Here is a 68,009-nt window from a genome sequence, read left to right as displayed (position 1 = left end):
GGGAATAGGGGCACCCAAGGAGAGGGAGAGAGACAGGGAGTGGCTAGTCAGCAGGGGGTCAGAGCACACACAACACTTCTCATTAAATTTGCCATCTTATATGGGTACAGTTCCTGGCTTCCTAAAACAATTAGAATTGTAATATCGAAGAGCACTGGCCACAGATCACCACAAGTGTAATAATAATGAAAAAGTTTGAAATATTTAAAGAATGACCAAAGTGTGACACAGACACAAAGTGAGCAAATGCTGTTGGAAAAAAATGGCTCCAATAGAATTGCTTAATGCAGGATTGCCACAAATCTTCAATTTGTAAAAACACAGTTATTTGGAAAGGACAATAAAGTGAAGCCCAATAAAATGAGGTATGCGTGTAGTCAACACTTTAACAGAGAACATTCCAATTATGGAATGACCCTCAAGGGATTTTATTAATACTAAACTAGGTGAATTTACTGCACTTGAAAGTGATAAAACCACACCCTTTAAATAAAAGAAAAAAATTTTAAACAAATTTTAGTATAAGATCTACCAGAGAGGCAGAGTACTAATTTTGCCCTGGTTCAAAATCACTCTCCTGTTTCAAAATTAAGGTGTATCAACCAGGAATATAAAGCAATGTAAGTGAGAAATTGGAATAATAATCTAGAATATTAAATAATCTTAACTGCTTTGGATATTATGTTAGTATTGTTTAGGGGAGTGGGAGATTGCAGAAAAAATGTGTATGTTGGTTTCTGTCCCTAGTTCCTGGCACAGAGTTCCTAAAACCCTTGTAAATTCCTAAGTGATAAGAGCACTAGGAGCATCTTTTGTTCCATTTGGTGATCTCAGCCTGGTTCCTGACACTGAGCTCCTAAACCCCTTGGAATTTCCTGAGTGAGTGCAGTACCTGTGCTTTAATGAGGCACCTGGGGGTGCTCCTGTGTGGGGATTGGCCACCAGAAAGACTGAGCCTTGATTAGAAGGTTCAGTCCCTCCCTCTGATCTCCAGAAAGGGGCGAGGGGCTGGAAATGGAGTTAATGATCCATCATGCCTATACTAGGAAGCCTCCATAAATTTCCAACAGTTCAGAGGGCTTCCAGGTTGGTGGATAAATCCACATGCTGGGAGGATGGTATACCTTAACGCCAAGGGCACAGAAACTCCTGTGCCCAGGACCTTTCTGGACCAGACCCTATGCATCTTATCTAGCTGTTTGCCTGTATCCTTCATTATAAAAGAAACTGGTAAACATAAATGTTTCCCCGAGTTCTATGAGCTGTTCTAGCAAATAACAGAATCCAAAAAGACGTGGTCATGGGAATCTCTGAATTGTAGCCAAGTTGTACAGAAGGGATGGGTAACCCCTGGGAACCTACTATGTGCGATTGGCATCTGAATTGGGGGCAGTTTTGTGGGATGAGCCCTTAACCTGTGGGGTCTGGGCTAACTCTAGTTAGTATCAGAATCAAATTGAATTGTAGGACACACAGCTGGTGTCACAGAGAATTATTTGGTGTGGGGAAAGAACCCCACACATCTGGCATCAGAAGGGTTGTGACTGTGGTGATGGTGAGAGAGTAAAGAAGAGACACGGGAGGAGAGTGAGTTTCACAAAAGAGGTGAGGCTGGCACTGGGATTACAGAAGAAAGAAATGACAAAATATATTAGGAAATTACAGTGTATTTCTTCAGTAGGTGGTGAGTGACTCAAAAGTTTAATTAATGACAGTGCTAATCTTCGACCACCTTAATGAAAGTCTTACTAAGATAAACTCAGTGCTAACCAGATAGGTCCTTGATTGACTTGATTTGAGAATAAGTTGCCTTATGTCCAGATCGGAGCTTCCTGTCTTTGAAGAGATGCAGCTCCTTTCATTTTCCCTTTAGCCCCATAAGCCCAGTGGCACATGGATGGTCAAATTCAAGGAAATACAGAGAGGGGGTTAATAATTAAAATGTTTGAAATGTTTTCAGTTCCATAATGCGCCACAATGTGATGCTTTCCTGCTGTTCAGATAATCCTGGCAAACTATACAGAAGGAGAAAATGGCATGTCAGCAGAGTTAGCCTGGAAATAGACCAAGTAAGGCCTTAGGATGAGCATAGTCGCTCAACATTCCCTGTTGATGAGAACACGAGGACAGTGTGTCTTAACAAGGTATCTCATGTGGTATGAAATATCTCCATGCCAATATTCCACAAAAATAGGAAGGACTTATTTTGGGGAGACATAAAAGTTCAGCAATTATTACAATAATCTTTTGTAAATCAGCATTCTGAAGTAACAGTCTCCAAATTAGATTAGTATACATCACTTAGGGTTAAGTCAGAACATGAAGCATCCCTGAGCTGTTCCATGGAAAATGCTTTAGAACCTTGAAAACCAAAGGAGGTCCCCAGATGTATCAGCATCACTTGGAACTTTTTTTATAAATACAAATTCCTGGGTTCTACTGAATCAGAAACTCTGGGGTGTGATCTGGCTCTCTATTTTAATGAGCTCTCCTGGTGATTTTGGTGCATCTAAAGTTTGAAAAGCACTATTCTAGAACTCAGGTAAAAACCTGAGGCTCAGTGTCAGCTAAAACCCAGTCTAAATAGTGAAGTTAACAGTAGCATCTCAGTGAAATTGTGATGCAGGATTTAGGAAAAGGATGAGGACAAAAGGAACCCTCCTCAACCTAATCCTATATAACTAAGGTGACTAGATATCTGGTTTTCCAGAATAGTCCCAGTTTACTTCTGTGCTTGTGTAAGTTTTGAAATAATCACTGTTTCACTCTTAAAAGTGTCCCTGTTTGGGTAATAAATTATATGGCCACCAATATGATACTTCCTTTTAATAGACATGGTGGGAAGGGGAGCATCCCTGATAAGACCTTACATGCACCATGACGATTGGATCTTAGGGCTTGGTTATTTCTTATTTCTCTCCCCCCTGCCTTGTCCTGTTCCCCTCGTCTGTCTGTGATGGACCCTCTCATGTCCCATTGGTCTTCTTGCTCTTGCTCTCGCTGGAAGATCAGAGCAAGTTTTTTAACTGGATTTCCCATAGTTAAGGAAGAGAAGACATGTTTCATTATGGAAAAATGAAGCTGAAGCTATCCAAGGTCAGTCTTACCTCTTGAAATCTTTAGAGCAGGAAGGGGGAATGACCAAAAGGCTGAGCATGAGTTGGCTAAAGAGGACTCAGGGATCAAACCCCTCAGAAAGTTCCTTTAAGAAAGTAGATAAAATAATCTGAACTAAAAGGGCAATTATATTTAATTCATTGACAATCTCTCAAGTTAAGTGTATCCAAATTAAAACGCTGAGAAAAAGGAAGAGCATTTTCCATAAAGATTTGTAAAGCTTAGAGTGCAATGTACAACTTAAGGAAGCTTCCCGTTGTTGCCATAGCCTAGACAGGCTTAACTTATTATTGTGTATGTTCATGGTCAGATTACACTGACAGTGTAAGTCTCACTACTCTCAGTAAGGAAGGTGACCCTCAAAAGAAAATTTGCAAAGAGAAAATTTTGGATATATTGTATTTCAGTAGAAAACTAGATCTCCTCTGATTAACATGATCAACTGATTTAAGTCCAAATAACACAACTTTTTTCCACCCAACAGACATGATCCGGGTAAGATTAGACCAGATGTAAACCTATGTTATTTTTGGCGCAAGAGGCAAGATTTCTGTGAGACAGTAAACCAAACCAGGCTTCCTAAGAAAAAGTAGACTAAATTTGCATCTCAGAGGTGCTACAGGAAAATTCAAGCAGGCAATTTGACTGACAGCGATTTTGATTTTGATAGTGCCCCCAACATCTGGCAAAAGCCAATGTCCCATTGCTAATGTATGAGAGACCCCATTTCTCTGCCAGGACTTGCTGTTACCACTATTGTTCATTTTAGCTGTTCTCCTAGATGCTTAGTGCTGTCTCGTTAATTTGCCTTTCTCTAGTGCTACTGTACTGAACATTTTATATCCCCTTTGGTGAAATGTCTGTTCATATATTTTGCCCATTTTTAATTGGATTACTTGGAGGGATTTGCTTGTTTGTTTTTGTTTTTGTTTTACTACTTAGTCCTTTATATATTTTAGATACAAATTCTTTGTCAGATATGCATTTACAAATATTTTGTCTCGGTCTGTAGCTAGTCTTTTTATCCTATAACAGGGTTCCAGGCAGAGCAAAAATTTTAATTTTGAAAAATTAAACTTGTCAGTTTTTTCTTCTATGGTTCATGCTTTTGGTGTCATGTCTAAGAACTTTTTGCATGGACCAGAGTTTCTCAGTCTTGGCACTACTCACATTTTGGGCCAGATAATTCTTTGTTCTGGGGGGCTGTCCTGGTGCTGTAGGGTGTTTAGCAGCATCCCTGGCCTGTATCCACTAGGTACCACCACTCCCCAACCCTATCCATGAAAGTCAAAAATGTCTCTGGAGATAGTATAGAACTGGTGTTAGTATTTCTTTAAAAATGGGTAGAATTCTCCATCAGAACTATCTGGGTCAGGACAGCTCTTTTTGAGAGTTTGAGGTAGGAGGGGACCCAGCAGGTCTGTTTGACTCATTTCTCGCTCTTCTTCCCTGGATCCACGGTGACAATCCTTGGTGGAATTCTGAGAACTAAACTCCTGGAATGCTCACATAGCAATGGCTAAGATGTTATCCATATACCCAACCAGTGGGTTAATAACAAGGCTTTATCATGTTGAAAGTAAACGTACAGATTCATGATGTGCCCTGTTGCCTGGTTTGGGGCCGTGCTTAGTCATAGGGCAGGTGTGTGACCAGCTCCCGTTAAGAACTTTGGACTCCAGGACTCAAGCAGAATTTACTGGGCTGGGACACCTCACATTTGTCCCAGCAGTTTGCACATGGAGAAGGTGTATCTGTGCTGTCCTCCCAGAGGGATAAGAACCCTCAAAGAAATAAGACATGTGTACTTGATGTCTCCAGCCTTTGTGAATATTTGTTTCCAGTTGCTCCTGCATTGTGTCCTTTGCTGTAATAAATCTTGTGTCTCACTTATGTGGAGTCCTTTGAGTCCTCCCAGTGATTCACCAAAGTAGTTGTGGGGTCACAGAGACAGGGAATTGTTTTTATGAAACAATGAGTCCAGCTTTTTAAATTTATGAGACTTTAAAAATTATCCGTTTCATATTGAGTGAGGTTTGGTAGTCTGTGGCTTTCAAGGACTCAGTGCATTTCATCCAGCTTGTTGAATTTATTTGGGTGAAGCTGTTTACAGTATTCCTCATTTTCTTGAAGGTCATTAGAGTCTGTAGTGATAGCCAATATTTTATTCTTTGTTTCCAAAGTACCTTTATGGAAACGATCTGATATGACTTTAACTACAACCTGTGTGGCAGGCGGGCAGGTGTTAATAGTGGCCTTCAGTTGACACAAAAACACTGCTTGTAAATTGTGCAACTGATATCTGAGCCCAAGGCTCCTGACCCCAAGCTTCTCTCTTGGAAATAAGGTCCCAGTATCACTCCTATGCAGTTCTGTTTCCTCCGTGCCTACCTTTGGGCCCTGACTTAACTGGCGCCTGTCCAGTCTAGCTAACCTTCCCTGTCATGTTTTCCCTTTAGCAAATCCTACCTTGGAGATGTTTTCCTTTGTCTACTCCTGCCCTTCTTCCACCTGGCTGCTGTCCTTTCTTCAGGCTTTAATTTAACAGGTCAAACCACACTTACCTTCTGGCGACCTCAGCATACTAAGGTTTTACCCAGTAGTTCTCAACAGGGAGCAGATTTGTCTCCCAAGGGACACTTGGCCATGACATACGAGACATTTTTTATTGTCACAACTGGAGGGATGCCTTTGGCCTCTAGTGGGAAAAGACCGGGGATGCTTGTAAATATCCTATTGTGCATCCCACAGCCCCCCATCCCAGCCTGAAGAATGATCCAGCCCACAATGTCAGCAGTGCTGGAGTTGAAAAAACCTGCTGCAGCCCTAGGCCTGGGGAGGCCTCTGACTCTTGCCTCGCTCTGTAGGCAGGGCAGCTGCACCAGGCCATCAAGGTTGTGCTGCTTTGCGTTTGTGGTGGGTGACTCTCCAATCTGTGGCTTTGTGGGGTACGTGGAGGAGAGTGGCTTCCTGCCACACAGCCTTAAGACAGGACTCTGGAGCTCTCTGGAATCCCACCTGGAGGTCCACGCAGATGGAACCATACCTGCCAGTGTCGTGGTGCTGGACGCTGAGCCACACAGCCTGGTTGGGTCACAGCCTCCCCACACTTACAGTGTCTGCCAGTCGGAGACTTCAGGGCGGTGTCTGACGACGCTGGTGGCTTCTTGTCCCGAACACTGGAAAGCCATTAGTTGTCTGTCACCATCTCCATGGGGTTTATGTTTCTAGTGGTGGGTTTGGTGGCTGTCATTGTCACCTGAGTGCCTGGAGTGACCTGGCTCAGACAGCCTGGATGAGGAGACGACTTCTGGGGGTTCTGGTGACGACTTCGACCTTGGCTGGAGAATGGTCCGCACGACATCCACTGCCTCCCTCCACTCTGCGGTCAGCTCTGTGCTGTGCCGGCGTGGGTACCTGTTACCAAAAACCTGTCCTTGTCACAGACGTCAAATCACACAACACAGTGACAAGGTTTTCAAGGAAAGGAAATGAGCAGTTTATTAATTTGCCAGCGAGTGAGGGAGTGGCTAGCTCTGGCCTTAAAGAGCTACTGTTTCCCCAAGGAACAAGCAATTAGGGCTTTTAAAGGGGAAGTGGTGGGAGAGAGGCTGTGCAGTTCACAGACAGAAAGTAGCAACTTGCATGGATCCGAGCAGTCATTCTAGCACCAATTCAATTGCTTTTTGTATTTCTTATGGGTGCTTCCTCAGTCCCCTGGGGCAGGGAGCTTGGGTTCTGCAAAATCAGCCTTCTGCATGCTCTCTGACCCTGAGACTCAGAAAACAGGAACAAAGAGAATCTGCCACCTGTTACTGGTTACAAGGTTTTGGGGGCTACTTGAGTTCCTTTTCCAGCTGCTGTTAGTGTTGTCTTTTAAACCCAGTTTTCCTCCATTACATGCCCAGTTCCTTGCCCTTGGCCCTGGTGAGGTGACAGGAATTAATCAGGGATTTCTCTCAAGGGGTGGAACTAAGTGGGTGTTTTTCAGAAAAGGTTGCAGACCTTCTTTGCAAGGTCAGGGGCAGACCTGGGGGTGGGGTGGCTGTAGTGACGATGAGTCTGTTCTTCCGTAGGTTTTCTGAACAACAGAAGTAAGGGTGGGCTTGTTTTGCTGGAGGCCCTGGGTCTGGCAAAAGGGATCTTATTCCTTGAAATTGGTAACAGGGGATAGGTGAGACCTAACACAGGTTTCTGCTACTGCCCCGCGGGCATTGTTATCATGGTGCTGCTGGGCAGGTTCACTGTGAGCCACTGTGGGGCTGTGACTGGGCACCCCTTTGTAGTGAGCCCTGACCTGCTGCATCTCTGGCTCACGTCCAGCTGCCTCTCTGGGCAGATCCTGAGGTGAGAGCTGGGTGTGGGACATCCTTCTCACCACCAGTCTCTTCTCCGGTGAGGACTTCCCTTTTTCTGGTGGGCTGGCCTAGATTTAGGAACTCAGAACACATCCTAGAATCTGGAATAGATTCAGAGTGGGTCTTTCTGTGCGTATCCCCACATGCTTGCTTGCTTTTCCTAAATCACCATTGAGCAACCATTCAATGTTTTATTATTGATATGGGTTATTTGCGTCTCCCTTTTCTGTATTGTTCTTTTTTTTATTTATTTTTATTTTTATTTTTATTTATTTTGGTATCATTAATCTACAATACATGAAGGACATTATGTTTACTAGGCTCCCCCCTTCACCAAGTCCCCCTTCTGTATTGTTCTTTGTAGAGGTTTATCAGTTTACTGATCTTTGATTTTTTAATCAGATTATTCGTCTGGTTTTTGTGTTTATTTTGAGATTTCATTTTATGAGTTCCTTATATATTTTGGATATTAACCAAATATATGTATTTGGATATATGATTTATAAAGATATTTCTCCATTCTATAAGTTGTTTTTTCATTTTGTTGATTTTCTTTTGCTGTGCAGAAGCTTTTTTTTTTTCTGTTTTTCTTTCCTTTTATTTTTTGGTATAATTAATCTACAGTTACATGAGGAACATTTATGTTTACTAGGCTCCCCCCATCACCAAGTCCCCCTCACAAACCCCATTACAGTCACTGTCCCTCAGCATAGTAAGATGCTGTAGAATCACTACTTATCTTCTCTGTGTTGCACAGCCCTCCCAGTGCCCTCCCCCACATTATACATGCTATTTGTAATGCCCCCTTTCTCTGCCCACCCTTATCCCTCCCTTCCCACCCATCCTCCCCAGTCCCTTTCCCTTTGGTAACTGTTAGTCCATTCTTCCGTTCTGTGTTCCTGCTATTGTTTTGTTCCTTCAGTTTTTTTCTTTGTTCTTATACTCCACATATGAGTGAAATCATTTGGTATTTGTCTTTCTCTGCCTGGCTTATTTCATTGAGCATAATACCCTCTAGCTCCATCCATGTTGTTTCAAGTGGTAGGATTTGTTTTCTTCTTATGGCTGAATAATATTCCATTGTGTATATGTACCACATCTTTTTTATCCATTCATCTACTGATGGACACTTAGGTTGCTTTCATTTCTTGTTTATTGTAAATAGTGCTGTGATAAACATAGGGGTGCATCTGTCTTTTTCAAATTGGGCTGCTGCATTCTTAGGGTAAATTCCTAGAAGTGGAATTCCTGGGTCAAATGGTATTTCTATCTTGAGCTTTTTGAGGAACCTCCATGCTGCTTTCCACAATGGTTGAACTAATTTACATTCCCACCAGCAGTGTAGGAGGGTTCCCCTTTCTCCACAACCTTGCCAACATTTGCTGTTGTTTGTCTTTTGGATGGTGGCAATCCTTACCGGTGTGCGATGATATCTCATTGTGGTTTTAATTTGCATTTCTGATGATTAACAATGTGGAGCATCTTTTCATGTGCCTGTTGGCCATCTGAATTTCTTCTTTGGAGAAGTGTCTGTTCAGTTCTTCTGCCCATTTTTTAATTGGATTTTTTGCTTTTTGTTTGTAGAGGTACATGAGCTCTTTATATATTTTGGATATCAATCCTTTATCAGATCTTTCATTAATGAATATTCTCCCATACAGTAGGGTGCCTTTTTGTTCTATTGATGGTATCCTTTGCTGTACAGAAGTTTTCAGCTTGATATAGTCCCACTTGTTCATTTTTGCTTTTGTTTCCCTTGCCCAGGGAGATATGTTCATGAAGAAGTCACTCATGTTTATGTCCAAGAGATTTTTGCCTATGTTTTCCTCCAAGAGTTTTATGGTTTCATGACTTACATTCAGGTCTTTGATCCATTTTGAATTTACTTTTGTGTATGGGGTTCGACAGTGATCTGGTTTCATTCTCTTACATGTAGCTGTCCAGTTTTGCCAGCACCATTTGTTGAAGAGACTGTCATTTCCCCATTGTATGTCCATGGCTCCTTTATCATATATTAATTGACCATATATGTTTGGGTTAATGTCTGGAGTCTCTATTATGTTCCACTTGTCTGTGGCTCTGTTCTTGTGCCTGTACCAAATTGTCTTGATTACTGTGGCTTTGTAGTACAGCTTGAAGTTGGGAAGCGGGATGCCCCCTGCTTTATTCTTCTTTCTCAGGATTGCTTTGGCTATTCAGGGTCTTTTGTGGTTCCATATGAATTTTAAAACTATTTGTTCCAGTTCGTTGAAGAATGTTGTTGGTATTTTGATAGGCATTGCATTGAATCTGTAAATTGCTTTAGGCAGGATGGCCATTTTGATAATATTAATTCTTCCTAACCCAGAGCATGGGATGAAGTTCCATTTGTTAGTGTCCTCTTTAATTTCTCTTAAATGTGTCATAGTTTTCAGGGTATAGGTCTTTCACTTCCTTGGTTAGGTTTATTCCTAGGTATTTTATTTTTTTTTATGCAATTGTGAATGGAATTGTTTTCCTGATTTCTTTTTCTGTTAATTCATCATTAGTGTATACGAAAGCAACAGATTTCTGTCTATTAACTTTGTATTCTGCAACTTTGCTGAATTCAGATATTAGTTCTAGTAGTTTTGGAATGGAGTCTTTTTGGTTTTTTATGTACAATATCATGTCATCTGCAAATAGTGACAGTTTGACTTCCTCTTTACCAATCTGGATGCCTTGTATTTCTTTGTTTTGACTGATTGCCGTGGCTAGGACCTCCAGTACTATATTGAATAACAGTGGTGAGAGTGGGCATCCCTGTCTTGTTCCCGATCTTAGAGGAAAAGCTTTCATCTTCTCGCTTTTAAGTATGATATTGACTGTAGGTTTGTTGGATATGGCCTTTATTATGTTGAGGTACTTGCCCTGTATACTCATTTTGTTGAGTGTTTATCATGAATGGACGTTGAATTTTGTCGAATGCTTTTTCAGCATCTATGGAAATGATCATGTGGTTTCTGTCCTTTTTGTTGATGTGGTGGATGATGTTGATGGATTTTCGAATGTGCAGAAGCTTTTTAATTTGATTTCGTCCCACTTGTTTACTTTTGCTTTTGTTGCTTGTGCTTTTGGTGTCACATTCTGTTTTTGTTTTTTTTTTTTCATATAAAACCACAGTACATAGCCATAATAATATACGTACAGCAGTAGTACAACCTCTTTTGTGTTCCCAGACTTGATTCCATAGTGTGTGTGGTGGGGGAGAGGGTCTTTCCCACACACACCACCAAGCAATTCTCCAACACCTGCAGGGTGTTGGAGAAATGAACTCAATTCTGACCCTATCTGCCAGGAGACAGCACCAGATTCCCCAGGTTAAGGACTTCGTCCTACAAGACTGCCCTCCACCCGATTCCAGATGCTGTTCTCAAGCCCCAGGCTGTTAATTACCTGTGCTTCTGACCTACCAGCTACAGATTAGAAGTTCCCACGACCTCCCCCTTAGGCTCAATTAATTCGCTAGTGCAGCTCACAGAGCTCAGGAAAACAACTTTTACCAGTTTACTAAAGGATACAAGTTAACAGACAGATGAAGAGATACACGGGGCAGGGTCCCGAATAAAGGAGCTTCTATCACTGTGAAGCTCGGGGCCTGGCTTGGTGGCACGTGGAAGCTTTCTGGGTCCCGAAGTGTGGAAGCTCTCCAACACAGGAGGATCTGAGAGAGAGAGAAAGGAAGACAGAGGCAGAGACACAGAAAGAGAGAGAGAGAGAGACCGAGATGCACTTCTCAGGGGCTTTTGTGAGGGCTTCATTGCATAATCATGATTGACTATATCATTGGCCATTGGCTGAGTCAACCTCCAGTCCCCGCCCTTGGGTGGAGTCCAGGGGTCTCCTTGACAGGACAAAACACCCATTTCACTTTTCAGACACTTAAGTGTTTTCAGGAACTGTGGACAAACGCCAAATATACTGGGATATATATAGTTGGTCATCTGAATAACCTAATATCTATTTCTTATAGCTCAGTGTATCGCACACACACACCCCAAAAAAATCTTTGCCAGATAATGTCAAGGAACTTTTTTCTAACATTTCTTACTGATTCATTCTTACGCCAAGGTAAACACCCAGGATTCCTCCCACTCCTTCGTCCTCCACATCCAGTTGGCCACCAAGTTCTATCCATTTTATTTTAAAAATCTTGTCCTTCCAGTACTTTTTTGTTAATCTCACTGCCAGCGCCTTAGCCTGTCTTCCTTGATTCTAGCCTGATCTATCACCTGACCTATCACCATATCTTTCAAACTAGTCTCTCTGCCCCTCAGGACAGTGTCTCCCTACAGTTGCAAGTTTTGCCATCCTAATAAAATGGCAGATCCTGTCCTTGAAAGCCATTGTCTGTGCTAAAAGAATGAAGTGTGAACATCATTGCATGGCATATAAACTCACTGTGACTTATTCTGCAGCCCCCTCTCCTGGCCTTTAACCAACACATTGCCCTCCACACCTGGCCCTTTCTTTAACAAGGTGCTCCTTGTTCCTAGAACGCTTTTGCTCACTTTCTCCACCTTCAAGACCCTGGATCAAATGTCAGCTCTCTTATTTTTTACCCTAAAGACTTTCTGAGAGCCTCAGGCCAGGTGGGTTACCCTTTCCTGAACTGCCCTTTGGCAATACATTTTTAACAGTGATGATAGCTAACTTTTATAGAAAAGTTACTTATTGCACACTTTGGACTGAAAACACTCTAAAGCAGGGAAGAGGCAACACATTTTAATTTACAGAAAGCATTTCTGGGACAAGGGTTGGCAGTCAGGACTTCGACTACCGAAGCACTGCAAGAGGTTAGAGGCGAGATTCAGGACTCACGGACCTCGGCACCGACCCCTCCACAGCCCAGTCGCGCCTCGCCCCGCCTCCTACGCAAAGTCGTACCCGTTAAATGGCCAGAGGTTTACCCGCGCCCCGCCCCCTCGTTTCTTGGTCCCGCCTCCTCACTGGGCGGCTGCTGTGCAGACGCCGCCGCCGCCACCGCCGAGCTTGCAACCCGCGTCTTCCTGGGTCCTGCGGAGTACTGAGCGGTCCTCCTAAAACAGACCCCGAGGAGGGACCCGCTTCTCCGTTACTCGGGTGCCAACGGTGCACCACCCGGAAGTGCAGACGTCTCCGAGCTTCTCGGCGTCCCTTTTAGAACGCCTGTAGTTACTCTTTGTATTCACCCCACAAACGATTCTTGGATGTCTGCCCAGTCTGAGATGAAAGAGGCACAGTCCCTGTCCACATAAAGGATTGTCGGACTGCGTGATAAATGCTGTCCCTCCAAACAGTTGGAGGCGCGTCTGGATGAAGGAAAGCTGTCCAGAGGGACAACTGCCCTGGGCCTGGCAGTTGCCTGCCAGGTGGGCACTCAGGTGTTTGGTGAATGGAGAACATTCCGGGTGGAAGAAAGGTGGCTGTCATGAAAACGTCTCCGTGTGCAGGGCGTATGAGTTCCTGGAGATTAAGTTGGAAAGGTAAGCAGGGACGATCCTGAAGGGCTTCTTATGCATAAGAAATGTAAAGAGTGTCCTGAATAGCCCAGAGGGTATTTTATTCAGGACGTATGAGCTCTGCCTTGCACTTTAAAATACAACTGGCAGCCAGTCTGGCTTGGAAGAGGAAAAACTCTGATGTATGGTGTGTGATGACAGAATAGAGGTGACCTGACATTTATTTATTAGTTAGCAATCTTGTGTCTTCCACTAAGATGTAACTTCCATGAGCGAAGGACTATGTCTGTTTAGTTCATTTCTCTTACCCAACACTTAGAAAAGTGCCTGGTGTACAGTAGGCCCATAACAAACGTTTGTTGGATGGATGAATGAATCCATGTGCGGTTGACAGGATTTGCTACGTGACTGGCTAGTCGATGAAAATGGGAAGTAGAGGAGACGGGTCACTGAAGATTGGAAGAATATAAATCGTGGAGTACCCTTTAGTGGGTTTGCTGAGCAGTTTTCGTGGGCTGACCACTGACAAGAAGGGCAGAATGTCCAGAACAGGCTCCAACTTCTGGTGTAGTCAAGGGAGGGGCCCAGAACCCAGAATCTGCAGACAAGTGCCAATTGTAGAATTTAGTTCCACCCACAAAAAATACCAGTTTCCTTTCTGTGTTGTCACATGACCAAATACGAAAAAGCACATGCTTTTTTGTTTTGAATATTACCATCCACATACATAGGGTCCACATGACTATGACATTGAGACTGTTTATTATTTCATTATATCGATGTATCATCATTTAATAAAACCATTCCCTGGCACTTTTGTTTGTTTACCCTCACAGCTAATGCAGGACTGAATATCTTCATGCCTTTCTTTTCCTTTTTTTTTCTTTTGTTGAATATTTCCACAGGAGTAGATTACTAGTCAAATAATATTACATCTTGCAGCTCTCACTACTGATTGCTTCATTGCTTTCCAAAAAATTAATAAAAGTAACAGCAATATCCATTTATTCAACAGCTACAAGTTGAGTGTCCACTGGTTATAGGCACTGAGCTGTGCTCTAGGGGCATATTATGAGCAAAATAGACACAGACCCTGCCCTCATGAAGCTTCCAGCCTGGTATGGAATGGTGGCATTACACAGACCATCACACCAGGGTGTAATTACAAACTGACAAACAGTGTGAATTAAAAATACTGGCCTCTATCCCAGAGGCTGAAACCAGTATTACAATCTCAGCAGCATTGGTGGTAGTTTTGGGTATTTCATTTTGAATTTTACTGCTGTGCTACCTAAAAAGTGGTTTCTCAGGATTGCTTTGCTTGTTTTGGTTTCTAGTTAACCTGAACTGCTCCTTCCTAGTTCACCTGCCACTTAAAGGAAGTCCTCTGTTGCAAACCAACACAAACATTAGAAAGTTAGGCCTAAATTTTTTAAAGATAAATAACTAGAGTGTACTTAATGAACTTGTCCTATCCTCTCGCATTTGTCCTTGAACTGATTCCTCCTCTCCTCTGAGCCACACAGCCCTCTCTCACTTCACTTAGTTGAGGAAGCAGCAGTAGCCTAGTACAGGGCAGGACTGGGGCTCAAATCCCAGTTGCTCCACCTCTAGCTGTGTGACCTTGGGTAGATTATGCAAACCTTTTTGACCATATGTTATGTGTAGCCATTCCTTTATGTGGGAAAAAATAGATGAGAGCAGAATAGAGGGTCTGGCTCCCAGCAGATTCATTACCCTACACAAAATTTGTGTGCCTTCAAAACACAGTACTCGCAAAGAAAGGAATGTGTGGGTTACAGTTTTATATTCTGCAAATGTAGGACAGGTAACATGCTCCTGCTCCACCTAAACTGGATGCCAGAGAAAGCCTTCCCTAAGAATGAACCTTAGAGCTGAGAACTGAGGATGAGTAGGGAGTCCCAACTCAGTCAAGGCAAAAAATCTATCTGTCATCTCGGACGTATCCATTGGCAAAGTGTGCCTGCTCTGCCATCTGACCCTATATCCCGAATTCCTTCATCATGACCACTGAAGACCAAGTCATCACTGTCTCTTGCTTGGACCACCACAGCTGCTTCCCTACTGGCCTCCTCCTGTCACTTTAACTCCCTACAGTCTTTTCTCCACACAGCAGCCAGAGGGATCCTGTTACAAGGGTTTGTTTCACTCTTGTGAAGAACCCTCCGGTGCTTTCCCATCACACCTAAAATTAAATCTAAATACCTTACCATACTCTGTAAGGCCCTACATGATCTGCCCCTGGCTGCCTCTCTGCCTTCATTTTCTGTTACTCTCCTCTGCTCAATCCACTTAAGGCACATTGGCTTCCTGGCTAGCCCAGGAACAACACTGGTCCATTCCCTCCTCAAGGCTTTTGCACTTCCCCATTTACCTGCATGGCTCGCTCACTCACTTCAGTGCTCTGCTCAATACACTTCAATACACTGACCTGTCACCTCCTCACCGTGGGCTTCTTTGGGTGCTCACACAACAGTGTCCTCTTCTTTCACAATCCCTTACCCTGCTTTACTTGTTTTCATAGCACTTTCAACTGCTGACATTACTGGGTTTTACTTGTTCAGTTGTTTCGTTTGTTTTCCCCACTACAATCCAAGCTCCATGGAAACAGGAGCTTTGTTTCATCCAATGCTGATCTCTAACACTCAGACAGTGCCTGGTATATACTAGGTGCTCAATAATAATTTGTTGAATTAATCAAATCATGAATGAATGAATGAGTCAAATTAAGCAAAGGGGGAGGGATAGATGTTCCAGATAGAGGAGACTGAATGTGCAGAGGGCTTGTGGCCACTGGGGGTTTCAGAACTGAAAGAAGGCCCTGGGGATGGGGTACAGACAGGGAGATATAGTGATAGGGAGTGGAGAGATGAGGTGGAGCTTTTAAGCATGAACCAGACTATAGAGGACCTTGCAGGCTGTGTTACAAGATTTTGACCTTTGTTCTAAGAGCAATGAGATGCCATTAAAGGGTTTCAGGTAAATTGAGAATTATTTTTATAAGATCCCTCTGACTACTGGGTGGTAAATTGATGGTAATGGGGCAAGAATAGAGGCAGGGGACTGGTGAGGCTGCTGTCAAAGCCATACAGGCAGAGGTAACAATGGTTTGCATTTAGATGCTGGTTGAAGAAGGATGGAGAAACATGGTTTGGATGGAAAATTAGCAGGCATGACTTATCCCAATGATTCAAGGTGTTTGGCTATGCTAACTAGACCTGAAAGACACAAATTGGGACAGGATCTCTTCATTGGCACAGAACTGAGCCAGTCAAGTAAGGCATTCTTTTTCCTCCCACATATATATATTAAAAAAACTGATGGAGTTTTTGCCATGCACCAGGCCTGTCCAAGAACTGCAGCAGATACAAAGTTGAAAAAGGTACAGCAGCCCGACCACCACTACCAAAAATAACATTCTAACAGAAATAATGCCCTTTGGCCTTGCTATATTCCCTGCCTTACCAGTGCTTGCCCTCTGTCTTCAGCTGTTTTCACTCACCTGCTTCATATCATGTACATCTTTTTATCCTCTCTGTTTACCCCATGGCTCAGCCAAAATTGGCGCCTGATGCATCTCTGAATGAACATTAACTTTTCTCCTTGGTTATTTTGCAAGTGGTCGAGGGAGCCAGTTCCCCAAACTGACGCTCTCTTCAAAGTTTGATATTTGAGCTCATTTCAAAGTCATTTCAGCTGTCAGACAAATAAAGAAGAGTAACTCTTGCCTACCCAATTCACAAGGCTATGATGAGAATTAAAAAAGGGGAGTGGGGAGCTTTGCAAACATGATAGGTGTTTGGATGATAACTCCCCTGCATTTGCACTGCTCTGTTTATTATTGTTTGCTATATTTTGTGTTATTTCAGTGTCTTGCCAATGTGTTTCAGCCCCAGGCAAGTTCCCTATGGATTCAGCGTGACCAAAGAAATTGACAGCAAAACGTTCTTTGGGATGAAAGGATTTATTACCTGGCTTGTTCTCCCAGCGGTAGGTCGAGCACTAGCGTCTCTGCCTCCGCCTAGAGCACTGGGCCGAGCTCTCTATATAGCACAATAATAGCTTATTGCCTAAAGGTTTGGAAGCAACAGGCCAGTTACATCATCAGGTGGTTTAAGTTCAGTGAGGACCCTGGCCATAGGAACCCCAACTTCCCCACACTCTACCCCTCCAGGATTCTTGCCTTACAATCTACATGCTTCCAATCTTCTGCAATGGTCCCTGTGCAAGAAAGCTGGAGCACTGTAACCAGATTCCACAATAGCAACAGAGGATAACAACAACTTAGAGATAATAAAAATTAAGATAGAGCAAGATTTTGATACAGGTAACAAAAATTATAATAATCTTCAAGCCAGAGGAGGTTCCTAATAACAAAAATTATAATAATCCTCAAACCAGAGGAAGTTCCCAACCACAGAGACTTTAGGGGCGATAAGACACATGTTTTAATGCCAACAACATAGACAAATCTTGTCCATCAGGTAGGATGCATGCAAGAGAGTGGTCCTGTGATAGGACTGTAGCAGGAAGGGGGTCCTTTCCAGGTCTAGCATACCATACTTTTACTCCTTTCCCCATGGGGGTTACTGAAGGGTCTATATATAGTGCTACTGGAGGTGCATGCACTGGCCATAATGATAAAACAAAACTCCCCGGTAAGATGCTCCTACCTTCTGGCCATTCAGGATATACTACAGTGACCTTTGGCAGCCACTCTGCTGTTACTCCAGGAATACACAGGAGGCCAGCTTCCAGGCCTTGTCCCCAAGGTGCCAGGAGAGCCAGCCATCATTGGTCCATGTGTTGAAATGTCCAAGGCCATGTCCACTTAATGGAGTCTCTGGGGTTCAGTGCAGTTGGTGCTGACAGCAAGATACTACTCTGGTGGCTGAACCTCAGCTTCAGTGATTCTTCCTTGCTTTGTACTTGCAGTTGTATAGGGGAGGCAGCCATGTGTGTTAACATGTCTACAGGGCTCCCTTTCAGGGTCTCTCATTCAAACACTGTAGCATGGTCCATAAGCAGACTGACCATCCCTTCAGACTATTGGTATATGACTTTAGTCCAGATTTTAGCAAGCCATTGTGCCTCTCTATCATGGCTGCTGTGGTAGGATTGTATGGCACATGAAACTTTCATTTGATTCCCGGCTGTCGCACCCATTCCTGCAGTGTATGTCCAGTAAAATGGGTGCCCTGATCACTCTCAATCACCTGTGGTTGGCCATAGGCAGCAAAAAGATGCTCCAGGCCTCTTTTGGTCATCTGCTGGTCTGCACAATGGGTAGGAAAAGCAACCAGAAGTCCAGTAGCTGTGTCCACACAAGTCATCGCATACCGATATCCTTCTGATACAGGTAGAGGCCTGATATAGTCTATCTGCCACCTGACAAGGGGTATAGACCCCTTAGCTATTGTCCCATGTTGCTGTGGAACTCGGTGTAAGTTCCTTTTGGAGCACACGACACACTCCTGCTGGGCTCTATTGACTTCCTCGAGGTTTAAAGGCAAGCCCCACTGACGGGCTACAGCACACATTGTCTTTTGCCCCACGTGCAACAAATGGTGATGTAGCCATTGGGCTACATCAAAGGTAGGCTTTCCTTCAAACCAACGTATCTGGGCCAATTTATCTGCTTCATCATTTCCTGGGGATGCCAGTGGCAAATGACCTGTCATATGGTATACTGTAATTATTTTAGTCTGACCACAGGCCCATAAGTCTTGCCACAATTCTTGCCCCCAAAGGGGTTGGTGACCAACAAGCCAGTTGGCATGGTACCAGGTTGGTAGCTACAGAGTTAAGCCCCGATAGACAGCCCAGCTGTCAGAGCAGACAACTATAGGGGAGGACTCCTGGCTGAGTCTCAGTCTTAGGATGGAAAGCTATGGTCCTCCATTTTTGGGGCTACCCATGGCTGGAGCCATCTGTGTATCATGTATCTTTGGGTATAGGGGCTCTTCCCTCCCAACAGGGACTCTCTGCTACTAATGGTTCAAAAGCAAGTTCTTCCTGCTTTTCACTAGTATATGTCACTGGCCCCAACAAGCATTGGAGTTCTTCACTCAAGGGGCTACTAGAGAGGGCACTACACTGCTGTAGGTAAGCACCCCACTTGACTAGTGTGGGTGTTTGTGCCACACCACTCCTTGGCTTTTGGATCCAGTCTCGTACCCACCCCAAGGTGGGATAAGTGGTTTTACCTTCATGGGGCCATTCCAGTGATGGGTTCTGTAGCCAACAAGGCATGATACATGGCAGCCAGTTGTTTTTCTATCAAAGTGTATCATGCCTCTGCCCCTTTCCAGAGTTGTGACCAGAATCCAACGGGTTGGCAAGTTTGTTCAAGCTGCTGCCAGAGACTCCAGCCATAACTATCTTCAGTGACATGAACATCAAACTCACAGGGCCTTGATGGGTCTATCACACTCAAGGCCTACACGTCCTTGACTGCCCATTTTGCTGTAGTAAAGGCAGATGCACATGCCTCATCCCAGTCCCAACTGATGCCCCTTCATGCCAACTGGTATAAGGGCTTCAGAATTTGTGCCAAGTGCGGGATAAACACTCTCCAGTTGCCTAGAAGACCCAGAAACTCCTGTAGCAATGCCACAGTTGTTGAGGTAGGAAAGGCCTGGACTTTGTCTGTAACTACTTCTGGTATAACTTTGGTCTTACCCAACCAGACGACCCCCAAGAATTTGACAGACAAACCAGGTCCCTGAACCTTGGTGCTGTTCACAGCCCATCTTTTCTCCTGTAAATGTTGGCAGCAGTCTAGGTGCTGCACCTTCTGCATCTGAAAGAGAATCAGATGTGAGCATGACATCATCAATATAATGGTACAGCTGCACCATTGGCGGTTTCTCCCATGTAGCCAAGTCCTGGGCTACAAGTCCATGACAGATGGTGGGGCTGTGGAGGTATCCCTGTGGAAGGACGGTGAAAGTCCATTGCCATCATTCCCATGTGAGGGCAAACTGTTCCTGACTTGCCTGCTCAATATCAATGGAAAAGAAGGAATGAGCAAGATCTACCACATAATGGTATATTCCTAGTTCATGGCTGAGGGTATCCATCAAGCCTGCAATAGAGGGAATGGCAGCATGCATAGGGGGTATGACTTTATTCAGTTCTCTGTAATCCACAGTCATATGCCAGGAACCATCTGGCTTTTTCACTGGCCACACAGGGAAATTGAAAGGACTATGTGTGGGCTTTATAATACCCACCTTTTCCAGCCCCTGGAGAGTTTCTCTAATCCCTTTATGCCCTCCAGGCAGTTTGTATTGTTTGGTATCAGTTACCCGCCAAGGCACAGGCAAAGCTATGGGTGGGTGCCTAGCATGTCCCCTCAGAACTGCCTTCACCACATGTACTCTCAGTCTGAACTCACCTGCAGTGGTCTGCAGCCATAGACCCTGCAGGATATCAATCCCAAAAATATACTCAGGGATAGGAGATATATATTACACAGTATACTCCTTTGGGGGTAGATGCCCTATTCACAAAGGGATCTGGGCTTTTTTCACTCTGATAGCCTTTCCCCCGTATCCATCTATGATAGTGTGGGTCCCAGGGAACCACTAAGGGTTACCATGAATCAGTGAAAATTCAGCCCCAGTGTCCACCAGAGCCAGGACACGTTGTATGTTCAGTGGGGACCAATGGATAGCTATTTCAACATGTGGCCTCTGGTCCCCCCCTGGTCCCTCAGGGCAGATACCTTGACCTTCCCCTCAGTCAAACCGTGTTCCCCAATCACCTTCCTGTGTGGACTCAGGAGGTTGGCTCGCTCCCCAGCAGGAAGTATTACAAACACACAGGCAGGACTCGTGGCTCTGTCTCTGACCTCTTCCTCTTTGGTCTTAATGGCTGGAACTGCTGCTCTGGTTTCAGCTGTTGCCATAGCTCTAGTAAGATCCTATTTGACTACCCGTCTAGTTTCTTCCCTCTGTTCCTGTCCGTGTTAAATCAACCCACATCTGGGTCCTCATAACCTTCATGGGGCCCTGCAAATTCTTCTTGTGAGTAACAGGTCTTATTTCTTTCCAGATTCTTGTTGCTTCTGCCTCTCCTAAGTCTGCTGCTGTACGTGTCACCTCGCTATGGGCTGCCCTAAGTGAGGGGAAAGAATGGCCACTAGAGACCCAAAGAGGGATGTAGGAGCCATTTGAAGTGCATTATTTCTCATCCCAGTAGTGAAAATCTCTTCATCTGGGTTATAATTCTCTGGACTATATGTGGCATTTCTTATGCCTAGCTCTCGTAGCACCTGTTGGAGTTCAGCATATTTCTGCTATCTAACAGGAGAGGATGGTAGATCACCCAGATTGGGCCACACAGCACGAAGTGCAGCCATAATCCAATTGAGGAGGGAGTGACTCCTTGGAGTCTGATGTGCATTTTGTAATCATTGCCTCAAGGCAGGCTGCACTGTCAGGGAAGACAGCTTTCCTATGTCTGATCCCAGCAGAACAATTCCATCCACCCCTAAGTCCCACAGACACAGGAGCCAAGCTGGTATTGACTTTCAGGGCTTCTGCCTAAACCAGTAGCCCAAATCCACCAGCTCAGCCTGAGTACAGGGGTGGACCATAGAGTGCTCCACGACCTGGGGAGGGGGCTGCTCCTCTCCTTGGGGAACTTTCAGCTGCTGGATCTTTATTTTCTTTACAACCACTGGGAATGCTTTCAATACAGGAGGTGCCGGCGCCTCCGGCACCACCCCTTCAGCCTTCTCCAGCTCCTCCATTTCTGGGGCTGATGGCACCTTTCTCTCGCATCAGTGCCATTTCCCTCCGCAGAGCATCCACAGAAGTCTGCAGCTCGTGTTCTTGTGCCACCATTTCTTGGGTCTCCTCTGTGGACCTTTTTAAGACTGTGAGAAGCAGCCAACCCACAGTCCCCACTGCCTCACGGGCACTCTGCTTCTCAAAGGATCTGCTTACTATATCAAGAGCCACCCCTACTACCTCAGGTGTCACCTCCACTTGCCTCCAGTCCTGGGGTGGGGCCCAGTCCTCTAGGAGACAAGCCACTTCAGACCACATACCCATTGGGGTACAATCCACTGTCTCCCCATTCACAGGGGCAGCCCACTGAGGGCAGCTCCCCAGAAGGGCAGCTTGTCTTTTTCCTTGGTCAACAGCGAACCCTGCCGACTTTTGCCAGTTGTCTTGCCAATGGGTTTCAGCCCCAGGCAAGTTCGCTATGGATTCAGTGTGACCAAAGGAATCGACAGCAAAATGTTCTTGGGGTGAAAGGGTTTATTACCTGGTTTGTTCTCCCAGCGGTAGGTCGAGCACTAGCGTCTCTGCCTCCACCCAGAGCACTGGGCCGAGCTCTCTGTATAGCACAATAATAACTTATTGCCTAAAGGTGTGGAAGCGGTAGCCTAGCAACAAGGCCAGTTACAACATCAGGTGGTTTAAGTTCAGTGAGGATCCTGGTCATAGGAACCCCAACTTCCCCACATTCAGTAAGTATTTATTCAACATTCACCTTGTGCTACGTATTGGAGATGGCAAAGATAAACAAAATATAGGCTCTGCCCTCATGCAACTCCCATTCTAATGTGCACTGGAGCACTACGAGTCAAGGTAAAAATAATTCGAAAGTCACTACCTACCCAGTCCCATCACTGCACAGAACACAGATGCCAGAGCAGTTAGCCTTTCCCCTTCCCATGTTTTGATTGCTCCTCACCGCCAACTCCTTAGTGCCCATGACCCCACATAACAGCCTTTCCTTAAATTCCCATTTAAACATTTCCAAAGTCCAAATTCATATGGGCACCAGTCTCTGGGTGTATGGTTAACAGTTTGACAATCCTCCTGCGTTTTAAGTCAGAAGCCCAGAAAACTCTGGTACTATTTATGATTTTGTTGCATGCACTGAAAAGTCACGTAGCCTCCAGGATCCTAGAATGGGGCGGGGCTTGTTGCTGCTGGGAGGGCAGATAGGGTTAGATTGGTCCTAAATTATGCGATCCATGCCCGGCTCTCCACCTTCTATTTTGTGCTATTTCAGCTCCGCGGCTAACCACCAGGACACAGTAGCAAACTTTATTTAGGGAGCTTCCGTGGAGGAAGGCACACACAAAGGCCCCCAGGAGGACGAACGTGGGAGAAGGTGTCACGCTGTGCTAGGTCCGCGGGTAGGGGTGAGGGAGAGCCGGTAGGAGCGTGCGCATTAGTATCTCCACCGGAGTAATTCGCAGGGAGGAAGGGGCGGGGCGCTGGCCGGCCGGCAGGGGGCGGGCTCGGCGTCTGCTACGGGAGGCGGTTGGATCGGCGTAGAGGAGGGCCCGCTTCCGCCGGACGCCGGAAGTGGCTCTGACCCTGCCAGTGGGCGATGGAGACTGTGGCACACTAGCGTCTGAGGTGTGAGGACTTTGCGGGGGGGCGGCGGCCATGGAGGCCGTGTTGAACGAGCTGGTGTCTGTGGATGACCTGCTGGTGAGGCCTGGCCCCAAGGGAGGGATAGGGAAGATTTGGACGGGCGCACCCGGAGGAGAGTAGGGTAGTGGCCAAACCCCCTTCTCAGCATCCGTTTTGCCTAGGGAAGCCAAACTACGGCTCCCGGCAGCCCTTGCAGCGTCCGGCTCCAGCCCAGAGGGTCCACTTTGCCCCGGAGGCTGATGGAGTTTAGTTTCCTGCGGTACTAAGACTCGAGGCCTGGAGTCTGGCGTGGAAAGACTTGACGAGTCCTGGGTGCATGCAAGAGTTAGGAGGTCAGGGTGCGGAAACCTGTTTTTGAGCACCTTCAGTGGCGGGGGACTATGGCAACCACCATAAAGTTTCATATATTACTCACTGAATCCTTCATGGGTGCTAAGTGCATGCAGGCAGAATCTCAATCGTTGTAGCTCTAGGAGGTGGGTACCATTTTCTTTCTCTTTTGCAAATAAGAAAAGGTCCAGACCCGGCAGGGTGGGGCGGGATGGGGGAAGAGTCTCCGACGAGACACCACGTGGGCTGTTGTTGAGCAGTTCAAACAGCGTGTTTACTGTTCAGCCAGTCCGGGTCAGCTGCTTCGGGAGCGGTGCCTGGAGCCGCCACCAGGTGGCATTTCCGCTCGGTACCGCTAGGGGGAAGAAGGCGGCGGGGGTGACTACCAAGTAGACGGCCTACAGCTAAGAAACGGAATGCCTGGGTCCCAGGGTTGGACATAGCAGAACCTGGGGTGTCAGGTACTAAGACCTGCGAAGAAAATAATGGCAGAGCCTGGGGAAGAGGGGGTGTAAATGGGAAATGGACACTCAAGTCCTGATAGAGAATGGTTCTCCCCCTTTTTGCTAAATGACTCCTCTCCTCTCCTGTGGCAGAAGTTTGAAAAGAAATTTCAGTCTGAAAAGGCAGCAGGCTCGGTGTCCAAGAGCACGCAGTTTGAGTATGCCTGGTGCCTGGTGCGAAGCAAGTACAACGATGACATCCGTAAAGGCATCGCACTGCTGGAGGGTGAGGTGCTAGGCTACCTGCCTCCCACTTCCCAACTGCCATCGGGATCTGGCCTTCTCTACTGCCATTGGCCCCGTTCACTCCCTGCATCTCGAGTGCTGGGACTTCTCAACAAAGGACCTCACAGTTACTTTATAGCAAACTCACTGCAACAAAGGGCTGTGCTTAGCCTGACTTCTCCTCTCAGTGTACTTTTAGCTAATTACCACCTCATTGTTTAGCCAAAGGAGTCATAGCATGTCAGTCCTCCATAGGACTGTGGTGATATGGTAATCTAACCATAAGCAAAGTGACTTGTCTGAGGTCACACAGCTAAATTAATTAATGGCTGAATTGGGACTAGAAGCTCCTGTCCTGTGTGTCCCAGTCCTGCGCTCTTTGCCCCCACCATGTTGCTTATTCAGCAGCTGTTGAAAACTTTTTGTGGGGTGGCATGGAAGGTGTGTGGAAGATAGTCCCCAAAACCTATGAGCTGATGGTGCCTTTTGTTTGGACTCCTGTTTCCAGTTGGTTTTGGATGGGTCACCATTTGTCAGGGGCCGTAATACTTGACCTTTAGATTTCTCTGTACCCTGTATCCCCTTTCTCTTTAATGTGTAAGCAATCAGTGTACTATCAAAGGATGCCTATTGTAAATCTATAAAAATAAGACTCTTTCTTAATGCAAATCTTACCCTACCTTTGGCTGTTTTGCCAGTGAGGATTTTTTAGGTTTCCTCTACAGCAGCGTACAGGTGTAAAAGTGGTCTCTAAACGTTGCCAGTCTAGTTGAGGAGACAGTACAGACACTTGGAAAGATTTATAAACACCTGCAAAACTACTTAGTGACAAATTGTAGTACATCGAGTATGACTGAACACATAAGCCTCTGGGAAGTCACTGAATTAAGAAAGGCAGGTGGGGTAATTCAGGGAAGGCTAATTGAAGGTAAGTTTTGAGCTGATTTTTTGAAAGAGGGAGGCGGTATAGATGTAACTTTTAACACTGATCTGGACAGCAAGCAACTATTTAATACACGCAGCAGATGCCAAAACTGAGTACAGAGGCTTCTCCAGGGCCTTGATTTCCTTTCAGTTCATTTAGATGAACCAGACTACACTGTAGTATTGTTACCAGGGTGTTGGTCACCAGGGTATTTGGCAGCCTGAATTCACGCTTCCCCATATCTCTGACTGGGAGGTTGAGAATGACTAGAGCTGAAATGGAGGTTCAGGATAGTGACTTTCTCCCAAAATTGTGTAGGAATTCAGAGAGTGGAAAGGGTCTCTGGGACACAGGTACTAGGAAAGGAGGAAGCAGTTTTCACCCTCTTCCTTCCACCCTCCCCAGAGCTGCTGCCCAAAGGGAGCAAAGAGGAACAGCGGGATTATGTCTTCTACCTGGCTGTGGGCAACTACCGGCTCAAGGTAAGGCAGAGAGCCCCCTTTCCTGTCCACCCTGCGTGGGGGGGCCCCAGCACCCTAGTTTCTATCCTCCAGGGTAGAGCCCTGGCGATTAGCAAGAGGGTAGTACGCAGTGGGTGGGGTCAGGTGCAGAGGTGCATGGCAGTAGGTCAGGACACTCAGGGAAGGCAACAGGATCTGGGTGCCGAGGGAGTAGGGAACAAGGTGACATCAGGATTGGGGTGCTGCCCCAAGGCTTGGGTTGTTATTTCCCCGGGCTTATCACCCCCACACAGTTGGGGTTGTTTGTGGACTCTACTCCATTGGGTGGGGCTGGAGGGAGGGGGGCAGGGAGGAGCCCCTCTGATGGGCTGGCGGAGTAACAGAGTACTGAGGCAGGGGGTGTGTTTTCCCTGAGGGCAGGAATATGAAAAGGCCCTGAAGTATGTGCGAGGGCTGCTGCAGACAGAGCCCCAGAACAACCAGGCCAAGGAACTGGAACGGCTCATTGATAAGGCCATGAAGAAAGGTGACTGCCTCCTTGCCCTTCTCCCGCTGTCTGCTTCCACTCCCCACCCTCCTGTTTCCCTGGCCCCCGTCATGCCCAGGTCCCTCTCAGCTCTCTGAGAAGGCCTCTTCCTTTCTCCATTACTGGGCACTCTGGGCTCTCTTTAATGACCCCCCTACCCCACAGGCTTTTCTTCCTCCAATCCCCAGAAGCTTTCTTTCCCCAGGCCTTGAAGTCCCTCATCCTGTGACTCCAGGGGAGAGGCACATCTGTGGAGCATTGGCCAGGAGAAGCTTGAGGCCAGGGTCCCTGCAGGGGCCCCATTCCTGACAGTCCCCCTTTTCCTTTCCCCAGATGGACTAGTGGGCATGGCCATTGTTGGAGGCATGGCCCTCGGTGTGGCAGGACTGGCTGGACTCATCGGGCTGGCCGTATCCAAGAGCAAATCCTGAGACTGTGTTTCTGCCTCTTGCCAAGGGATATGCGGGAGCCCCTGGACAATACCCAAAGAGGGGCCCATCCCTCTTCGCTGCCCCTCTCTTCTGCACCCCCTCACAGTCCTCTGTGGCCTTCAGCTTCCTCTCCCCTAAGACCTGTCCTTGGCCCCAATTCATGTGCTTTGGGATGAGTGTAAATAAAATTGGGCTTTGGCTTGGGAACCTCCGTGTCCATGTTGAGGAAGGGCCCAGAGGTGGGGGTCATGTGGTCCTTTCCTGCTGTGTGCCCTCCTACTCCTACCCCCACGCTGGTGGTGTGGGTTCTCCTTTGTCTGTGGAGCCACCCAGACCCCACACCCTTCCTTCCTCCCCCTCCCCCAAAGTCATGTCCTTGGCATGGTAGGCAGCCAGGGACATGGCCTCGCACAGCCCTGGAATCCTGGGAGAAAGCAGTGACCGGAGGCAGGAAGGGCAGAGCTGAGGGGACAGGCCAGGATTTATGTCTCCCATCTCCTCTGACCCACTCAGCTGCCTCTTAGCACATGGAGTTTTCCACACCAGGGGGGCCTCCCACCTAGTTTCTTCCAAAACCTCCACCCTTCCCTCCCTTTGTCTTTCCCCTTTCCTCCCCTTCCTCCTCCCCTGTCCCCCTTAGGGGAGGTGGGGGCTGCTAAGTATGGTGTGGAGTCAGCGGGGTTCTTGGGAGAAGTCAGGAACGCAGGACGTCCAGGTTGTAGCCTCATAGATGGAAGGTTGGGACCCGTCCCCACCCAGCCTGTTTTGCCCCACACCCACCCCGTGCCAGGCTCAGCATGGGCCTGTCTTGCTTCACTGCATACCTCTCGTTCCACAGCCAAGCCAATCCAGCTCGGGGGGATCCAGGAGGAGCCTGACACAGGGAGGGGAGAATGGGGGTTACACTTCAGCTCAGGGATGGCCTGTGTGTAGGATAGGCGCCTTAGAAACAGTCCCAGCCACGTTCCCCAGAAAAGAACTAGAGCAGTCCCAGCTGCGGCCTTGGGGAAAGAAGTGAGTCCAGTCCACACCAGGACAGGTGCTCAGCCTCAGCTTGGGGTGGGGACCCAGAGATTTCTAACCTCATAATTAATGGTCTGGTGACAGTTCTGATAACCGAGCTGCCTAGATTAGCCACACGTTCTGGGCCTGTGATTTATTCCACTCGGGGCCCCTTGGCAGCAAGATCAAACTTGTTGCCGAAAGTCAAAGATCAACCCAACAAGGGGGGAGACTCAAGTTCAGGAAGTTGAAGTTTGAAAGACAGCAACCTCCTGGTGGCCTCACGCGGGCCTGCAGCTCCCAGACACAGGACAGTCACCCAGTATAGAGCAGTTCACACGTGCGGGGAGCTGTTGACCTGTGGTCACTGCTCGATACAACCTATGAAGGTGAGTAGTCGTTACAGTTCAACTCTTGATACAACCTATGAAGGTGAATAGTTGTTACAGTTCAGAGACACAAACAAGTTCAAGGGCCTCAAACTGCATGTGCACATCACTTTGGTAAACGGTGGGGTCTGGCTTGAATCCAGGTTGAACTCCAAAGCCATGGGTTTCTCCCAGATACCCCGTTCCGTTAGTCAACCTTAACCTTCTGTGCAGACTTAATGCCCCAACCCCTTGATCTCTGAATTTCTTGAATTGTCATCAATATCCAGAGGAGGTGGCTCTGCTCCCTAGGTCTGTCCCCATTGAAGGCTGCAGTGGGCCTGTCTGTGGTCACTGTGTGTCTCTTGTCTCAGTTACCTTGTCTCTCCTTGTCCCTCTTCTATTCTCTGGGCCCCGATGAAAGCTGAGTCAGAGACACTTCCCCTTGGCTCCCACTGCCTCTCATGGGGGCCCCTCCTTGGCAGTATCCGTTAGTCACTCCCTGTAAGGCCTTTCCCCCCACCCTTGCGGGGCGGGAGCCCAGTGGCTGGGGGAGGAGGTGGACTTTTGGCCGGTTTCGTTTATTCCCTGCATCTCCTGTCAACAGCTGCAGAGCGCTTCTGGCTCATTCCTATGACTGACCTGCAGGGAAGCCAAGAAACCCAGAGAGGAGGCAGAAGCCAGAAGACAGACCCCAGCCCCAGGCGCCTTGCCTCCCACCCCTCCCTACCTCCTCTTTCCCCAGCCTGCCTCAGCACCCTTCCTTATCTACAGCCCTCCAAGCTCCTCAGGGGCTTAGCCCCTCCCCAGCTGCCCCTTGGGCCCTACACCCCACCATGTCCGTGGCTGTGGAAACCTTCGGCTTCTTCACGGCAGCCCTGGGGCTGCTGATGCTGGGGGTAACCCTGCCACATGGCTACTGGCGAGTGTCCACCGTGCATGGGAGCGTCATCACCACCAACACCATCTTCGAGAACCTCTGGTATAGCTGTGCTACTGACTCCCTCGGAGTCTACAACTGCTGGGAGTTTCCATCCATGCTGGCCCTCTCTGGTACAACTGGGCTGGGGGAGCTGCATGAGCACAGGGAGGCGGGAGGTTGGAGGAACCCCTGAGGAGGGTGGGTGCTACCTGTGGTCCAGCCTAGGGCATCATATGACTAATGGAGGCCTGACTCGAGGTCAGGGACCTGGACTCTTGCAGTGGAAGAACTGGAGGCAGCCCCCTATCTGGAACTGCAGTGAGACCTCATCACATGTGTCTCCCTGCTCTAATGTGGCACTTTGTCTTAGAGCATCCAAGTACTGGGTTCTATACCTGCCATTCATGAGATAAAGCATGCAGGCTCCTAACATGTAGGATACATTAGCATATGTAGACACATGGTGGATGTTAGCATTGTATCTTGGAGAGGGGATGGTGCCGTGGTCTTTGTGGGATGAAGAGGGGGCCCATTCTTAGGGTGAGAGACTTAAAAGTCTCAAAAGCTTCACCAGACTTCTATGGGGCATTGGTCCCACTGCTACAGCGAGTTCTAAAGGGCCTGTTAAAGGGAATCTTTTCGCAGGTGTGAGTTCTCCACCGTAAGCAGCTAGGGCATATATGTGTATATGTGCAGGGTTCTCTGGACATTGTATTTGTTGAGGTTCTTGGCAGACTGGAGCCCACAGCTCTTCGGGCCCAGAAAGGTTCTCCCTAGTGGATGTAGCACCTTCCTGCTTCCTCGTCTCCCTGTAAGCTCCCTGTCATTCCCCAGGGCAGTCTCCTTCAGTTGACCTGTGCCAGAGACCACAAGGGGATGACCCGGGAGCCTTGTGGTGCTGCTCCCAAGCCCTCACTGGGTCCTGCCGGAGCCATCTTGCTCCTCCAGGACCCTCTCTGCAGGTGCTAGGTGGTAGGGCAAAGAATGAAACCAACACTGGACTTGGAGCAGGGCTCCACAAAACCCCCCATGAATGTCAAAGACTCACTGAGCAGTCAGGTGGTTCGGGTGGGTCTCTTGTACCCTCAATATTCCCAGAATGTCCTGAGACAGGGGCTTCATGCCTTTATCCTTGTTTCTAGGACTTAACTCTGTACAAGGCAAGTATCCCCCAAAGCCCCTATTAAAGATGAGTGTGATCTGGACAGAAGCCCAGGATGCTAAGTGGGCAGAAGAGAAATTGGCGGCAGCCAGCTCTGCGGCCCTGGCCATCCCCACCTCACCTACCCCTCAATCACACCATGGTGCAGGGAGGGGCCTTTGCTGTGAGCTTGTCCACAGAGAGGGGCCCCACTTGGAACTGCTGTGGTTGGCCTGAGAGAGAAAGTGGGCAAGAGTGTGCCCAAGGGGGTGGGCACGGCGCAGCTGCCTGGTGCTGGGCTCCTCTGGGGACCAGCCATGCTGGGTGGTCCACATACACCATTTCAGTGCTAGTCACAATAGCCCTGCCTTTGGGCCCTTAATAACCTCATTCGCAGAAATGAGACAACTGCAAGGATGCGCATTAACCTGCCCAGAGTCGCAGGGGTGGTAGAGGCTGGAGGCCAGGCTCCTGAGTTGGATGCTGGTTGATGCCTGTGGGCCTGAGAGAAGTCCTGACTAGCACTGAGTCACCACCCAGCCACTCAGCCCACGTGCTCACAGGGCCCTTCAGTATTCTGCCCTTTGTCTACCAGAGCTCTTGGGACCCAGAGTTGGTCAGCCGCAGATGGGGATGGTGGGTGGAGAAAGATTATGGGATATGGGGAGAGGGCGGGAACTTTGGAGGGAGTGGCTGGGAGTGAGAAAGTGCTCCCAGAGAACTTTGTCCCTCCTCCCTACCCCCCAACATCCTCCTGGCAGGGACCCAGCCTTTCCCCTTCAGTACTGATGGTACTTGCCCCACCCGGGAAAGGGGTGCAAGGTCCTTGGAGTGCTTGGCAACTATCAAAGACAGAGAAGGGGGAAGGGAACCAACCATTTCCTCCAGCTTTGAGAAAGGGGAAACTGAGGCACTAAAAGCACATGAGCTGGACTGATTTGGATTGGTCCTGGGCCCAGATATCCCACCTTCCAGATCAGAACCTGCCCTCAACCCAACAACCTGCAGGCCACTGTGGCCCTCTACAGGTCACTGCAGGAAGCAGCTCAGTTCAGGATGTTGGGCACTGTGCTAGGCACTGGGTGGCCCTGGAGAGAAGCTAACCTGGGGAAGGGGCCGGGGGTGACCAGGTACAGTTTCTGTAACACATAACAGAGTGTGGTGCTGACCTAACAGGAGGGGATCTCAACCATGGGCAATTTTGCCCCACCCAGAGGTCATTTGACAATGTCTGGACATTTCTTATAGTCCTGCTTGGGGGGGTGGGGGGGTATTGCTACTGACATCTACCAGGCAGAGGCTGAGGATGCTGCTAAACCCTAGAATGCACAGGATGGCCCCCTGAACAAAGCATTATCCAGGCAAAGCGTCAGTAGTGCCAAGGGGAAGCCCATTAACCTAGGTACCGGCCAAGTGCACCAGATGCAGGGGTTGGCATGGCGGGAGCTGAGACCCCTTGGGACTGAGGCAAGCTCCTGGGAAAAGGAGGGGGTGTGGTACGGGCTAGATATAATCTGAACAGGAAGGAGAGGACTTGTGCACCTTTATGGACTAAGATCAGAGCAGGGGCTGTAAGGGGCTGGCTCTCGTGGGTTGGGTGGAGGGGAGATGGAGGGAAGGGCTTCGCTCAGGGACCCATAATTGTACCCACCTCCACAGGGTACATCCAGGCCTGCCGGGCGCTCATGATTACAGCCATCCTCCTGGGCTTCCTGGGCCTCTTCCTAGGCATGGTGGGGTTGCGCTGCACAAACATCGGGGGCATGGTGCCCTCCAGGAAAGCCAAGCTGGCAGCCACCGCGGGGGCCCTACACATATTGGCTGGTAATTGGGGGAAGATGATGAATGGGACCTGCACTGTGTGTGGGGTGGGTGTTGGGAGTGGCCCTCACTGGCAAGTCCTGGGGTTCTCTGTCATCTCTGGCTCCCCACTGCTTGCACTTGCCCCATCTTCCCAATTGGGTGGGCACCTGCCCTCTTGGGCTCAGCTCTTCCCTTTCTTCCTGCTCACCCCTACTTCCCAAATCTCTTTGACTATAAATGACTCCATGTTTCTTGAGCCCCCACTAGGAGCCAGGCATGAGCGAGGTGTGGGAGGGACTCCAGTGGTAAATGCCTGCCCTCCCGGGCTTACAGCCTGGCTAGGAAGACCAGACATTCGTGTACACACACACACACACACACACACACACACACACACACACAGAACAATACCATACAACTGGCCACCCCCTTTCAGTTCATAACACACATCTGCACACATCACCTCACAAGCCTCAAAGCCCCCACTAGGAGCCAGGCATGAGCGAGGTGTGGGAGGGACTCCAGTGGTAAATGCCCGCCCTCCCGGGCTTACAGCCTGGCTAGGAAGACCAGACATTCGTACACGCACACACACACACACACACACACACACACCTGCCTGGCTAGGAAGACCAGACATTCGTACACACACACCCACACACACACACACCTGCCTGGCTAGGAAGACCAGACATTCGTACACACACACACACACCTGCCTGGCTAGGAAGACCAGACATTCGTACACACACACACACACACACACACACACACACCTGCCTGGCTAGGAAGACCAGACATTCGCACACACACACAGAACAATACCATACAACTGGCACCCCCTTTCAGTTCATAACACACATCTGCACACATCACCTCACAAGCCTCAAAGCCCCCACTAGGAGCCAGGCATGAGCGAGGTGTGGGAGGGACTCCAGTGGTAAATGCCCGCCCTCCCAGGCTTACAGCCTGGCTAGGAAGACCAGACATTCGTACACACACACACACACACACACCTGCCTGGCTAGGAAGACCAGACATTCACACACACACACACACACACACACACCTGCCTGGCTAGGAAGACCAGACATTCACACACACACACACCTGCCTGGCTAGGAAGACCAGACATTCGCGCACACACACACACACCTGCCTGGCTAGGAAGACCAGACATTCGTGTACACACACACACACATACACACACACTGAACTTGAAGAACAGTACTATACAACTGGCCACCCCCTTTCAGTTTATAACACACATCTGCACACATCACACACACACACTGAACAATACCATACAACTGGCCACCCCCTTTCAGTTTATAACACACACCTGCACACATCACCTCACAAGCCTCAAAGCAGGGTGGGTGTTGTCCTGTTCTCCAGATCTGGAAACAGGCTCAGAAAGGTCAGATGATTCCCTGGAGGAGCCACCCAGAGGGTGCTAAGGCTGGTCCTGTAGTCCAGGGGCCTCGCCGGCTTCAGGCCTTCGCTGCACTGAGTGGCTAAGGCATGGCACAGGCTCTGTGCCATGGGATTGGGGAGGACAAAGGAAAGGGGTGCCAGGGCTAGTCGGGGGAGGCTGCCTGGACTTTGAAGGATGGGTAGGATTTGGATGGGGCAGATTTCAAGTGAGGAAACCTTGTGATCCACGCGCCAGGAGTAGGTATGAAGAAGGCAGGTGGGGATAAAGGGAGCAATGGCGGACTGAGGAGCAGAATGTGGGGGCCTGGACAAGAAAGCTGGGCTGCAGCTGGGTCTTGGGTGCTGGATGAGGAAGTTGACCCCAGGAAACAGAAGGCTCATTAGCCGGGGAAGGGGAAAAAAAGAAAGGCAGGGAATGCATTTGCTGAACTCTATGCCCCCCGTCCTGCCCTCTGGGCCGCCCCTGCCCCGGAATTCACTTCCTCCCCGAGCCGCAGAGGGCACCAGTTCCGTCCTTCCTCTCTCTCCAGGTGTCTGCGGGATGGTGGCCATCTCCTGGTACGCCTTCAACATCACCCGGGACTTCTTCGACCCCTTGTATCCCGGAACCAAGTGAGTGTGGGAGCCCCACCCTCGAGGGCAGTGGGTGGGACTCGGCCCTGTCCCCGCAGCTAGCGCCGCCGCGCGCCGTCCTTGTTCCCAGGTACGAGCTGGGCCCCTCCCTCTACTTGGGCTGGAGCGCCTCCCTGCTCGCCATCCTGGGCGGCATCTGCCTCTGCTCCAACTGCCGTAGCGCTCGCGACGGGAACCCTACCGCCAGGTACGGGCGGGCGAGTGGCGGGGGAAGTGGAGGTGGGAGGCGAGTGCGCACCCCCCTGACCCAGCCCCTCTCGCTATAGTGCCGGTCTTCCCTACAAAGCAGCCCTGCCGTCCGCCGGCTTCCCTGCCCGCCTGCACCCCGCGTCTTCAGATGAGGAAGGCGACAGCAGCTTTGGAAAGTACGGGAAAAACGCTTACGTATAAGACGCCTGTGGACCCCATTCCCTTCCCACTGCCCCCAGTAGAGAAGGATCCCCCAGCCCCGGGCTGCTGGTGCCTGCCCCTGCAAGCCACGCCTAGCTAACTGCACCTCAGGCCACGCCTCCCCGGTCGGAGCCCCGCCTTGGTCACGCCTGCTTCGTCTGTCCAATAACCTGCCTACTGAGGACTTCCCTGGGACTCCTGAGGCTGATCCCTCTTTGTTTTCTGGGCTCTAAGCGGCTGAGCGGGCAGAGCAGGGACTTGCCTGTGTGTTTGTATTCTAAACGGATGCATAAATATATTTGTACTGTGAACTGTTCAGGGGTTGAGGGTGTCATGTAGCCACTGGCCAAGCAAGGGGTGCTGGGGCAGCTCCCAAGGTCATCTCAGGTCTTGGACCCCAGGCTGTCACCTGCCCCTCTCCATTGCCGTTGGACTGTCTCATCCAGCAAAAGGGAGGAGGGGTCGCAAGTGGTTTCAAGAGTGGCATTCATAATTATTGATAAGAGTCGTCAAGGAGCAGATGTGGGGAGATCCAACTCTAGGAAACTGAAAAGAGCAGAGAGATCCTTCCAGGCAGCTGGAGATTTAAAAAGTCACTCTATTCTCCACCTTTCTCACAGTTGTGCAAGGAGACACTTGGTCTAGAGCACAGTTTCCTTATCTGGGCCTGAATATGGATATCAAAAATTGAGAAGCTTTTAAATTATGTTGCATCAACTAGGTCTGGTGCAGAAAATAAACCCGACTGGAAATCCGACAAATTCTGAAGCAGGTGATCACAGAAAAGAACAGATGGTATTTCTCAGGCAAGAAACAGTCTTTTCTTCTATTTTCTTTCTCGAGTGTACTTCTTGGTGGAAAGGGCAATAAAGAGGTGAGGACCCAGGAAAGTTTCCCTTTCTAGGAGAGAGACAATACAGACCTGGGCCAGGAGTCAGCTGCCAGAAAAGTGGGTTCTTGGTGTCCCAGTTACTATTGCTGTGCTGTGTAACCATCCCAAGCCATTTGTTATAAACACAGACACTATACATCAAGAATTTAGGCAGGGCACCCAAGACAGTTTGTGTCTGCTCATGATACTGAGGTCACAGCTGAGAAGACTCAAGTGGCTAGGGTGACCTGTTGCCTGGGGGCTGGGATCATCTGGACATGGCCTCCCATTAAGAAAGCCTGGGCTGGGGTGGCTTGAAGGCGTGGCTCAGCAGGGCCTGTCAACATATGAGCACCTGCACATGTAGCCTGGGCTTCCCTAGAGCCTGGTGACGTTCAGAATGGTTGGGTTTCTTACACAGTAGCTGAGATCCAAAAGCAAGTGTCCTAGGGACAAGGCAGGAACTGCACTGCCTTTTGAATGTCACATGGTCTTACTTCAGCCCCCCCTCTACTGGTTGAAGCAGTCCTAAGCCTGCCCAGATCCCAGGGGAAAGGGGTCAAAGACCCCACCTTTTGATGCAAGGATAGCCAAAACTTTACAGCCATCTTTTGAAACCACCACACGTAAGACTGTCTCTAAACCATGTTCTCACTATCACTCAGCCGTCACCAGCACCACTGGCCCCACCACTAGTCTCCAGAGAAGGGGCAGGCAGTTCCTCAGGAAGACACCAGGAACACTGACCAGCCCCAAAGAAGTTCCCACAAGTGGGAAGAAGGGCCTAACTCTGACTTTGCCAGATGTCAATATCCTATTGAGGTCACCTGGTTAACAAATACTTCCAAAGCACCTGCTTTGCTTTCTGGCCAATGGTTACCAGGTCTAAAGACAACAACTCCAAGAGACTTATGAGCTCATATAGCTCATAATTCGCTTAATAACCCACACATGGGTATGAGGAGTTCCAGTACCACACAAAGGTTACAGCATCCAGGGCCAAGAAAAACAGGTGCCTCTACATGAATTTTCCCCAGGCTTCCCCAAAACTTCTGGGTTTTCTCTGCTGCTAATAATTACACACACAGAATCCCCCAGTACCAAGCGCCCCCTCTGACTGGTGGCACCAAGGACAAGGGCTGACCTCTCCCATTCTGGTTAAGTACCAGAGGAGAGAGAGAGAGGCTCTCTGTATCATTCTGCACCCCTCACTCCATTTCCCTGTCACCCAGACCTGCCTGTACTCAAAAGATACTTAGAGGAACTAGAGAAACAAAAAGCAACAGCAAACACTAAATTATAACCAAAAAACACCATGAAGCAGCAGCCAAGAAACACAGAGGCATGGGAGTGGCAGGAGAATGGGGCCCAATCTTTCATGGTCACGGACCCAGAGGGGCAGACAGTGGAGGGGTGTTTGGCAAGAAGAACGACACAGAGCAGCGAGTCGGAGAAACAGGAGACCCACTGCCCTCACCCTTACCCGTGAAAACACCACGTGATCAAACAGGCAGCCCAAACTCTCCTCCTCGCATGAGATCTTTTATTACAACAGCACTCTGCAGGCCTGGCCCACTTCCCCGCCACACAGTCCCTGGAGCTGAGACCGGTCTTCCTTGGTAGGTAAGACACAGCTTTGTTGGGCAAGCGAATGGCCCTGTCTGTCCAGAGGAGTGCCTCGTGTTTTGGTGATGACCTCTCTGAGGCTGGAGTGATGCACGGAGGGCCTTCCTCTCCGGGGATGCCCAGGCTCACACAGTCCACTTCAGGCACCTGCAGGTAGAAGCGGTCCAGGACAAGGAGAGGGTCCGGGAGGCTGTGGGGGTAGGAGGAAGAGCATGTGGCCCCAGGGGCAGTTCCAAGCTCACCTGGTCTCCTGGTGCGTGCCAAGACAGCGAACAGTGCAGTACCGGGCACCACAGCTGACGCAGGTATAGGGGGAGGGGAAGCCACAGACAGCACAGAAAGGGCGCTGGGGCCGGGACGGGGGTCCCGCACAGGCTGTCAGGTAGTTGGGTCCCTCGGCCACACTCAGGTTCTGCAGAGACACAGGCCAGGCTCCACAACTCCTCTGTTCACCCACGTAGCAAACACCCACCAGGGGCAAGGATCTCTGTGGGTTCTCCTGTCCCTGTTGGGCCGTCCTAGGCCAGCTCCCCTCTCACCTGCTCCTCCAGCAAGGCCTGAAAATTTTTTCGAAAGCGAAGTTTAAAATGATCACCACGGGTTTTCTTCTTTTTCTTGCCTAGAGATAAAGAGCAATCAGTTACTTGGCACACCAAGAAAGACACCATCTTTCCCTTATTCCCAATACCCACATACCCATTCCCTGCCCACATACTCACGTGGATTCTAAGTCTGCTTCCCTCCACCATCATTTTCCCTCCCTGCCCTCCGATGTGACCCTACATTCATCTCCATACACACCCTAAGTCTAAGGCTTTGTCTCTGAGCTGGAAGGGATCTCAGAGCTCACTTATTCCATCTTATTTTGTCTACATACACGAGAGGCAACAGGCACAGAATGGGGAGAGTGGTTGGCTCACAGTCACAGGAGCCAGTTCCTGGAAGAGCAGAGAACTCCTGGGTTGTTTGTACCCCAGCCTGACGTCCTGCTACAACCCTGACCTGGGCGGCTCCTCCCCCTTTCCTTCACTCTTGCCTCCCCACCCTGGTCCTCCCTTTCTCCTCCACCCGCCTCACCAGTGTCTGCATCATCATCAAACTGAGGCAGCCTTTTGCCAAGCTGTGGGAGTCCTGCATGGGGATCGTCCTGGAAGTTGTCATTCTCCAAGGCCTCAAGCTGCCTGTTGATGCGACGCTGCCGGGCTGCCCGGTCCAGCACCCGCCGCTGTCCAGGGTCCTGGGAGCGAACTAGACCAGTAGAGCCAGAAGAGTTACAGGGGGGCACAGAACTGGGCAGCCTTGGCTCTGAGTAGTGTGTGGAAGATGTCCAGGGAGTGTGGAGTCACAGTTCTCTGATCTCATTCTAGTCACCAAGCCCTTGGCCCCTGTACCTTCTGCCAATATGTTGGTCCCTCTGGTTTGCCTCTTTGCCAACTAAGATCACCATTTCAGTTACTAGTGCCTATTATCCATCCCTTTGGCCCCAGTCTTTCCTCCCAATCACTGCTGAAAGAAATCACAGCTGTGCTGATGGAGGCCACTGTACATTCAGGGCTTCCAGGCTCCACTGGAACCTTAGTGCGCTTGGCCTTCATGCTGAGCAATCTCATCTCCAACCTCAAAGGAAACAGGTCACCCATGGGCAGAAACGCTGACCTTGCAGCCCACCCCCAAACACAATTGCATGGGCACCCACCTTCCTTCCATTCCAACTGGGTGCACCCAAGTCCCAGCTAAATGCACCCCTTCACCTCCAGCTCAGGTCTTCCCCAACTCTTGCATCTTCAACTCCTCCTCCTCACCTGACAAAAATCCCCTCAGTGGAAAAGCCTGCTGAACTCTCAAATGTCTACCCAACATCGCAGTGACTCTCCTGTGAGAGAAGGCCACGTGACTATTTCATTTCCTCACCTCCCATCCACTCCTCAGCCCCCAATGAAATGACTTCCATTCAATGGGAACCACTCACACTCAGGATACCAGTGAAGTCCTAGGGCCAAATCCAGTGTGCATTTCTAGAACCCTGAGCTCTCTACACCTGAAGACTGTGTTGACTAACTCCCTCAGTTTGAAAGAGACCTTCCAATTGCTTCCTTGATATAACTCTCTTTATTCACTAAACAAACATTTATGGAGTGCCTGTAACCATAATAATGGCATCAATGCCAGTGGCTAACACTTACCAGGCATGCACTCTGAGGCTCTTTGCATAAGTGTACTCCTTTAACAACCCTTACATGACAGGTGTCATTATCATTCCCAGCTTACTAAAGTTCAGAAATTAAGAAACGTTTCCAGAGTTTGAATTGCTAGTGGCTGGGTCAGAATTCAAACACAGAACTGCCCAGCATCAAAAAAACATGCTGTTGATCACTACACAATACTGCCTCCCTTCCAAGAGCTAGGCTATGCCCCAGGCTCTGGGAATACACCAAGAACTTACAAGTGGGTACAAATGATCAAACAAACCAGCACAACACAGTGTGGGGAAGGAAGTACAGAGTGTTATAGACCACATGGCAGAAACACCTACACTGGCCTAGGGGTAGTCAGGAAGATTTTCAAGAGGAAAGCAAGTCTAGGCTGAGGCCTGACAGATGAATAGAAGTTAGCTTGGTTGTGAGGGGAGGGGAGGGTGTTAAAGGCCTTGGCACCAATATGAGAGAATGGATGGGAGACGGTGGTGCCTTCAACAGATTAAAAGAAATTCACTATGGCTGGTATACAAAGAATGTTGGGGGTGAGGGTGGGAGCACAGATATGAAGACCGGAGGAGTATTAAGAATCTTACCTGTAAGTATCAAAGGAGTTTGAATTTTGGGATTTTATGGTGAGGGTGACAGAGATACAGCAAGGGGTTTTAGGAAAAGTGACATGATTGGATTTATTAAATGTTCACCTGGGAAGCCTATCTCATGCTCATGGATAAGAAGAATTAATATTGTCAAAATGGCCATCCTGCCTAAAGCAATCTACAGATTCAATGCAAACCCTATAAAAAGACCAACAGCATTCTTCAATTTACTAGAACAAACAGTTCTTAAATTAATATGGAACCACAAAAGACCCTGACTAGCCAAAGCAATCCTGAGAAAGAACAAAGCTGGGGGGATTACACTCCCTGACTTCAAGTTCTACTACAAAGCTTCAGTAATCAAAACAGTTTGGTACTGGCACAAGAACACAATAGAGAGCCCAGATATAAACCCACATATATATGGTCAATTAATATAGGATAAAGGACCCATGAATATACAATGGAGAAAGGAAAGCCTCTTCAACAACTGGTGTTGGCAAAACTGGACAACTACATGTAAAGAGAATGAAACTGAATTACTGTCTAACTCCACACACCAAAGTAAACTCGAAATGGATCAAAGACATGAATGTAAGTCATTAAACCATAAATTTCTTAGAAGAAAACATAGGCAAAATCTCTTGAAAATAAACATGAGCAACTTTTTCCTGAACGTTATCTCCTTGGGCAAGGGAAACAAAATAAAAAATGAACAAGTGGGGTAACATCAAACTAAAAAGCTTCTGTACAGCAAAAGACACCATCAGCAGAACAAAAAGGCATCCTACAGTATGGGAGAATATATTCATCAATGATTTATATGATAAGCAGTTAACAAAAGAGCTCATATGACTCAACACCCACAACACAAATAACCTGATTGAAAAATGGGCAGAGGATCTGAACAGACACTTCTCCAGAGAAGAAATACAGATGGCCAACAGGCACATGAAAAGATGCTCCACATGGCTAATCATCAGGGAAATGCAAATTAAAACCACAATAAGATATCACCTCACACCAGTTAGGATGAGCCAACATTCAAAAGACAAGAAACAACAAATGCTGGCAAGGAAGCAAGAAAAGGGAACCCTCCTACACTGTTGGTGGGAATGTAAATTGGTGCAACCATTGTAGAAAGCAATCTGGAGGTTCCTCAAAAAACTGAAAATAGAAATACCATTTGACCCAGTAATTCCACTCCTAGGAATTTACCTGAAGAAAACAAGATCCCTGATTCAAAAAGACATATGCACCCCTATGTTTATTGCTGCACTATTTACATCTAGAGCAGTCCCTCTAAAATACCCTGTAGAGGTGGTTTGGGGGATGCAAATTCCCTCAACTTTTGCTTGTCTGGGAATTGTTTAATCCCTCCTTCATATTTAAATGATAATCGTGCTGGATACAGTATCCTTGGTTCTGTTTCATTGCATTAAATATATCATGCCATTCTCTTCTGGCCTGTAAGGTTTCTGTTGAGAAGTCTGATGATAGCCTGATGGGTTTTCCTTTGTAGGTGACATTTTTTCTCTCTCTGGCTGCCTTTAATACTCTGTCCTTGTCCTTGATCTTTGCCATTTTAATTATTATGTGTCTTGGTGTTGTCCTCTTTGGGTCCCTTCTGTTGGGAGTTCTGTGTGCTTCCATAGTCTGAGCAACTATTTCTCCCTCAGTTTGGGGAAGTTCTCAGCAATTATTTCTTTCAAAGACACTTTCTATCCCTTTTTCTCTCTGTTCTTCTTCTGGTACTCCTATAATGCAGATATTGTTCCTTTTGGATTGGTCACACAGTTCTCTTAATATTGTTTCATTCCTGGAGATCCTTTTATCTCTCTCTGCATCAGCTTCTATGCATTCCTGTTCTCTGGTTTCTATTCCATCAATGGCCTCTTGCATCTTATCCATTCTGCTTATAAATCCTTCCAGAGATTGTTTCATTTCTGTAATCTCCCTCCAGACGTCGTCCCTTAGCTCATGTATATTTCTCTGCAGCTCTGTCAGCATGTTTATGATTTTTATTTTGAATTCTTTTTCAGGGAGACTGGTTAGGTCTGTCTCTGCAGATCCTCTCTCAGGGGTTGTCTGGACTATTTTAGACTGGACTAAATTTTTTTGTCTTTTCATGGTGATAGCAGTGGCTGTAAGCAGGTTGCAGGTATGTCAGCTGGGAGAAGAAAGTCCTTTCCTGCTTGCTGGATGCCTTGCCCTTCTCCGCTGCCTGTGTCCTGCACTATTTATAATAGCCAAGATATGGAAGCAACCTAAGTGTCCATCAATAGGTGAATGGATAAAGAATATGTGGTACACATACACAAGGGAATATTATTCATCCATAAAAAGAAAAGAAATCCTGCCATTTGCAACAACATGGATGGATCTAGAGGATATTATACTCAGTGAAATAACTCAGGTGGACAAAGACAAGTACCAAATGATTTCATTCATTTATGGAGTATGAACACAAAGGAAAATGGAACAAAAAAGCAGTTGACTCATAGACACTGAGAAGGGACTAGTGGTTACCAAAGTGGGGAGGGTGGGTGGGGAGGGAGAAGGGGATTAAGGGGCACTATAATTCACAATCACAATATAGGTAGGTCACTGGGACGGTAGTACAGGATAGAGAACACAATTAATGACTATAACATCTTACTATGCTGATAGACAGTGACCGCAATGGAGGGGGTAAGGTCTTGATAATATGGGTAAATGTTGACTATGTTGTGTATGTGAAAGCATCATAAGATTGTATATCAATGATACTTAAGTTAAAAAAAATTATTTTAAGTTAACCTGGCAGAGTGTTCCACCCTCATCTATTTTTTTATTTTTTTATTTTGGTATCACTAATCTACAATTACATGAGGAACATTATGTTTACTAGACTCCCCCCATCACCAAGTCCCCCCCACATACCCCATTACAGTCACTGTCCATCAGCATAGTAAGATGCTATAGAATCACTACTTGTCTTCTCTGTTGTACAACCCTCCCTGTGGCCCCCCCGTACATTATGTCTACTAATAGTATTGCCCCTTTTCTTTTTCCCCTTATCCCTCCCTTCCCACCCATCCTTCCCAGTCCCTTTCCCTTTGGTAACACCCTCATCTCTTTATCTGGACTACTCAATAGCTTCCAGCTGGCTTTCCACACTCTAAATCTGCATTATACAACAAGGTGGCCACTAGTCACATGTGGTTATCTAGATTTAGTGGAGATTAATTAAGATTAAATGAAACGTAAAATTCAGTTCCTCAGCTGTACCAGCCACAGTTCAAGTGCTCAGTAGTCACATGTGGCTAAAGGCTGCCATGTTGAACAGTGCTGATTAAGACCATTCCCGTCATCCCAGGAAGCATGGACAGTGCTGCTCTAGTTCCACTAATCCAAAAGCCAGAACTACCTTTCTAAGAGATAAACTTGTTTCAGTCACTCCCCTGCCTTAAAAAGCCTTTGATAGTTCTCCCGTGCCCTCTCCATAGAGTTCAAACTCTTTTGCTATGTAGAGAATGCCTTTAAAGTGTACCTGTTCCCAGCCCTCCAGCCTCTCTTACTATTCCTCTGCAAGCCCCGAACTGTGGACTTGGCTTCCTAAGCAACTTGTTTTTCTGCCCCTTACACGTGAGATTCCAGCTGCCGGTAGTGAATCCCGCGCACCGAGTACCTTAACTGAGCGAAAGAGTAACTTAATTTTGAAGACTCAATCCAAGCGTATTCTTCCCCGCACCCCACCCTCGCAAGAATTTTGAAGACTCAATCCAAGCGTATTCTTCCCCGCACCCCACCCTCGCAAGAATTTTGAAGACTCAATCCAAGCGTATTCTTCCCCGCACCCCACCCCCGCAAGCCTTCCCTGTCCCGTCCATCCCAGAAGCTAGGTTGGGTGCCACTCCTCCCTGCCCCCAAGAGCTGTGCCTCCGTCTGCCATAGCACGTATCACTCTGAAATGCATGTCTGAAGCCCTTCCGTAAAGCCGCTTCTTGGATAATCAGTATCTTTTGCCTTTCTCCAACCTAGAGCCAGGCTCCGAACAGCATCAATAAAATGTGAATGAATGGTATGGGGGGCCGCCCCGACTCCAGAACCCGAGGGCTGGGGAAGGGACTTGAGATTAATATCTGTGTGTGAGTTAATCCTAGACCAGGTTCTGATTTAGAAGGAGGAAAGGGGCCAACCGCTGGGGGATCACATACCCGAAGTTTTCTTCTCCACCATTTCCACACAACAGCTGCCCGAAAAGCCTAATGCGCACGCGTACTAAATCACCCTCTGTGGTAGAGACGCCATCATTTCCGGTGGCGTGCGCTTAAGCGCGTGCGCAGAATAATCCCATCGCTTGAGCTCATTGCGTGATGTTCCCTTGGAGACGAGAATGCTTTCGCCATGTTTTATAGGGGCAAAACTACTTCCTTCCTCGGTGTAGTTGGGTATTTCGTCGGACCGTCTCCTCCGCCCCGAAATGAGTCATTTTAAAGAGGCAGTGCAAGAGGTCTTTCGAGAAATGTCATTTTCCTTTTGGTCCTTCCCAAGATGCCATCATCACAAGGCTTTCCCCCGGGGCAGTAAAGATGATGGGTCGGACCACCAAAGAAAGTGGGCAGGCTTGAATGGGCAATCGAGAGGTCTCTGGTGACCCTCTGCCGAAACTTCAACCCCCAGCCTCCCTGGGGCCGCAGACTCCTCGGCCTTTCCCCACCCTGCCGCCCGCTCCTCGACTCGTGCGGGCTCCGTGCGCCCCCAACGGCCCCTCTCTGCCAGTCTTCCTTCCGGCAGCTCCAGGCAGGGCTGGGCCAAAGATCCGCCTCCGCGTTCCGCCAGACCTGCGAGGGGTCACTTCCCTCTCCGGGTGTCGTTTTCCTCATGTGTCATGCGGCGGTGGGCAGGACTGGTTCTGACCAAAGTCCTTGGCTCGGGGTCGCCCGCCGGAGGCCCCGCCCCTCCCCCGCCTCCCGGCCGGACGCCCCCTCCGCCCGCTCTGCGCAGCCCGCGCGCTCGCGCCCCCGGACAATCCTCGCCTTGTCTGGGGCGCCGGCATCTCGGGTTTACTGTAACCTCCGGCTACGCCTTTTTTCCAGGGCGGAGCCCCAACCCTGCTCCTCCTCTCAGCGGGCCGCACAGCAGCCCTGGTCCCCCGTCCCAGAACCCCTTTCCAGAGTTGGGATCCAGGCGCGCTGCCCGAGCCCTTGAGGGCCCGTGTGCTGTCTCAGTGCTCTCCTCACCATGGCCTCCGCGGGCCCGGGACTTGGGCTCGCGCTGCTGCTCCCGCTGCTGCTCCCGCTGCTGCCGCCGCCGCGTGCGGCCGCGGCCTCCGACCGTCCGCGGGGCAGCAGCCCGGTCAACCCAGGTAAGAGCCCAGGGAGGGCTGGGGGTCGGGGGGTGCCTGGCTGACGTGTCTGCCGGCCGCGGCCGGGAGGGGTTGGCGGGCCCCTCCACGCCCAGTGCGCTCCTTAGGGCCGAATCACGCGGCCCCTCCCCCACACCACAGCCCGTGTGACCGAATTCTGGGCTGTCACTCGTTTTGCTCACAACGGAGTCGAAGTTTCCCTGGGTGGGAAGAGTTTAAGAGGGAATGGGAAAAAGAGAGGGACAGGAGCAGAATCCGAGGGAGGGGAAGGGGTGTGTGGTGAGCCTGAGGCGGTGAGCTGGGTGAGTGGATCCCGAGTGTCACTTCCTGGCTGGTGACAGAGAAGCTGCTGGTGATCACCGTGGCCACAACTGAGACTGAGGGATACTGGCGCTTCCTGCAGTCAGCAGAATTTTTCAACTACACAGTTCGGGTGAGGAGAGGAAGGCCCTCATGGCCCAGAGGAGGGGGTTCCAGCTGAGGGCTGGTTCCTGGGGCCCGAGGGTGAGCCTGGTTGGGAGGGACCACCAGCTGACTGAGCCCTTCCCTGGCATGGCTCTTCCCTACAGACCCTGGGCCTGGGAGAGGAGTGGCGAGGGGGTGATGTGGCCCGAACGGTTGGTGGAGGACAGAAGGTCAGGTGGCTGAAGAAGGAAATGGAAAAATATGCAGACCGAGAGGACATGGTCATCATGTTTGTGGACAGGTAAAGGGGCTGAGGATTGGAAGAAGTGGGGAGGCGAACAAGAGGAGGAGTAAAGATACTGATGTTCCTAGTGGCACATGTTCAGCCTCCCCTTCCTCACCTAGCTATGATGTGATTCTGGCTGGCAGCCCCTCGGAGCTGCTCAAGAAGTTCATCCAGAGTGGCAGCCGCCTGCTCTTCTCCGCAGAGGGCTTCTGCTGGCCTGAGTGGGGTCTGGCAGAGCAGTACCCTGAGGTGGGCACGGGGAAGCGCTTCCTCAACTCTGGTGGTGAGTGGCAGAGTGCCTGAGGCAGAGGGGCCAACAGTGGTGGGCATGAAGTGTTCCAGGTGCCTGAGGGCTGCAGAGGGAGTGGGCACGAGTCCCTGGAACCCTAAGAGTCTTGGAGTCAGCACCTCCCCTTCCCCCACAGGATTCATTGGCTTTGCCCCGACCATCCACCAAATTGTCCGCCAGTGGAAGTACAAGGATGATGATGACGATCAGCTGTTCTACACCCGACTCTACCTGGACCCCGGACTAAGGGTAGGAGGGATGGAGGAGCAGTGGCAACCCAGCAACTCGGCAGGGCACACTGGCCTCAGGCTGAATGGGAGAGAAGAGGGAAAGGATTTGGGGGAAGATGTAAAGAGAAAGAGTGGAAAATGATGTCCTACCCCCTCTTTAAATAACTGCCCCATCTCATCCCATCCAGGAGAAACTCAACCTTAATCTGGATCATAAATCCCGGATCTTTCAGAACCTCAACGGGGCTTTGGGTGAGAAAAAAGGCAGTCAGAAGGGGCAGTGAGAGAAGCCTGTGCTGCTGGGGGTCCTGACCTTGGGAAGGGCTTCTTCTGGTGGAAGTGGGGTGGTCTTCAAGTCACCTCTATGTTAACATCATCAAACATCTGAATAGCCGATAGGGTAAGTTGCACTGTTGATAGTAATAGAAGTGGTAGTCACACCTAGCATCTTGTGAACACATGCTTTGGGCCAAGAGCTCTACTTCTGTCATTTCACTTAACACAACAGTCCTACAAAAGGATGGTCTAAAACCTTGTTAACAGATGAGGAGACTGCATCTCTGAAGGACTGGTGACTTGCCCTGGCATCTAGCTAGTGTGGTAGAGATGCCCAGGGTGACAGCAGCCTGGTCAATACCCTCAGAGAAGGTTGCCCATCCTGCCCCATGGAGCCACAGTCCTTCATCTTCTAGAGAAACTGAGTTCACCCCACCATATTTAGAAGCACTTGTGGCTTAGCAGCTTCAAGAGAAAGGGAGTCTAAAACCTGGTTTTTCTTCCCCAGATGAGGTAGTTTTAAAGTTTGATCGGAACCGTGTGCGTATCCGGAATGTGGCCTACGACACACTTCCTGTTGTGATCCATGGGAATGGTCCAACTAAGGTGCTCCGCTGACCTATACCTCCATCCCCTGCCCCTGCCCAGCCCCAGCCCATTTCAGGCAGACCTGACCTCAGCCCCTGCCCCAGGCCTCGCCTGCCCCAGCTCCCCTGCTCCCAGCAGCAGAGGACTGGGAGAGGTTTTGTGTCCACTCCTCTTCCAGTCCTGTTCCTCCCTGTCTTCCTGCCATTCCTCACCTCTGCCCCAGCCTCCTCTGCCCCAGCCTCTCAGCATCTCTTCCAACAGCTCCAGCTGAATTACCTGGGAAACTATGTTCCAAATGGCTGGACTCCTGAGGGAGGCTGTGGCTTCTGTGACCGGGACCGGAGGACACTCCCGGGGGGGCAGGTGAGGAGAGGTGCTGGAGTGGGGCAGGAGAACACACTAGGGTACCCAGGGGTGCAGGGAGAACATTCTGGGCAGCACGGTGGGGGAAGATCTCCTAGGGACCCCCAGACCTGGCAGGACTGGGGAGGACAGACTGGGTAGGGGACCCAAGCTTCCTCTGAGCCCCGTTACATGGACTCTTCCAGCCTCCCCCCCGGGTGCTTCTGGCTGTGTTTGTGGAACAACCTACTCCATTCCTGCCCCGCTTCCTCCAGCGACTGCTGCTCCTGGACTACCCCCCCAACAGGGTCACCCTTTTCCTGCACAACAATGTGAGACACCCTGGCAGCCCATCCCTTGCAAGGGGCCCTGCCCCTGCTCAGATCAGAACTCTGCCTCTCCCGCACCCAAGACTCCTTCCTACACCCTTTCCTTTCACCAGCTCCCCCTCCTGCCTTCAGGTACCACCTTCCTGCCCCCTCAGTGTCCCCTCCCTGTGTCTCCAGGAAGTGTACCACGAGCCCCACATTGCAGACTCCTGGCCCCAGCTCCAGGACCACTTCTCAGCTGTGAAGCTGGTGGGGCCAGAGGAGGCCCTGACCCCAGGCGAGGCCAGGGACATGGCCATGTAAGTGAGTGCTGGGCTGGAGGACTTGAGGGTAAAGGGGAGGCTGCCACCCTCTCCACTCACCATCCAGCCTATCCTTGGCCTCCACAGTGGTGCCCTCCCAGCCACCACACACTCTGTGTCAACCTTGCTCTGATCACCCAGATGGAGAACCTAAGGGTCCTGGGGAAGCAAGTCTCCCCCTCCCTCCTCTCCTCTTGTTGGTGCTTCTTTATACTTTCCTCCTCTTGTCCTTGGTGGCTGGAAGGCGTTGCACCACCATACAGTCTCCTTTCCCCGACTGGTGCCCATCTTAGGTCATCGGTTTATTCACCTGTCACCTCCAGGGACAGTTGTCGGCAGGACCCTGAGTGTGAATTCTACTTCAGCCTGGACGCTGACTCTGTCATCACCAACCAGCAGGCCCTGCGCATCCTCATTGAAGAGAACAGGTTGCTTACCCAGCTCAGCCAGAGGGCCCCCATAGTCCCCAGGGAGCCCCCAGCTCCTTCCCTGGGCATGGGGCTTGCGTCCTCCCAGCCCTCACCTTCCCCTGTCCGCAGGAAGGTGATAGCGCCCATGCTGTCCCGCCATGGGAAGCTGTGGTCCAACTTCTGGGGAGCCCTGAGCCCCGACGAATACTATGCGCGCTCTGAGGATTACGTGGAGCTGGTGCAGCGGAAGCGAGTGTGAGTCCTGACCTGGGTCCTCATAGCCACCCGCACCCTCTCCCAAGGCCCTAGTCTCAGAGGTCTGGTGTGGCCACCTGTCAGACATGCCATGGCTGGAGCAGGGCCTAAGGGGTGGGATTAGCAGTGTGTGACGGGGGAAGTGAGCAGGACCTTCAGTTCTGAGAGTGGCGTGCCCTGAGAGAAGGGGCTACTGGGTGGAACTGGGCAGAATTATGGGGGGCCACCCGCCTAGCTGACCCTGGTGCGGGTGCTTCCAGGGGTGTGTGGAACGTGCCCTACATATCCCAGGCATACATGATCCGTGGGGAGACCCTGAGGAGAGAGCTGCCCCAGAGGGAGGTGTTCTCAGGCAGTGACAGTGACCCAGACATGGCCTTCTGCAAGAGCCTGCGGGACAAGGTGAGTGGGGCAGTTGGGCCTGAGGTGTAGGGCTTAGGGGCCCAATGCTGGGGAACAAGGAGGCAGCCACCTTGTGTCTCCTTCTCACCCTCTCCCCCATTCCAGGGCATCTTCCTCCACCTCAGCAATCAGCACGAATTTGGCCACCTCCTGGCCACTTCCCGGTATGACACAGACCACCTGCACCCCGACCTCTGGCAGATCTTTGACAACCCTGTGGTGAGTGGGGACCCCTCACTCAGAGAATGTGCATGCCCTTCGCTAAAGGAGGCTGCCCTCCTCCTGCCATGTACACATGCATGCACATACCCTAGCAGATCTGCCACTCCCTGGGAGGGGTGGGTCCAGGAGCTGGGGCTTCTGGGCTGGGACGGAGCAGGTGAAGAGTGCCCACATCAAGGTGTGCCCCTGACCCTCCCCCAGGACTGGAAGGAGCAGTACATTCATGAGAACTACAGCCGGGCCCTTGAAGGGGAGGGATTCGTGGAGCAGGTGAGCCCCACTCAGGGCCTGTGACCACGCTGCTTTGGATTAGCGGATTTCAAACTGACCTCCTCCAGGTGTCTTAGGCTTTCCTCCTCAGGAAGATGGAGATGAAGGCTGAGCAGACAGGCCTTCAGCCCCCTACCCGGCATTAATCAGAATGGCCCTGGTTTATTGGGTATGCTGGTAGTGGGGGAAATGACAGTTTTCTGAAGATTTTTGAACCTGGGGTCCCTGGGCCTGCCTTCCATCTGTGTCATGTTCTCAGCACCGCTCCCACCTTCTATGGCCCAGCCTCATGTCAGACCCCCATTCTCCCTGCTTCTCTCCTCTCCTGTCCTCCCTTTCTGCTCCCTGCTTTTTCTCCCCTCTGCTGGCCACCTGTCCCCTCCCTGAGTATCACCCAGCCGTGTTGTTCTTGTCCCACCCCATCCTCAGCCGTGCCCGGATGTGTACTGGTTCCCACTACTGTCAGAGCAAATGTGTGACGAGCTGGTGGAGGAGATGGAGCATTACGGCCAGTGGTCAGGAGGCCGGCACGAGGTGAGATGAGCTGGCGTGGGGAGGAGAGGGCCCTGGGAAAGGGAGATGCTGGATCTGACTGATGGAAAATGGAATCAGGAAGGTAGGAGCACAGATTTGGTCTACAAGGGGGAGGGGACAATCAATAGTCAGTGGGCAGGTCCTGGATGGCACCACTGGCCTGAGCAGGGCAGGTGCATGGATGAGGTGTGCAGGTCGAGCTCTGCACCCACCTTACCCCCACCACCTCACTTGCTGCTTCTAAAGGCAGTGATGGCAGCCCAGGTGCTGTGGGAGTCCCAGAAGGGCCTTTGGCCTGGACATGGGGGGAGCCAGGGGGCTTCACAGAACAGGTGATATCCTAAAGGGCCAGTAGCAGTAAGTCAAACTAAAGTGGTCAAGACTTCTAGTCAAAGGGAAAACAAACTTTAAGGCCTGGAACAAGAGGAGGTGGGGAGGCTGGCACTGCCCTGTCAGGGGCTCAGTGCTCCCTGCCCGCAGGACTCCAGGCTGGCTGGAGGCTACGAGAACGTGCCCACTGTGGACATCCACATGAAGCAGGTGGGCTATGAGGACCAGTGGCTGCAGCTGCTGAGGACATACGTGGGGCCCATGACCGAGAGCCTGTTCCCAGGCTACCACACCAAGGTGGGCCACTGCCACCCCTGCCTCATCCCTCTTCCCACACCCTGATCCCAGCCGAAGTCCTTTTGGCCCCTGTGGCCTTTGGGGCCCCATGGAGAGGTCCTGCAGGAGAGAGCCCCGGAGGGAGGAGTCCACAGTACCTCTGGACAGGGGCAGTCACCTCCTTCAGAGGCCCCCTGGCCCTGCAACCACCCCTCCAGCCTTCCTGCTCATGCTCTCACAGACCCGGGCAGTGATGAACTTCGTAGTCCGCTACCGGCCAGACGAGCAGCCCTCTCTGCGGCCACATCACGACTCCTCCACCTTCACCCTGAATGTGGCCCTCAACCACAAGGGCCTGGACTATGAGGTGAGAGCCCCTCCCACCCTCCCACCTCTGGGCACCACCAGGGCTCACACACACACACACAGTGTCCTGTCCTGACACCCTGGCACCTCTCCCCAACCCTCCCCCTTACCCACCCTCTTCGCGGTTCCCAGTTACTTGGCAGGCATCATCTCCTGGACCCCTCCCTCCCTTTCTCCAGCTGCTGAGGCCCCTAGCCCTGTCTGCCTCTCACCCCCAGCAGCTGCCTGTCCTCATGCTCATGTCTGCTCACTCCCCACTCCTGTTGCCTTTCCAGGGAGGTGGCTGCCGCTTCCTGCGCTATGACTGCATGATCTCATCGCCGCGGAAGGGCTGGGGGCTCCTGCACCCTGGCCGTCTCACCCACTACCATGAGGGGTTGCCCACCACCTGGGGCACTCGCTACATCATGGTGTCCTTTGTGGACCCCTGACATTCAACCACTCGGCAAACCTTCCCTGCCATTGTGCCTTGTTTGCCCCCTCCTTGAGGGGGTATGTCTGGCTCCTCGCCTTCTGCGTGTATGTTCTGTGTGCCTGGACTGAATGTGTTGCCTCAACCCCCAGTACATAGCCCTCTCAGGAAGCTCCTGGAGCCCCCTTGCCCTTCCCCTAGCCCCCCGGGGTTCATGGGGGGAGGGCTTCTGGGGGTCCCCCATGTGATAAGTTATTGTTTCCAGTCTCCCTCACAATAAAGGAGGATTTGTAATTCTCGAGTCTATTTATCATCTCATCTACCTGTTGAGCCTGTATCCTCCCTGCTACCCAGAGTAGAGGGGGGACCTGGAGTTAATCCTGAGAGAAAGAATGGGTAAGAGGAGAAGGAAGAAGCAGAACATGGAGGCTTCCCCAGAGCCCATTTCTCTCTCCCCTGTATTGCCACGTGTGGGCAGTGCCTGAGAAGGGCCAGGTACAGATGAAGTCCAGCCCCCTACCTGCTGCCACAGATTCTCACCTGGTGGCATCTTCTCCCTTGCATGAGGGGTGACAGGGCAGAGCCCTGAGCTGCACTCCAGGGACAGTGCAAGGGGGTGGAAGGGTCCCTGGAGGCACATGCTCCAATGAGTGCGGACAGGCTGGAGCCTGACTGGCTTCTTGGACCTAAGCTTTTAGCGGGATCAGGAAAGGGGAAGCCCTGGATGGTCATCCTGAGAAAGCTTCCCCAGAGGAAGAGGAGAATGTGAAGCAGCCTTGAAACGAAGGAGATCTCCTGAGAACCGACCTTGCTTCCAGCCTCTAGGGGACCGGCAAGCCCTGGCCGAGACCCCACCAGGTGCCCTGAGCACAGCAGGCCAACCTTCTTTCCCTTGGCCTCTGCCAGTCTTACACCAGCCTATATTCCTGAATTTATTTTCCAACGGTTCCCTTGCAGGAGCCTTTAAAAACCAACAGCCTTGAGGATTAAAGATGGCGGTGTGAGAGGAGAGACAGAGGCTTCCTCATAAAACTGGATACAATTAGAAAATATAGTTGGCGCAACTAATCCTGAGAGAGCAACAGGAAAGAGGATGGTGCCAGACTGCATACACCCAGAGAAAAGAGCAGGCCTCACGGAACAGGTAACGTACCAAAGCTGTGGTCAGGCGGGACCCGATCCCTTCCCCCATCCCAGCTCACTGGTGGGAGGAAGAGAAACAGAGCAGGGAGGGAGTGGAAGACCTGGGACTGCTGAATACCTGGCTCTGGAGATCTGCTCTGGGAGCACAAACCTACATTTCATGGTGCTTTCATGATACTTGCATGATTACTGGGTTGGAAAGCTAATATAGGCAGAATTCCTGGAGAGACTGAGATTCCAGCCTCTTGTGGAAAGCAGGGATCCATATCCAGCTGCTCTGGGACAAAAGCTTATACCTGTGTGCTCCGCCCACTGGTTTAGGCAGTGGAGACAGGCACAGCAGCTGGGAAGCGGGGAACAGCTCTTTCCTCCCCCCAGGCACCAATACCGCTCCCCTGCGACCCCCGACATTGCTTCAGGGGCTGAGCAGCTCCAGGGTAGAGCTTCTGGACACCAGAGGGCATCATATACAAATATGAAACACCAAAGGAACCTGGTCCAGAGTAAAATTAATGTAACTCCGGAGAAAGATTTAAATGATATGGACCTTATGACTCTTCCTGGAAGGGAGTTCAAAATAAAAATCATCAACATACTAATGGAGGTACGGAAAGATACCAAGAACTCAGGAATGAATTCAGATCAGAGATACAATCACTGAAGAGCACAATGGGGGTATTAAAAGCACATTGCATACAGTAGAGGAGACGATGAATGAAATAGAAACTAGAGAAGAGGAATACAAAGAAGCTGAGGCACAGAGAGAAAAAAGGATCTCTAGAATGAAAGAATATTGAGAGAACTGTGTGACCAATCCAAATGGAACAATATTTGCATTATAGGGGTACCAGAAGAAGAAGAGAAAGAGAAAGGGATAGAAAGTGTCTTTGAGGAGGTAGTTGCTGAAAACTTCCCCAATCTGGGGAAGGATATAGTCTCTCAGGCCATGGAGATCCACAGATCTCCCAACACAAGGGACCCAAGGAAGACAACACCAAGACATATAGTAATAAAATTGGCAAAGATCAAGGATAAGGACAGACTATTAAAAGCAGCCAGAGAAATAAGATCACATACAAAGAGGCATGATGTGTTTAATGCAATGAAGCAGAAGGGCCTGGAACCAAGATTACTTTATCTGGCAAGATTATCATTTAAATTTGAAGGAGGGATTAAACAATTTCCAGGTAAGCAAAAGCTGAGAGAATTTACCTCCCACAAACCATCTCCACAGTCTATTTAGAAGAGACTGCTATAGATGGAAGTATTCCTAAGGTTTAATAGCTGCCACGAGAGGGAAAAAAACCACAGTAAAGAAAGTAGAACAGCTAATTACTAACAAATGCAAAATTAAATTAACTATTCCCAAAGTCAATCAAGGCATAGACAAAGAATACAGAATATGCTACCTAATATATAAAGAATGGAGGAGGAAGAAAAAGGAAGAGAAAAAGAAAAGAACCTTTAGATTGTGTTTGTAACAGCATATTAAGTGAGTTAAGTTAGACTCTTAGATAGTAAGGAAATTAACCTTGAACCTTTGATGATCATGAATCTAAACCCTGCAATGGCAATAAGTACATACCTATCAATAATCACCCTAAATGTAAATGGACTGAATGCACCAATCAAAAGACATAGAGTCACTGAATGGATAAAAAAGCAAGATATGTCTATATGCTGCCTGCAAGAGACTCACTTTAAATCCAAAGATATACACAGACTAAAAGTGAAGAGATGGAAAAAGATATTTCATGCAACTAACAGAGAGAAAAAAGCAGAAGTTGCAGTACTTGTATCAGACAAAATAGACTTCAAAACACAGAAAGTAACAAGAGACAAAGAAGGACATTACATAATGATAAAGGGGTCAATCCAACAAGAAGATATAACCATTATAAATATCTATGCTCCCAACACAGGAGCACCCACATATGTGAAACTAATACTAACAGAATTAAAAGGGGAAACAGAATGCAATGCATTCATTCTAGGAGACTTCAACACTCCACTCACTCTGAAGGACAGATCAACCAGACAGAAGATAAGTCAGGAGACAGAGGCACTGAACAACACAATAGACAGATGGACCTAACAGACATCTATAGAACTCTACACCCAAAAGCAACAGAATACACATTCTTCTCAAGTACACATGGAACATTTTCAAGAATAGATCATATACTAGGCCACAAAAAGAGCCTCAGTAAATTAAAAAATATTGAAATTGTACCAACCAGTTTCTCAGATCACAAAGCTATGAAACCAGAAATAAATTACACAAAGAAAATGAAAAATCCGACAAACACATGTGGCTTCACAAATGCTCCTAAATAACCAATGGATCAATGACCAAATAAAAACAGAGATCAAGCAATATATGGAGACAAATGACAATAATTCAACACTGCAAAATTTGTGGGACGCAGCCAAGGCTGTGCTAAGAGGAAAGTATATTGCAATACAGGCCTACCTCAAGAAAGAAGAGCAATCCCATATAAGCAGTCTAAACTCACAATTAATGAAACTAGAAAAAGAACAAATGAGACCCAAAGTCAGTAGAAGGCAGGACATAATAAAGATTAGAGCAGAAATACATAAAATTGAGAAGAACAAAACAATAGAAAGAATCAATGAAAGCAAGAGCTGGTTCTTTGAGAAAATAAACAAAATAGATACAACCCTAGCCAGACTTATCAAGAAAAAAAGAGAGTCTACACACATAAACAGAATCCCTATGGACATCACAGAAATACAAAGAATTATTAGAGAATACTATGAAAAATTATCTGCTAACAAACTGGATAACCTAGAAGAAATGGACAACTTTCTAGAAAAATACAACCTTCCAAGGCTGACCAAGGAAGAAACATAAAATCTGAACAGACCAATTACCAGCAACGAAATTGAACTGGTAATCAAAAATCTACCTAAGAACAAAATGCCTGAACCAGATGGCTTCACCGCTGAATTCTATCAAACATTTAGTGAAGACCTAATACCCATCCTCCTTAAAGTTTTCCAAAAAATAGAAGAGGAGGGAATACTTCCAAACTCATTCTATGAGGCCAGCATCACTCTAATACCAAAACCAGACAAAGACACCACAAAAAAAGAAAATTATGGACCAATATCCCTGATGAACATAGAGGCAAAAATACTCAACAAAATATTAGCAAACAGAATTCAAAAATACATCAAAAAGATCATCCATCATGATCAAGTTGGATTTATGCCTGGGATGCAAGGATGGTACAACATTCGAAAATCCATCAACATCATCCACCACATCAATAGAAAGAAGGACAAAAACCATGACATGATCATCTCCATAGATGCTGAAAAAGCATTTGACAAAATTCAACATCCATTCATGATAAAAACTCTCAACAAAATGGATATAGAGGGCAAGTACCTCAACATAATAAAGGCCATATATGACAAACCCACAGCCAACATTATACTTAACAGTGAGAAGCTGAAAGCTTTTCCTTTAAGATCGGGAACAAGACAAGGATGCCCACTCTCCCCACTTCTATTCAACATAGTACTGGAGGTCCTAGCTACGGCAATCAGACAACACAAAGAAATAAAAGGCATCCAGATTGGCAAGGAAGAAGTTAAACTTTCCCTGTTTGCAGATGACATTATATTGTACATAAAAAAACCTAAAGAATCCACTCCAAAACTACTAGATGTAATATCTGAATTCAGCAAAGTTTCATGATACAAAATTAGTACACAGAAATCTGTTGCTTTCCTATACACTAACAATGAACTAGCAGAGAGAGAAATCAGGAAAACAATTCCATTCACAATTGCATCAAAAAGAATAAAATACCTAGGAATAAACCTAACCAAGGAAGTGAAAGACCTATACTCAGAAAACTACAAGACACTCATGAGAGAAATTAAAGAAGATACCAATAAATGGAAGCACATGTGCTTATGGATAGGAAGAATTAATATTGTCAAAATGGCCATCCTGCCTAAAGCCATCTATAGATTCAATGAAATTCCTATCAAAATACCAACAGCATTCTTCAATGAACTAGAGAAAATCATCCTAAAATTCATATGGAACCACAAAAGACCTCGAATAACCAAAGCAATCCTAAGAAGGAAGAATAAAGCAGGGGGATTATGCTCCCCAACTTCAAGCTCTACTACAAAGCCACAGTAACCAAGACAATTTGGTACTGGCACAAGAACAGACCAATAGACCAATGGAACAGAATAGAGAGCCCTGATATAAACCCAACCATATATGGTCAATATATAATAAAGGAGCCATGGACATACAATGGGGAAATGACAGCCTCTTCAACAGCTGGTGTTGGCAAAACTGGACAGCTACATGCAAGAGAATGAAACTGGATTATTGTTTAACCCCATACACAAAAGTAAACTCAAAATGGATTAAAGACTTGAATGTGAGTCATGAAACCATAAAACTTTTAGAAGACAACATAGGCAAACATTTCCTGAATGTAAGCATGAGCAAATTCTTCCTGAACCCATCTCCTCGAGAAAGGGAAACAAAAGCAAAAATGAACTCATGGGACTACATCAAACTAAAAAGTTTTTGTATGGCAAAGGACATCATCAACAAAACAAAAAGGCATCCTACAGTATAGAAGAATATATTTGTAAATGGCATATCCGACAAGGGGTTAACATCCAAAATATATAAAGAACTTACACACCTCAGCACCCAAAAAGCAAATAACCCAATTAACAAATGGGCAGAGGATATGAAGAGACGGTTCTCCAAATAAGAAATTCAGATGGCCAATAGACACATGAAAAGATGCTCCACATCACTAATCATCAGGGAAATGCAAATTAAAACCACAATGAGATATCACCTCACACCAGTAAGGATGGCCAGCATCGAAAAGACTAAGAACAACAAATGTTGGCGAGGATGCGGAGAAAGGGGAACCCTCCTACACTGCTGGTGGGAATGTAAGCTAGTTCAACCATTGTGGAAAGAAATATAGTGGTTCCTCAAAAAACTAAAAATAGAAATACCATTTGACCCTGGAATCCCACTCCTTGTAATATACCCAAAGAATACAACTTCTCAGATTCAAAAAGACATAGACACCCCTATGTTCATCACAGCACTTTTTACAATAGCCAAGATATGGAAGCAACCTAAGTGTCCATCAGTAGATGAATGGATAAAAAAGATGTGGTACATATATACAATGGAAAACTATTCAGCCATAAGAAAGAAACAAATCCTACCATTTGCAACAACATGGATGGAGCTGGAGGACATTATGCTCAGTGAAATAAACCAGGCGGAGAAACACAAATGCCAAATGATTTCCCTCATTTGTGGAGTATAACAATGAGGCAAAACCGAAGGAACAAAATGGCAGCAGACTCAGAGACTCCAAGAAGGAACTGGTGGTTACCAAAGGGGAGGGGTGTGGGAGGGCAGGTGGGGAGGGAGGGAGAAGGGGACTGAGGGGCATTATGTTTAGTACACATGGTGTGGGGGATCATGGGGAGAACAGTGTAGCACAGAGAAGGCACATAGTGGATCTCTGGCAACTTGCTGCACTGATGGACAGTGACTGCATTGGGGTGTGGGTGGGGACTTGATAATATGAGTAAATATAGTAACCACATTGTTTTTTCGTGTGAAACCTTCATAAGAGTGTATATCAATCATACCTTAATAAAAAAATTTTTTTAAAAACCCAACAGCCTATTACTTTTCCCAGGGCGTTTCCTGACTCTGGTACCTATCTTGCCATTCACACCTTATTCCTTCTTCTTGCTCAAACTCCCAGGAAAACTTCCTCTAACAAAGACTTCCCTCCTGGTGGGTGGGGCTGGTCACCTGGGTGGGCCACCTTTCTGTGTGGACTGATGATTTCTCTGGACAGACTTTTAAGTCTATCTCATCCTGGTCCTCTCTACCCTCATTGCATGCCCTGTGGATGGAAGTGAGCTGAGGAAGGACAGGAGAAAATGCCTTCTGGCAAGTTCCCTGGATGAGGAAGCCTGCATGAGAGTGAGGCAGGGGACAGGGACAGAAAGGATGTGCTACCTTGAGCAGGAGATCCCACAGATCTACCATTCATCTACTGGGTATCTCCCATCTGTGGGGCACCTGTCACGAGGGCCGTAGCAATGAGCACAATAACCTGACTTCTTGTTGCTCACTGCTTGGGGTGAGACCTCAATCAGGAGATCACTGCAGTACAGGGGAAGTATTTTATGCTAAGAGCATGTGACAGAGGCACCAAATGGGGTGTGTATCAGACTTCCCTAATGGAGTGACATTCCCTGACCTGGAGAACGTGCTGGTTCCACAGACCTCTGGCCAGTTTGGGGGAAGGCCATGGTAATGGTGAAGACTGGCCCCAGCGCACTTGGAGGGTGTGCCCACAACTCAGTGGGGCTCTCTTTTGGGGTCCAGCAATCCTCAGCCTGTCCCCGAAGCCCTCCTCTCTGGAGTGTCTCCCCACAGAGACCTAAGTTCCTTTTGGGGGCCAGGCCTGAGTGACAGGGGCTCCCTACTGTTTTCTCTCATGTTGGGAGCCCCGTTACTGGTGGTACACACCACTCAGGCAGTCGCCTGCTTTCCCAGACTCTGCTAGTCCGGCTGCTCACAGAGGCCAAGGTCCTGACTCCACCAAGTCCAAACACCTTCCTCACCCCCAACTCTTGGCCACACCCCTGGTTATTTTTGTTTGTTCCTATTGGCCATCATCCTGTGAGCTTAGGTAGTTAACTTTTCCCTGTTCAGGTCAGCAAAGGACAGAGAAGCAGGGTCAGAACCAGAGCCAGGAGTCAGGGCCAGCAGGCTGGGCCAAAAGGCCATGTGCTTAAGAGATCACAGCATTCCCTGCACGATTCCCCTCCACAGCATGCTGGCCTCCTCCAGCCGCCTCCACCGGGGTCTCCAAGTGTTTGCTATACTGCAATGGATCTTCTTCTTGGGACTGGGTGAGTCCCCAAAGCCTTTGACCAGGACCTTCTCCCGTTCCCCATCCTGGTGCTCTGTTACCCCATCACCAAGAGGGAGGAGGGACAGATATCTCAGAGGTCCTTGAAGGAGTGAGAATCAGGTGGGGTCAAAGGGCCTGAAGCCATGAAACAGAGGAGGTGGCAGAGGGGGACCTGGGACTTAATTGCCTGGGTCCTGAGTGAGCCCATCCCACCCTGTAGCCCAGGTGTGCCTGGCTGCGCTGCTCCTTGCACTCCTAGGCCGGGCCTGGATCCTGGCCGTCCTCTACCTGATGTGGCTCTATGAGCACAGGGACATGCCAAGGACAGGAGGCCGCCACTCTGCCTGGGTCCGGAACTGGGCCATCTGGAGACACTTCCAGGACTACTTTCCCCTCTCGGTGAGAGCACAGGGACTGGTGTGCTGAGTGAGGGTGGACCTTCAGAATAGACTCTTCCAAACTCATCCCCAAAGTACAGTCTCATGGTGAGGATGGGGGTGTGCTCTCTGCACCCCCAGCTGGTTAAAACTGCAGAGTTGCATCCCTCCCAAAACTACCTCTTTGGCTTCCACCCTCATGGGATCCTGGTCCTTGGGGCCTTTGGCAACTTCTGCACAGAGGCCATGGGCTTCTCCCACCTCTTCCCTGGCCTCCAGCCACACCTGCTCATGCTGCCCTGCTGCTTCCACCTGCCTCTCTCCCGGGACTACATCATGTGCGCTGGTGAGAGGGAGAGTCTGGCCTCAGAAACCCTAGTCCCTGCTGTCACATCCTATCTCATGCACCTCCAGTCTTGGGGAACTCCTGGTCCCACTCCACCTTCCCGGTGCCCTCCTCCCTCTTCTGTTCTAGAAGACCTGGCTGTCAGGTCACCCAGCTTTTGTCTTGCCCCCAGGTTTGGTGTCCTCCGACAAGGCCAGCGCAGCCTATCTGCTGTCCCGGCCCAGAGGTGGCCAGGTGGCCGTCCTGGCAGTGGGAGGACCCCTGGAGGCGCTGGAGACAAAGCCCGGAGCGCTGAGCTTGCGTATCCGGACTCAGAAGGGATTTATCAAGTTGGCGCTGGAACACGGGTGAGAAGTCCGCCCTGCTGCCTTGTGGGGAGGAGCGCTGTGCGCGCAGGGCCAGGAGTCAGGCGGCTCTGCTTCCCCAGGGCCTCCTTGGTGCCTGTCTTCTCTTTCGGGGAGAATGAGCTCTTCCAGCAGTTCCCGAACCCACCGGGCTCGTGGGTACGGAGGGCTCAGGAAGTAATGCCGCCGCTGCCGAGCGTGGCCCTGCCGCTGTTCCACGGCCGCCGGGGCCTCCTTCTGCCCTTCCGTACACCCATCCACACAGTCGGTGAGCCCCGCCTTTGCCCCCGCGCTATCCCGCAAGTCCCCCACTCTCCTAGGCTGGCCTTCGGCTGTAACCCCAGCCCTCAACTGTGTCCCCACGATCAATGCAGACCTGAGGGAACGGGACCGACATCCCAGCCACCGCCCCTCTCGTCCCTGTTCTGCCCACAGTGGGGGCCCAGATCCCGATGCAGCGGAACCTGCGGCCCAACCGGGCGCAGGTGACGGAGCTGCACGCGGAGCCGCTCACGCAGCTGTTCGAGGAACACAAGGCGCGCTACGGTGTCCCCGAGGACAGGCACCTCCTCTTCACCTAGGCGGCTCCGGAACCCTACCCGTTCACCTCGGGGACTGTGGGTGGGGAGTGAAATTAAAGGTGGGAACAAAGCTGCGGTGTCTGTGTGTTTGTGCACCAAGAGGCAGTTCGCGCGCCTCAGGGCCAGACCTGCCACCACGCCGGCCCGCGCCTTGAATAGCCTGGACACCCCGGGACCTGCAAGATCCGAGGCGCGTGTCAGGCGTCCTCTCGGCCGTAACCGAGACCCGACAGACTCACCTGGGCTGCTGCCCGCCCCGCCCCCAGCAGCTGGGACCCAGTGGGTGGGCTCTCCTGCCAATTCTGGGTCCCCGCCCCATCAGTTCCTAGGGCGCCGGGTTGCCTCCCCTCCTTCGCAACGCCCCCCCACCCCCCACCTCCGCCGCCGAGTCCCTCCCAGCGGTCAGCCCAGACCAACAGATGCTGGCAGTTCAAAGATCAATGAGGAGGAGCCTGGAGACCGCTGATGCTCCTAATCCAAGGGGCTCCTCATCCTCACAGCCCTGACACCACACGCATTCCCGGGAGGCCCCAGGGGCTGGGTGTCCAGGACAAGAAAGCCTTCCCAGACCTGCACCCACAGCTTCAGCTTCTGTGTTCTGGGTGCTGGAGCCCTGCTCACACAGGACTACTAGGATGCGCGTCTCCACAGCCCCGCCGCCCACCCCCACCGTGAAAACCCTGCAGAAGCAGTGGCTGGAAGCAATGGCCGCCTACTATTATGTGCTCCTTTTCCTCTTCGTGGGTGAGTGGGGGGGGGAGGCAAGAGTGCCTGGAGGCATGGGCCAGTGGCGGCGGGGGGGGGGGGAGCGGGGAGGCACGGGTGCCAACAGGAGGGAAGGACTAGGAGAGAAAGCTGGAGCCCCACTTGCCTGGATGCCTGAGGGTAAAGGGAGCTAGAGAGGGCTAGAGGTCATGCTGGGAGGCCGCCAGATAAGGTGGGTGAGGGGAGCAGCTGGATGAGACCGAGTCTGAAAAGCAATTCATTTTTCTTCCTCCTCTTTCACCCAGGCCCTTTCTTCTCCCTCCTTTTGTTTCTCCTCTTCACCTCACTCTGGTTGCTTTCTGTTCTCTACTCACTGTGGCTGTTCCTGGACCGGGACACCCCCAACCAAGGTGAGTACTGGACCTGGGGCGGCCGGTAATGAGAAATGGCGGTTGGCTGCTTCCAAGGACCCTGGCACCCATCTCTCTGCCCTAAGGCGGAAGGCAATTCGAGTGATTGAGGAATTGTGTCATTTGGAAGCACCAATGGGACTACTATCCTATCAAGGTGACAGGTCACCCTCCAGAGAGACTCTTTGCCTCCTTCCTCTCCCCCCACCCCCCGCCACAGCCACCCTTCCCTCCCTATGCTCCCCCAGCTGGACAAGCTCAAACAGTAGGGCAGTGCATAGGGGTGGGAGGTGGAGTGGTATTCAAGAGTGGGTGCCCTGTTTGGCTGGCCCCACCCTAGGACCTTGAACACTGAAGACTGTTGGGTGGGAGGACAACTCTTTTCCCCTGGATGCCCTGCCTTCTATACCTGCCTCTCCTCTTTCTGCCCAACACCCTGGAGCTGGTGAAGACGGGAGAGCTGCCCCCAACTGGAACTATGTGCTGGTTTCGCACCCACATGGGATCATGTCCACTGGAACCTTCTGTAATTTCTCCACCGAGTGCAATGGTGCCTCCCAGATGTTCCCTGGGATTCGGCTGTCCGTCGCTGGGCTCGCCAGCCTCTTCTACTACCCAGTCTTACGCGACTACATCCTGTGGAGTGGTGAGCCTTGAGCTGAGTGGGAGGAGGTGCCCCCTGGCGGAGTGCCTTCCACCCGCCCAGTGCAGGACCTGGCCTGAATACTGGCCAGGCTCACAGCGGGCATCAGTGACTAGCTTTGGAGCAAGTGTCCTGCATCCCTGCTGGAAGAGGCACTGTAGGGCATGGCAGCATGGGATGTGTTAGAAGGAATGGGATGTGGGGTGCAGCCTTCCTGTACTAGAGGGTGGTGAGGGGCTAAGGAGCTGGAGAGGGTGGTGACAGCTCCCTACCTCCTTATGCCTGCAGGGTTGTGTTCGGTGGCCCGCCAGAGCCTAGACTTTATCCTCTCATGGTCCCAACTTGGGCAGGCTGTGGTCATCCTGGTTGGGGGTGCCCAAGAGTCCTTGTATGCCATCCAAGGGCAGCACTACCTCACTCTCCAGAATCACAAAGGTTTCGTGCGCCTGGCACTGAGGCATGGGTGAGTTGGCAGCAGGTTCTTAGCCCAGACCTGTTCTTCGCAATCGGAAGTCCACACTCTGTCCTACGCACCTGGGTCCTTGTAGGTAGGACTGTGAGTGCCCAGACCTTGAACTGTGCCCTACACCTGGAGGGTGCTCATGGTACTTGTACCAAGCACTGTGCCCATTTTCACTGCCAAGATTCCTCCCTCTCTGAAAGGCAGGACTGTAGTGCACATGGGCTCTTGGACTCAGAAGCCCTGGGTTCAAATCCCTTTCTGACACAATCTCAAAGGCAAGACCCTGGGTGTTTCTTTACCTGTGAAACAGTTATTAGCTACCTTGCAATGAGGTTGTAGTTGTAAAGACTGGGTGTATGAAGGCCCAGGACACAATCATTTCTCAAGAAACATGAGTCCTATCTTCCAGATTTTCCTCTGTAGCCACTGTTATTTGCTTCAAAAGGCTTTGCAAAGTGGACTCATGACGTATGGCAAGGAATACATACCTCTGAGCGTCCCATCCTGGGGCACTCCCAGAGCTGCTGGCTTGACCACCCCTCTTCTCTCTTGCTGCCCCCTCCCAGAGCCTCCCTGGTGCCTGTATACAACTTTGGAGAAAATGATATCTTCAGACTTAAGGCTTTTGCAACAGACTCCTGGCAGTATCTGTGCCAGATCACCTTCAAGAAATGTGTGGGCTTTTCTCCCTGCATCTTCTGGGGCCACAGTCTCTTTTCCAACTCCTGGGGCTTGCTGCCCTTCACGATGCCCATCACCACTGTGGGTGAGTACCCGTCTCCAGGGAAGAAAGCTGCGGTCAGCTGTGGGGGCAGCAGAGGCCTCTCCCCTCGCATGTGTCTCCCCTCTCCCTGCAGTGGGTCACCCCATCCTGGTACCCCAAAGCCTCAGCCTCACTCAGGAAGAAGTTGACCACTACCACATGCTCTACATGAAGGTTCTGGAGCAACTGTCTGAGGAGCACAAGGAAAGCTATGGCGTCCCTGCTGCTATGCATCTCACCTTCATGTAGCCCTGGCTCTGACTCCACCAGTCCCTGAGCTGCTGAGCCTGCTACACTGACTCCTCCACCTGCTGCTGTGCTCTGTGACCCCAATAAAAGCTAGTTCTCTCCCACTACTACTTTCGTAGAACTGGGTGCCTGAAGAGCTCATGCTCTCGCTCTACAAGTGAACATGTCCAGACCTAATCCACCCCCATCCTAATATATTACCAAGTTGCTGCCTTAGACTGGGTATCAGGACTCTGAATTCTCCTCCCAGCAAGACTTGATTCTGCTGCATGACCTTGCATAAGTCTTTTCCCTTTGCTGGGCCCCTTCTCTCCCTGTAAATGAAGGCATCTGCTTAGGTGAGACCAGTAGAGCCTCAGGACTGAGTTGGGGAGAATGGCTCCAAGGAGGAGTCGACTTTGAAGGGTGAGCAAAACTAACGTAGATAGAGAAGAGAAGGTGAGTGGCAGAATGTCACCAGCAAAAGCTGAGCTTGGTTCAGGATACCTGACAATAAGGAGACTGGAATGATCTCCAGAGGTAGAAAAGATAGAGATAGGTACAGAGCCTTTTTCTGCACCCCTTCCCCATCCTTCATGTTCTCCTGGGGCTGGGCAATCATATGAAGCAAGGATTTATTTTACCTGAATTAAACCTGACTGCGAGCCCAGGATCAGGTTGACCTTAGCTCACTTGCTCAATAAGCATAGGACTGTCATGAAGATCGAAGAATTAAGATTTAGGGCTTAGAGCAGAGATGGCCAAAATACGAGCTGAGGAGAGCTTGCTGTCCTTACCGTCACGATCATAGGCATGGCATCTCAAACTGGAGGGCAAGACTAAGCAGTCTACTGTCCCTATGTGGTCACAGCATCTGCTGACTGTTGTTAGATCTATTTGCCAACTGGCTTTGTGTCTGTACCTGGGACTTAACCAAGAATGACTTGATGGCATACAGTCGCAATGCAACTATATTTGTCCCCCACTGTCCTATAAAATGTATTCAGTGGAACAATTTTCTCTTGTCCCTGGATAAAAATATGAGCAGTCCCATGACTTATCTGGGTCATTCTCAGGTGATAAGTTCTACATTCACTTTAAGCTGGTACACAGAAATCTGTAGTTGGAGTAATTAACACTTCAGTCTTCATTCAAGGGTAGGAATTTTCTCCTCTCCCCCAAAGGCTAACTGCAAGCAGCCTGCCTGCTTGGCCAGAAGATGCGGGGAGGTAGAGCAGAAAGCAGTGTGACTGACCTCTTTCCTCTCCCTCCCTTGCTAGGCGCTTTTACTGAACCCTGTGGGCTGGAGCGTGGGGCAGAAGAGGGGAAAGGGAACCCAAAAGTTCTTACCGCACTGTCATAAGATAGCTTTGTGCTCTCTGGGTCTCCAGATCATTGAAGCTGATCTCTTCCTCACGGGTCAGTCCTCTCATGAATTCTTCAGAGTATTCCCTTTAAGGATCCTCTGGCAGCTTCCATGCTTTCTCTGCCTCCTCATCTGTCCCTGGTTTTCTGCCCATGCACTCAACATAGGTTGTCTCCTTAGCAGGCCCATCACTTTTCTAGGCTGGGGGAATGGGGAGAGAGATGGAAAATACAGCTCCAGGTTTGAGCATCCTTGGTCCAGATACCATTGGAGCGCTGTTTGGCCTTGATGCAGCCACATGCCCTTCCTTCTTTCCTGGAAGGGAATACCTAGTCAGCCACAATGTGGCAGATAGGTTTCCCTAGAGGGCACCTCCTTCAAACCCTGGGGACATGCCAAGTTCTTTGAGTATTGAAACCTTTGCCACTGATCCTGCTGAGGTCAACTTTGCCTTTTGCAGGTAGGGCTTGCAGCTCTTGAAGTCCCCCCAAACCCACCTCTTCTTCATCTCCAAACTCTAATCCTTGTCATGGGTGAGGAGCTCAAGAGTTGCTTCTCAACCCTTTGCTTGGAAAATGTTGCATAGGTCTGGCCTGGCCCCTTTGGGAATGCAGGACCTATGTATTGTGCCTTTATGCCTCAGCCCAAACTTCAATGTCGGCATCATGTGTGTTTCTCTGGGTTCTTACCCTGGGGGTCAAGGCACCAGCTTCAAGTAAGAACTGGCCACCCAAAGCTGGGAGTGTGGGGATTGGATCCCTGGGGGCCTTCTTCCAAGAAGCCCCTGTGCTTCTTCCCCATGAGCAGTGGGTGCCTCTCTCTGGGCTGTGGTGTTGGGCTGGGTGGTAGGTGAGGAATGGGACCTTTGTGTGGGACTGATGGGGATCTTGGGGTGTTCATTCCCATCAGGCCCCTGTCTGAAACACCAAACTACTGAAGTCATGGGGTGCAGGGAGAGGATTGGCTTGAGGCTGGAAAGGAACAGGAGAAGTCAAGAAGGTCCATTTAAGAAATGTGTTGGCCTTAGAGGCAGAGAGATGGTCAAAAGGAGGGAAGTGCTTGTAGTACCCAGGAAGCCAGTTGGGCAAATTTCTCAGGAAAGGGGTCAGGTCTGATCCCAGTGGAAAGGGGAAGAATCAGATGGGTACATTAGCCTCCATGTGAAAACACCTGGGTTGGGAAAGAGGCCACAACACAAACCAGAAAGGTACAGGATGGTCATGATCGGGTTTTTGTCTCTGGGAGAGAGACTTGGCATCCATATGCGGGTGCTGGAGATGAGATGTGACAAGTAGAATGTGTTGTTACTGCTGAGGGTCGCACTAAGACTGTGAGGGAAGGAGGGAGGAGGAAATGACACTCTGGGCAATGACAGGTGTGCACACACACCCCCATTAATAATTTAAGTGGAGAGATGAGTATCACTTCCCTGTTCATCATGCCAGCCTGGGATCCTTCCTGTCCTCTGTGACAGACCTCAGGCAGCCTCCACCCACCACCACCCACCTTCCTCTGAGTGTGTGATCCTCTCCAGGGAGCCAGCCCAGAATGGGAGGGAGCCACAGGCTTCAGGGGGGCCTCTGGTGTCTCCCACAATTCCCAGAGTCTCCCCAGGTGACCTCTGATGCAGGCTGTGCTCTGCTTAGCCTCACTGAGGGTAGGGGCCCCCCTAGTCCTGTTTACTCTCTGTCATCTGGCTTCTAGCCCTCTCTCATCAAGCCTCTGCCTTGGGTGGGATTTAGTCTAAAGAGCTGGAGCTTTGTATGGAGAAAAATGGAGAGTCCAGGTACCAGGTCCATGTCACACACATCCCATCAGTCTGTGCAGACCCCAGACCAAAACATCCAAGCAAGGGGTACAGCCTGCTGGACTGAAGCCAGGTGAGACACTCAGATTGGCCTTCATCAGTCAACTGTTTCCCAGCAGCTGCTGTCATGTGGGTTCCAAGTTGGAACTAAATTCCCCAAACTCAACCATACACTTAGCCATGGGCTGAGCTTAGCTGATGGGTGCCAGACCCTGATCAATGCTGGAGGCCCCAGGAAT

The 68,009-nt window shown here is 49.7% G+C and overlaps 6 protein-coding genes across 9 annotated transcripts; 5 read left to right on the top strand and 1 right to left on the bottom strand.

The window, feature by feature from the left end:
* Window positions 1–12,480: 12,480 nt before the first annotated feature.
* FIS1 (fission, mitochondrial 1) lies at window positions 12,481–26,969 on the top strand. 2 transcript variants are annotated; one of them, XM_017658420.3, is made up of 5 exons: window positions 23,261–23,418; window positions 24,288–24,420; window positions 25,750–25,826; window positions 26,226–26,331; window positions 26,665–26,969. In XM_017658420.3, exons 1-5 carry the CDS (start codon window positions 23,374–23,376, stop codon window positions 26,760–26,762), a joined length of 459 nt encoding a protein of 152 aa, XP_017513909.1. In that variant the 5' UTR covers window positions 23,261–23,373; the 3' UTR covers window positions 26,763–26,969. The 2 variants fall into 2 exon arrangements, with proteins under 2 accessions (XP_017513917.1, XP_017513909.1); XM_017658428.3 differs by lacking the exons at window positions 23,261–23,418; window positions 24,288–24,420 and adding an exon at window positions 12,481–12,958.
* Window positions 26,970–27,113: 144 nt separating this feature from the next.
* Window positions 27,114–34,774, top strand: CLDN15 (claudin 15). 2 transcript variants are annotated; one of them, XM_017658412.3, is made up of 6 exons: window positions 27,114–28,153; window positions 28,740–29,185; window positions 31,855–32,019; window positions 33,966–34,047; window positions 34,139–34,255; window positions 34,335–34,774. In XM_017658412.3, exons 2-6 carry the CDS (start codon window positions 28,969–28,971, stop codon window positions 34,456–34,458), a joined length of 705 nt encoding a protein of 234 aa, XP_017513901.1. In that variant the 5' UTR covers window positions 27,114–28,153; window positions 28,740–28,968; the 3' UTR covers window positions 34,459–34,774. The 2 variants fall into 2 exon arrangements, with proteins under 2 accessions (XP_017513901.1, XP_017513892.1); XM_017658403.3 differs by lacking the exon at window positions 27,114–28,153 and having other exon boundaries at window positions 28,203–29,185.
* Window positions 34,775–36,857: 2,083 nt separating this feature from the next.
* ZNHIT1 (zinc finger HIT-type containing 1) lies at window positions 36,858–44,114 on the bottom strand. Its single transcript, XM_017658389.3, has 5 exons — window positions 43,949–44,114; window positions 38,033–38,203; window positions 37,495–37,574; window positions 37,198–37,367; window positions 36,858–37,102 (listed from the first exon to the last, which is right to left on the bottom strand). The coding sequence occupies exons 1-5, from the start codon at window positions 43,968–43,970 to the stop codon at window positions 37,081–37,083; spliced, it is 465 nt and encodes a 154-aa protein (XP_017513878.1). The 5' UTR covers window positions 43,971–44,114; the 3' UTR covers window positions 36,858–37,080.
* Window positions 44,115–44,746: 632 nt separating this feature from the next.
* Window positions 44,747–51,919, top strand: PLOD3 (procollagen-lysine,2-oxoglutarate 5-dioxygenase 3). Of its 2 annotated transcripts, XM_017658268.3 has the most exons (19): window positions 44,747–45,099; window positions 45,441–45,532; window positions 45,669–45,805; window positions 45,910–46,073; window positions 46,216–46,328; window positions 46,498–46,561; window positions 47,094–47,191; window positions 47,435–47,536; window positions 47,722–47,847; window positions 48,022–48,143; window positions 48,470–48,574; window positions 48,686–48,811; window positions 49,072–49,213; window positions 49,319–49,432; window positions 49,637–49,705; window positions 50,135–50,239; window positions 50,720–50,866; window positions 51,087–51,212; window positions 51,487–51,919. In XM_017658268.3, exons 1-19 carry the CDS (start codon window positions 44,976–44,978, stop codon window positions 51,640–51,642), a joined length of 2,232 nt encoding a protein of 743 aa, XP_017513757.2. In that variant the 5' UTR covers window positions 44,747–44,975; the 3' UTR covers window positions 51,643–51,919. The 2 variants fall into 2 exon arrangements, with proteins under 2 accessions (XP_017513757.2, XP_036854601.1); XM_036998706.2 differs by lacking the exon at window positions 49,637–49,705.
* Window positions 51,920–52,051: 132 nt separating this feature from the next.
* LOC108395765 (putative diacylglycerol O-acyltransferase 2-like protein DGAT2L7P) lies at window positions 52,052–61,443 on the top strand. The gene is made up of 4 exons (XM_036998710.2): window positions 52,052–52,767; window positions 59,656–59,735; window positions 60,633–61,072; window positions 61,240–61,443. Exons 1-4 carry the CDS (start codon window positions 52,717–52,719, stop codon window positions 61,383–61,385), a joined length of 717 nt encoding a protein of 238 aa, XP_036854605.2. The 5' UTR covers window positions 52,052–52,716; the 3' UTR covers window positions 61,386–61,443.
* Window positions 61,444–61,921: 478 nt separating this feature from the next.
* MOGAT3 (monoacylglycerol O-acyltransferase 3) lies at window positions 61,922–64,692 on the top strand. The gene is given in 8 exon segments (XM_073214167.1): window positions 61,922–62,129; window positions 62,396–62,500; window positions 62,587–62,657; window positions 62,943–62,970; window positions 62,973–63,146; window positions 63,432–63,606; window positions 64,173–64,372; window positions 64,464–64,692. Coding segments are annotated over 8 exon segments (1,017 nt in total). The 5' UTR covers window positions 61,922–62,020; the 3' UTR covers window positions 64,619–64,692.
* Window positions 64,693–68,009: the final 3,317 nt, after the last annotated feature.

The sequence above is a fragment of the Manis javanica genome, chromosome 10 (assembly GCF_040802235.1).
Source record: "Manis javanica isolate MJ-LG chromosome 10, MJ_LKY, whole genome shotgun sequence".
NCBI classification, from domain to species: domain Eukaryota; kingdom Metazoa; phylum Chordata; class Mammalia; order Pholidota; family Manidae; genus Manis; species Manis javanica.
Note: the sequence above shows the minus strand (reverse complement) of the source record. Positions and strands in the feature narration are given on the sequence as shown.

Bases quoted from the DNA above. Each gene is read 5' to 3' on its own strand.
- FIS1 (XM_017658420.3), top strand. From the start codon at position 23,374: ATGGAGGCCGTGTTGAACGAGCTGGTGTCTGTGGATGACCTGCTG. The intron at 23,419-24,287 runs GTGAGGCCTGGC...CTCCTGTGGCAG, and splicing joins TGTCTGTGGATGACCTGCTG to AAGTTTGAAAAGAAATTTCA. The intron at 24,421-25,749 runs GTGAGGTGCTAG...CACCCTCCCCAG, and splicing joins AGGCATCGCACTGCTGGAGG to AGCTGCTGCCCAAAGGGAGC.
- CLDN15 (XM_017658412.3), top strand. From the start codon at position 28,969: ATGTCCGTGGCTGTGGAAACCTTCGGCTTCTTCACGGCAGCCCTGGGG. The intron at 32,020-33,965 runs GTAATTGGGGGA...CTCTCTCTCCAG, and splicing joins GGCCCTACACATATTGGCTG to GTGTCTGCGGGATGGTGGCC. The intron at 34,256-34,334 runs GTACGGGCGGGC...CTCTCGCTATAG, and splicing joins GACGGGAACCCTACCGCCAG to TGCCGGTCTTCCCTACAAAG.
- ZNHIT1 (XM_017658389.3), bottom strand. From the start codon at position 43,970: ATGGTGGAGAAGAAAACTTCGG. The intron at 38,204-43,948 runs GTATGTGATCCC...CTACTGGTCTAG, and splicing joins GGTGGAGAAGAAAACTTCGG to TTCGCTCCCAGGACCCTGGA. The intron at 37,575-38,032 runs GTGAGGCGGGTG...CTTTATCTCTAG, and splicing joins TGATGATGATGCAGACACTG to GCAAGAAAAAGAAGAAAACC.
- PLOD3 (XM_017658268.3), top strand. From the start codon at position 44,976: ATGGCCTCCGCGGGCCCGGGACTTGGGCTCGCGCTGCTGCTCCCGCTG. The intron at 48,812-49,071 runs GTGAGTCCTGAC...GGGTGCTTCCAG, and splicing joins CTGGTGCAGCGGAAGCGAGT to GGGTGTGTGGAACGTGCCCT. The intron at 50,867-51,086 runs GTGGGCCACTGC...ATGCTCTCACAG, and splicing joins TCCCAGGCTACCACACCAAG to ACCCGGGCAGTGATGAACTT.
- LOC108395765 (XM_036998710.2), top strand. From the start codon at position 52,717: ATGGTGCCAGACTGCATACACCCAGAGAAAAGAGCAGGCCTCACGGAA. The intron at 59,736-60,632 runs GTGAGTCCCCAA...TCTTGCCCCCAG, and splicing joins GATCTTCTTCTTGGGACTGG to GTTTGGTGTCCTCCGACAAG. The intron at 61,073-61,239 runs GTGAGCCCCGCC...TTCTGCCCACAG, and splicing joins TACACCCATCCACACAGTCG to TGGGGGCCCAGATCCCGATG.